Source organism: Grammomys surdaster, unplaced genomic scaffold (genome assembly GCF_004785775.1).
Source record: "Grammomys surdaster isolate TR1022 unplaced genomic scaffold, NIH_TR_1.0 126391, whole genome shotgun sequence".
Lineage (NCBI taxonomy): Eukaryota > Metazoa > Chordata > Mammalia > Rodentia > Muridae > Grammomys > Grammomys surdaster.
In genome coordinates this window covers 14413915-14486003 of record NW_021621185.1, presented here as the reverse complement: position 1 = coordinate 14486003, position 72089 = coordinate 14413915, and the positions used below count along the sequence as shown (strand labels likewise).

The following is a 72089-nucleotide window of genomic DNA, read 5'->3' as shown; positions in this document are numbered from 1 at the left end:
AACATACGCAGAGGACCTGGTGTAGACCATGCAGGCCCTGTGCTTGCTGCTTCAGCCTCTGTGAGCTCCTATGAGCCCTGCTTAGTTGGTTCAGTGGGCCATGTTCTCCTGGTGTCCTTAACCCCATCTGGTGCCCACAAAGATTTCCAGTTTAGACTATCCACACAATGTCTGGCTGTGGGTCAAATAAAATTTTATTTTAGGGTGTATTGGATAATATAAATTTTTATTTTATGTTTGGGTGTATGACCTGTGTATCTAGCTTGTGTGCCTGCTGTCCAGGAGGCCAAAAGAGGGCGTTAGTTCCCCTGGAATTGAAGTTACAGACAGTAGTGAGGCCCCACTCCCTTTTGTGGATGTTGGGAATTGAACCTGGGTCCTCTGAAATATCACCCAATGCTCTTAATATCCAGACTGTCTGTCCAGACTTAATTCCATCTTTTTATTGTATATGGGTGGTTGTAATTTTTTGAAAATAGGTATAGGTGATCATAATACTAATTAGTGTATAAACTTTTAAAGTCTTTTCAATGTAAGAAAATAGTTGCATTTATTTATTTATTTTATAAAACAAAAAAATATTAGTGATGATGGTCTTACTAGCTTCTGATAAGTCCTGTCCTACTTCTGCTCATGGTTTAAATGCCGTTTTGTGCTTTTGACCATTTTCCACCTGAATGTGAAATGAATTAGTGTCATTAGGGTTTTGTTGTTGTTGGGATGTTTTGTTTGAGATGGGATCTTGTTATGTAGCTCTGGCTGACTTGGAACTAACTATGTGGACCAGGGTGGCCTCAGACTTAAGGTGACCTCTTGTCCATACCTCCCATGTGCAGGAGTGGAAGGCATGTGCCATCATACCTGGCCGCCACAGTTCTCAGAAGAGCCCTGTTTTTGTAAGTCGTGTAGTCTGGGTGATGCTCTGACTAACCAGATGCCCCTATAGTCATGAAGTCTCTCAGTGTCACTGTTGTGAATAAGCATTCACATCCTTGGCTGTGTTACTGGCACGTCCTGGAGTCAGTGTAAGATTCCTTCTTCCTGTAGTTTACTTAATTGCTCTTTTAGCATCTTAATATTTCCACCATTTGTAGCTTCTATCTTGGATGATAGCTCTGAGCCCTCACATATTACTGTTTGGAGCCAATGATAACCAACTGTTACATAGTCTCCGGAATTCCTTTCAGCTAATCACTTTATTAGAGACAGCAAGTAGTTAGATGAGATACATTGCTGTTCTTCCTGTGAACGATTACTGGAACAGGAGTCTACCAGACCTTCTGCCTTCTGTCCTCACCAAATAGGCTGTGACTTCCCTTACACTTCCATCTAATCCACAGTCCCACTGAACAAAATGTAGGCTATCACTTCCTGGTGCTCAGAAACTCCAGGAACCCTCCACCATGTTGGGCCTGAAGCAGAACCAGGCAGTACTAAGTATGCTGGATTGTCATGGCCTTAATGTTTTGAAGCAGTTGGCCTGTGTAAACCTGTTCATGTTATGTCAGAGTCCCCATTTTGAGAGTTTCTGTAACAGCATTTGGCCAGTGATGACTTGACCTTTTCTTTTTGATAGGGTTTTTCTTTCATGCTGTTTGTCTTAACTGTTCTATGTGGCAGACAGCTATTCTAGTGATCTCTTGACCTTCCTGTTCTTACTACTGACTGTAGACCCGCGCTTGCTGGGCAGGCAGGCCAGTGGAGTGTCCTCAGTGCTGTCTGAACACTGTGGATCTCAGGTGCCAGTTTCTTACCCACACTTTAATGATGCTTTGGTTCCTCCCAGCACTGATGAACCTTGGCTCCTGGGCCGCTCCACGCAGCCATTGTAACACAGCTGTTTCCACTGCTTGACCTACCTGGATAGCTCATATACTGTGATCTGAATCACAGTGGAGACACTGAACCCAGCTTCATTCAGTTATGAAATTTAAAAATAAAAGTCTTGTGGTCTGATTCTATGGAGACCCTTCCCCAAACACACCTTTTGTATCCTGGTGCAGGAATCCTTAGTAAAAGATGTGTGAGCCATACTTGTTCAATTCAGTTGAGCTATTGCCTCCTACAAAGCCATTTATAATTTTGTGACTGATATTAATATATTAATGGAATTAATTCTAAGAAGCAGTTAAGCCCCTGTGATAAAAATGGCACTTGATGCCGGGTGGTGGTGGCGCACGCCTTTAATCCCAGCACTCGGGAGGCAGAGGCAGGCGGATTTCTGAGTTCGAGGCCAGCCTGGTCTACAGAGTGAGTTCCAGGACAGCCAGGGCTACACAGAGAAACCCTGTCTCGAAAAAACCTAAAAAAAAAAAAAAAAAAAGGCACTTGACTGGGAATGTGGAAAGTACTTTCTTCTACAGATACAATACTGATGCTTTTTTTTAAAACTTTAAAATGCAAAATAATGATAGTTTTGATGAAATATTAGTACAGGCAGGAGAGTAGTTTAGCCATGTGAAACTTATATTTTGTTTCCCCAGGTGTGTTTCCACTGTCGACAGCCTGGCCATGGGGTTGCTGACTGCCCAGCTGTTCTAGAGAGTCAGGACATGGGCACCGGCATTTGCTACCGCTGCGGGTCCACGGAGCACGAGATGACGAAGTGCAGAGCTAACGTGGACCCCGCGCTTGGTACGTTCTCACTTAGCTTCCTGTTTGGTGCTGAGGGAAGGTGACATTAAATAGCCAACTTGGTAAAAAGATGTCTTTTCTATTTACAGTGTTTTAAAGTGGTGTGAACTATACAGCTTGCCATATACACAATAAAATAATGAGAACATTGAATCTTACAGGTGAATTTCCTTTTGCAAAATGTTTTGTCTGTGGAGAAATGGGACACCTGTCCAGATCCTGTCCTGATAATACAAAAGGAGTCTACGCTGACGGTAAGTGTCGCTACCCTCACGTCTCAGACATGTGCACCATTGCTCAGAATTTCGATCTGACATGTTTTATCTGTTTTTTTAATACATTGTTGAAAAGGTGGAGCCTTGCATGCCTTTACCAAGTACTTACTCTGTGCCGGGCTACTCGTGTGCTCTAGTCTGATTTATTAATAAATCAGGAAAAACTATGACATAATTCTCAGACTCCTTGCTTCATCATTATTTGTGAGAAAATATTTAACACTGTGGGTGTTAAAGCTCAAAAGAAGCACAGAGTTTCAATCTCCGAGTAGTAAAAGATTCCAAAAGGAATGCAGTGTGCTAATGATGTCATTAGCCTGGCATTCTGCTAGAGACGATGGTGTATGTTGTCCTGTTTTGTTGTGATATTTGTTTCTGAAATTTCTCCTTACTCATGACCCGGGGCTTCATGTAACTTTCTTGTCTTTGGCTCAGCTAATGACTTAAGAGCCTGCAATAAGCGCTGTTGTATTTGAAGACATGCAGGAAGGGATTGTGCCTGTTAAGGAGAGAGCTGGTGTCGTTGGGTCTTAGGCATCTTGTGCCCTATCTTGAGGTCCTGCTTCCCAAGGGTCCAGTAGAAAAACAAGTAGCTCTTGGACTCAGACTCAGTACCACTCATCAGCTGCAGGTCTTTGCCAAATTAGTGAACTGGTGTTGCCTCAGTTTGTCACCTGTAAAATGAGATAAGGAAATTTGGTTTTACTGATTCTAAGATCCACTTTCCACCGTTTTATATCTGAAGTCAGAATGTATCTTGCCGTTGGGGGGTCCTGTATGATTGACATCTTTGTTGCCTAGTGAAGTGATGACACACTTTACAATCAGTGGCATCTTGGATCTTGTTCAGTTATGGCCTTCATCATTTTTAAAGTGTGTGCATTAGTCAAGGGCCTCTTTTGTCTTCACCTTGGCATGAAGAAGGGCCTGGAAAGCTGACTTGTGAACAAGAATGGCTTTTCATGGTTAGCCAGATTTTGTTGTTGTTGTTGTAAAGCAAGAGAAGTACATCTGACACATGGCAGACAGGTTAACATCCTATGGGGACACTTTCTGATGAGGCATTTCACACAAGCATGATCATGAGAGGCCTGATTATTATGTGAAACACCCTTGCTGGAAAAAGCCACATGTTGTAGTTCACCATCCTGAAATATTGCCTAAGTTAGACAGATGGGAGTATTTTTCCAGGTTAGCAGGACAAGCAGATGAAACAAATTTACCTGAGTAAGTGACACCCCACCTGACCTATTAGGTAGAGCAGTGACGCTTCCTAACCTTTTGGGGTCCACTGGATGGAAACTGTGGGCATCCTCCTCAGGGTGCACACATGTACCTGCGTACAAGTGTTAGTCCAGGTGAAGGCTCCACACCATGACTCTCTCCGTGAGTTCCCTCTACTGTGCTTTCTGTCATGTCCCTCTTCTTCACTTCTGTCTGGAAGGTCAGGTACAAGAAGGAGAGGCTCAGTACCTGTGAGTGTTTAGTAATTTGGGAGTGGCAAGTGAATTACTAAAAGGAGTAGTGGTACCCACTGCTTCCTGACTCCAGCTGCCTCTACAGTCATCGGGGAGGTGGGATCAAATAGACATGAAATTACTCATGAATGCTGCAAGCCCTGTCAGGGTGATATAGCACTCAGTGACTCTGTTCTTTTACTAGGTGGTGGCTGTAAACTCTGTGGCTCCGTGGAACATTTTAAGAAAGATTGCCCTGAAAATCAGAACTCAGGTGAGCTCCTAGACTTCCATTTGTAAGGGGTGTTTCTCTCTGCACTGAGTTCCATTAGTAACAACTCAGAGAGGCACTGGTGACTGCAGACAGCTGCTTCTTGTTTTTTTTTTTTGTTTTTTTTTTGTTTTTTTTTTTTGTTTTTTGAGACAGGGTTTCCCTGTATAGCCCTGGCTATCCTGGAACTCACTCTGTAGACCAGGCTGGCCTCGAACTCAGAAATCCACCTGCCTCTGCCTCCCAAGTGCTGGGATTAAAGGCGTGCGCCACCACCGCCCGGCCATAGACAGCTGCTTCTGTACTATGAGAGTGACCTTGCCACTTCCTGTGAGCAGTCAGCACAGCCTTGAGTCCCTGAACGTGAGATCTGCTCTCGGGGTAGTGAGCTGGTTCTGCAGGAGTCTATTCTGAAAGGCGTCTTAAAAGCTTTCCTGTTTGCTCAGAAATGAAAGTAATTATACTAGGACTTATTTTCTTACTTAGCAAAACCATATTGGTTCCTAAGATAAAACTCATTCCTAAGCCTGAGGGTCCTCTTGTGCTTTGCGTGTTCCCAGATGACTGTAAAACACTGTTAAACTTATTAAAAATGTGTTATCAACACAGCATCTGCTGGTCCTTTTTTTTTTTTGGTGAAATATTAGCCTTGATCATTAAGAACTTGGTAAGTGTTCACGGCTGCTTGCAGCAGACTTCTGAGGAAGGGAGATCAGTATTCCCTTAGTTTGCCAGGATTAGATATAATAGAGATAACTTTGTATTAAAGCCAAACAGGCTTGGGGATGTGGCCCAGGCACGAGGACCTGTGTACGGCCCTCAGAACTGACTAAGAAGCTGGGAGTGGTGGTGCATGCAGTAGTCTGAGCACCAGTGAGACACAGGGAGGTGGATTCCTGGGGCTTACTACGCAGTTAGACTCCCCTGCCTGTTGTGCTCCAGGCCATTGAGAGACTCTGTCTCAAAATCAAGGTAGATGGTGCTTACGGAATGACTCCTGATTGTATCCCGGCCTCCTTATGCTTACACACACATGTGCATGTGTACCCCAACACATGACCTCACATGCATACACACACCAAAACTAGAAGTAAGGAAAGGAGAAGGACACCCCAGGAGAGCTTCTTAGAGGAAAAGCATGTTTCTCTTCATTTTCTGTAGTCCGAGCTCATGACTCAGTCCTCCCAGTTTGACTCTCTTGCCCAGATGTTTAAATGTGAAATCCAGGAGTTCTTGTTTATCAGAAGGAGATCGTCTTTCTATGGTGTAGGAGTGAGACTGAAATGATGAAGTGGGGTTTGAATTCTCCCTCCTGGGAGCATTGCCACTTCCCAAATGGCAAAACTGACAAGCAGATGCTGTATAATTTTGCAGGTGGAATCTCGTGCATTTAAAACGGATGCCTCCTAACTCTTGCTGTTCGTGGGCTCTTGGAATCATTGAGTCCTCAGTGATGAACTCAGGGAAGGAGTGGGGAGCGCTCTCATCAGTCTGTGCATTGCAAAGTAGCTGCCACATTTCCCTAATTGGGATGAGAAATTGCCTGTGGTACTCGGAAATCAAGGATTCCAATCAATTACAGAATTGCTCACTTTCCTGCAGTGATGGAGTCGTCTCTGCTTGTGATTATTCATGTCAAAACTAGTTCCTCTGCTAAACCGATACCACTCGAAGTGGAAGCATTTGATTACTGTTGTTTTTATATCTTGATTTTTTTTTTTTAAATCTCTCTACAGATCGGATCATCACAGTTGGTCGCTGGGCAAAGGGAATGAGTGCAGACCACGAAGATGTACTGGACGTGCCCAAGCCGCAGAAACCTAAAACCAAAGTACCCAAAGTTGTTAATTTTTGATAAGAATTGGTACAGTTGTTAAGTACCACCTCAAGGTTATTCTCCAAAGTAGACCATTAGAAATGAAAACTGGGCACCTGTGGAGGCAAACCTGCATTATAGACACCACTCTGACCTTGATCGGGGCAGGTTGTTTACAATCTTATCTGTCAAGGAGTACAGGGTGATTAGGAGTGTGTGTGTGTGTGTGTGTGTGTGTGTATTGTCTTTCTGTCTGTCTGTGCCTGTGTGTCTGTCTATATTTGAAACAGATTCTGTGTAGCCCAGGTTGGCTTCAAACTAATAACCCTGCTTTAGCGTCCAGAGTACTGAGATTACAGGCAAGGTGACTAAGAACATATTTTCACAGATGTAACTCAGAAATAACTAAGTGCCTCTATACCTGATTGTAGCAGTCATCGATATACATGTAAATTATAAATCAAAATTGACCCCTAAGCAAAGCACATGCCTTTCAGCTTGTGAATAAATAAATAAATAAATATTTTGTTATATGCTCTTAATTCAGAGTATCAATTTATTGTAATAGAAATTTATTTATATGTTGTCACAAACTCTGCAATTTTTAATACTGAATAAAATTATATGAGCTGTTTGTCTTTGTTGATCTGGTCATTGATAATCTCACTCTAGAGTCCCTTTAAAACCAATATTGTTTCCAAAACTAATAAAATAAAAGCCTTAATAGAGATAAGCAAGGGCCTGTTTAGTTTTGATACAAGGAATTAGAAAGGAACGCCAGCATGACAGCTCTTTTTCACCTTCAGTTTTTCAAGAGAGAAATTCCAGCCAGAAAGTCAATGTGCATTCCTCAGACAGAGTGACAGCATGACAGACTGTTAGTCTCCCCGAGCTGTGCTCGCCTGCTGTAGATGAGCCAGGGTGTGATGGAAGGAAGCATCACCATCATAGAGTTAGAACACTAATCAGAGGCCCATTAGCTTCTTTGTCTGATTTGATGAATACATGCATATTTAACATATATTCCACAAGCCCTGCCATGCCATTGTGCAGCATAATGGAATGACTGGTGGTTTCTGAGTTTCATCTCAAATTCTACCTGATTGAATCCATTTGTAACTAAAGGAAGCAGCTGTGATTAGTTACTGATGCCTCAAAAGCTAAATATTTACCAAATAAGAAAAGAAACACGGCCTGTGTTTTCATGTCTGCACAGCCTAACAGTTCTAGTCTTAATAGGAACTGTTCTTTTATTTTTGGTGAGGGAAAAACATGATGACAAAACATTGCTCAGCATCCCGGAGCTTAACGTAGAGTGCCAGCCCCACCACTGGAGACGGTGGATGCCGCTAGAGCACAGACGCCTGCATCCCCAGGGAGCAGCGGGAGTATTCGTTCCCTGAACAGTTCTCACTGCAACAGTGCTGGTGGCCCCTTTGCCTCCAAAACCAGTAAACATAAACAGATGTTGAGGGCAGCGTTTGAAAAGTGGACAGATGCTGCAAGGAAGGTCCTGGAGGCAGGGATGGTAGGGCACCGGAATGATGGGCTAGCTCTTCTACTGGGAACGCTGGAGAAGCTTGACATTTACTCTGTCCACCCAGCATGCAAGCTCTGCTTGTTCTCAGGCACTGGGAGCATGGCCATGAACAAACAAGGCCACGTCCTAGTAACCAGGCTGTAAAGAGTGAAGGTGGCTTGGGGAAGATATCAGAAAGGTGGGTTCGACTACATTATCAGGATGTTTCGGGCTGGGGAGATGGCTCAGTGGTTAAGAGCACTGCCTGCTCTTCCAGAGGTCCTGAGTTCAATTCCCAGCAACCACATGGTGGCTCACAACAATCTATTGTGGGATCTGATGCCCTCTTCTGGCATGCAGGTGTACATGTATATAGAACATTCATATACATAAAATAATGAATCTTACCCCATAAGGTTTAGCTAGTATTTTATCTCTTAGGCCTTTGTTCACCTGATTTTCTCTTCTAAGTGCATCCGGCACCTTTCTTCAACAGGCCCCTGAGTACATACATCCCTGGTTTCCTCAGACAGTTCCAATTGGCCGCTCCACTGACACAGCAAACTCAAGTCCACCTGCAGTTAACAACTTGCTCAGTGCCTTTCTTGTTCCTTTTCGTTCACCACAGTTATGCTCCAAGCTGCCAGCCTTGACACAGCTTCTCAGCTTGACAAGCCCCTGTTCTCTAGCCACACCCTCCCCTTACTCAGCTCTCCTGCTGGCTCTCAGTGTCTGCAAGCTGCCCTCTTTGGAACAGCCCCTTCCTCCTCCTGATGGTTTCCATTCCATTGGTCCACCTTTAATCCATTAATTTAAATCCTACCGAGGACTTTCTTTGGAGCCCTTACTCTAGCTTAGAGGCCATAAGAAAGCAGGACTTGTATGGTTAGTTATTTCTGGATTCCCAAAGGTGTCCACATAAAAGAACCGTTCACATATGTCCAGTGGTTGAATTCCATGAATGTGTGAGGTGACGGTTAATAAACAGATGACGCTGTTGCTGGGAGCTGCTTCACGTGGGATAATCCAGAGAAAAGTTTTAGGAAGATTTTTCCTGAAATCTGAATGACAGGAAAAAAGAATCACCATGAATCTATGCAGAAAAACATCTCAGAAGAGGGAAGGCAGAGCCCATGGAGTGCGAACAAGGTTGCCATATTTGAGGACCAGAGAGATAATGTGTGTGGTTAAAACGATGGAAAGGTGCCCTTCAGGGTGGTCTGACCACTCCATTCCAAATGGGACCATTGCTTCTACTCTCAGACTAGCACTCCCTCCTTTTCCTTCTAGGCAAGCCTGTAGGTATAAGCTAGGATCTGGTTGTGGCTCCATTTTCCTCTTAGCAGTGTTTAGCTGGGCATCCTTTTATGTGCTTACTAGCTCTTTGTGTGACATCTGTGGATGTTAAACAGAAAACACAAGTACCATCCAGTCCTAGGTTCTTTGTATTTTTCATGGAAGTGCCTGATCAGATTGAAGATTTGAGCATGTTTTCATGTTCCAGCTCCTGCAAGCAGCAGAGCTTGGCAGCTTTGGCCATGTGGCTCTGGCTTTTTTATTTTGTGAAAAATAGAAGGGACTACTGGGACAATTGATGTTGTTAGCTGGAGCTAAGAAATTACCAGTGATTAAGAAGAGACCAGCATCACTGAGGAGAAATCTGGGAAGTGTTTTCTGAGAGCACAAAGAAGCTGTGTTCCAGAGATAGCCAAGGTTGTACCTCGTGCTGCAGCTATACTTGGTAATGTGTAAGAGTCACCCAGGTGGAACTGGTTTATTGAAGGCATAAGGAGATCATGAAGAGCAGCTGAGGCTCAGCACTGTGAGAGGCCATGGAAGGCCGTTGGTGAAGGTGTCGTCTCAGTTGCAGTTGACTGCCCAGGACTGAAAGGGACATAAAAAGAATTTGAGGCTTGGCACCATGAAGAGAGCCTGTGAGAAGCTACTGGTGAAGCCTAGTTGCAGCAGAAGACTCCATTGTATTGTAGATGCCAATACCATGGGATGATCACCAAGAACAGCAGCAGCAGTGGAGTGGATCAACCTGAGCTTAGAGTGCTACAGAGGGCAGAGCTGGAGAAGTGACGGCAGCCCTTTGGAGGAGCCTAGAAGGTCATGTGTGGATCCCAGACATAGAAACAAAAGCTCTAATATTGAAGTTACCTTGGTGCCCCCAGGATGTTAGAGATGCCAGAGTCTTGGGATATCTGCTGAGGAAAGCTGCTAACAGGGAGTGGAACCAGCCCAGGGGAAAGGACTTTGTTATAGTCAACAAAGACAGAAAGGAGTGGAGATCTAAAGACTGCTTTGACATCAGACATTATGTGCAGAGTTTGGAGTCTGCCCAGCTTGTTTTCTGTCTTGCTTTGGGGATTACAGTTAAAGTGATTAGATGAATCTCAGAAGAGACTTTGAACTTTGGACTTTTAACATTGTTAAGACTGCTAGACTATGAGGACTTTGAAATTTGGACTAAATGTACTTTTTATTATGCTATGGCTTGGTACAGTCCCCATAGACACATGTGTTTGAACAAACCTATGGAGGCCAGGGAGTGGAATGTGATGGTTTGTATATACTTGACACAGGGAGTGGCACTATTTGAAGGTGTGGCCTTGTTGGAGTAGGTATGTCACTGTGGTCATGGCTTTAAGACCTTCATCTTAGCTCCCTGGAAGCCAGTATTCTGCTAGCAGTCTTCAAATGTAGAACTCTCATCTCTGCCTGCACCATGCTTGCCTGGATGCCACCATGTTCCTTCCTTGATGATAATGGACTGATCCTTGGAACTTGTAAACCAACCCCAATTAAATGTTGTCCTTATAAGAGTTGCCTTGGTCATGGTGTCTGTTCACAGCAGTAAAACCCTAACTAAGACAATGTCCAACCGCATCCTTTTGCATACACTGTTCTTGAACAGTGTATTTACTTACTTACTTACTTACTTACTTACTTACTTACTTACTTACTGTTTATCTCTGGGTCTGGGTGTGCAATTGCACCCACCTGTGTATGCTCCTGTGAAGTGCAGAGATCATTGTCAGATGTCCTCCTCTCTGCTCTCCTACATTTTCCATTGTGTGTGTGTGTGTGTGTGTGTGTGTGTGTGTGTGTGTGTGCATGTGTATTTTAAGACAGAATTTCTCATTGCAGCTGGAACTTGCTATTTTGGGTAGCCTGGCTGGCCACCTGACCTAGAGAGCTGCCTGATTCTACCAATCCTCTACCCCCATCACTGAGGTTACAGGCTTCACTGCCATGCCTGATTTTTATAGGGGAGTAGAGATCTAAGCTCAGGTCCTCGTGCGTGAACAATATGTTATATCCACATATGTAGTTATATATGTATTATAACTTCCATAATGTTTTGTGGGATTCCTGAGTGTGTGGATAAGTGGCTTTCTGAGTATTTGTTTGTTTCTTGTCCCTTCTCTTGGGATCTCTTCTCTCTGTTTGCTTGTTTTGTCCTATTCCAGTGGTTGTTTTTGTTCCATCATATCATATATCATGATTCCTTAGAGGCCTCTTTGCTTTATAATGAAAGACAGAAAGGGGGTGGATTTAGATGAGGGCAGGTCAGGAGAAACTGGGTGGTGTAGAAGGAAGAAGAAAAATTTACTACCTCATAGTAAGAGTGAAAACTGGAGATAGCATGTGACTTCTGTGATGTGAGAAGAAAAATCCTTTTCAGTTTAGAACTCTACACATTGAAATGGTATGTAAAGAACAAGAACAAACAGAACAGATCACTGAAAGCAAACTTCACTGTTGCCTTTGAGTAGAAGTGAGATTGTATGAGGAACCAAGTCTAAGGTGAAGAAAGAGAGATGAGAGCCCATCCTGGGAGCTGGCCTGAGGACCATGTGTGGGAAGATGACAACCAACTTCTTCAAAGTTACCTTCTACTTCCACATGTGCACCATAGGGCACATGTGTGCATGTGCATGCACACACACAACACACACACAATACATGCATACATGGAATCAAAATTAATAAGAAAAACAATACCAGTATGCAAGTGCACAAATTGGATAACTTAAACCAAGAAATAACACAGACAACAGCAGGTTGTGTTTTACCCTGTGTTGAACCTGACTAGGTTCAGCCACTGGAAGGTTTATGGGCTCTGCATTTGAGAGGACACAGTCCATCCTGGCAGCAAGGCATGGTGGTGCGGTGTGAGGCAGATTGTGCAGGAAGCAGCGAGTGTAAGAAGTGGAGCTGAGCTAAGGAACCTTAAGGTCCACCCAGCGATCCACTTCCTCCAGCTCTGCCCCATGCCGAGGCCCTCCCCTAGCTGTGCACTAAGTGTTTAAACATGAGCCTAGAGATACATTCCACATGCAAACCACAACAGAGTATAAACTTGGCAAGTATTTCAGTGAATGTGTGATAAAAATTCTTCCATTATAAAAGGATACAAATATACTTGGAACTTTTAGACTTTAACAGTAAAATGAGGATGTTGGGGAAAGGGTTATTTTAATTCACAGATAATTCATTGAAAACTTGGTATGTACACAAATACTGGGGTTATAACAATGAACAAGGCAGAAATCTTGGCTTTTGTAAAGCTTACATTTTATTGAAGGTGACAGAAAAAAATGATATAAGTGTATACGTTAGACAGTGGGAAAGAGGGAACCTAGAAGTGCAGCGGGCATTCTTAGGGGAGAGAAAAGATACACTTAACATGACTTTAATACAAAGACTAGAGAGAAGCCTGGGTTTTCCCAGTGGGTGACGAGAGATCAGTTCACTTATGAGGTAGGAGCAAGCCGAGGCTAAGGAACAGCAAGGAGGTCTGTGAACGTAATTCAGGGGCTCTTTATTGCCCTATGTAATCTCCCAAATAAATGACATGGAGACCTTGTTAACAAGCTTTAAGCACTATAGCTGGGCAGATAGTCATCTGTTCTTCCCCTCTATGAAGTGGCTGGAAAAGGGTGAGAGGTAAGCTAGTTGGAGAAGGCCAGGTAGCTAATAGGAGTCATGTCTTCTGAGCTGTATCCATCAGTGTCGCTGTTTAATGCAACCGTGAGTTAGAGGTCTTGGTTGGGCAAGTTCCACAGATCTCAAGTAGGAAGGTCTGCATCCCTTAGCCCTTTGGTTGGAAGTTACTGATCTCGGCTGGCCTTTGATAAAACCACGCTATTATTCATCTCTCTCTGCCTTTCCCCAAACCAGCCGTCAACCCTGATATGTGTGTCCCAAGATAGTGTCAAAGGTGTCAAAGGACAAGGCCATTTGCAAAACATCCTTCAGGCCTTTGGCTGCATCATGTCTGCTAATATTGTGTTGAGGAATTAGATGGCTAAGCTTAGAGGCAGGTGATAAGAGAGTTCATTCAGTGCATGGAGGCAGGGATGGCAGCGAGAGAACAGCTCTAAAGAATAAAGTACTACACAATCACACAGAGCCTTGGGAGACACTGGCCGTTCCTGTGATATGCGGAATTGCTCACCATAAGGGAACATGACATGAGAGGCTAGACTGGGGACAGAGTGAAGGAAGAGCTGTAGGAAGATGATATCCAGATAAGAGAAGACAGTGGTTTGACTTGGTGTTGTGTTGGTTACATTTATTTTATTTTAAAGATTTATTTACTTTATGTATAAGAGTACACTGTTGCTGTCTTCAGATACACCACAAGAGGGCAGAGGATCCCATTACAGATGGTTATGAGCTACCTTGTGGTTGCTGGTATTTGAACTCAGGACCTCTGGAAGAGCAGTCGGTACTTGCTCTTAATCACTGAGCAATCTCTCCAGTGGTTACGTTTATTTAAAGTGTTCAGATTCTAGTAATATTGTTTAACATAGAAATGATTTACTGGGGCGGGGCAGGTAGATTTAGCTTGGACAGGCAGCAGACTTGAGGGTTTTAAGGACACTGACTTTGAGACGACAATGTCTTGCTAAAAGCTCAAGTATATAATTAGCTGATAGGGTTAGGACGGGTTAAAATAAGATGCAGAAGTGGGAGTCACTGGTGAACATTGAAAACCCTGAGACAGATGGACTGGTGGAGGCTAGAGACAGGAGAGGGGACCAAGGACGGAGCCCTGCTGTCCCCTACTATTGCTAGGTCTGATGGAGTGGGAAAGGTTGAAGAGCAGGCTTCTGAGACTGTAGTTAGGGAGTAGGAGAGTGGAAAGAAGTGGGGAGACTGGGAAAGGTAAGAGAAATTGTTCTGGGCTGACGTGGAGAGATTCCAACCCTGGTGATCAGAAGGGAGCTGAGGCAGAAGGGGGGTAGACGGGACTGTGAGAAGACACCTGCTTACAGGACCACACCTTCTGGGGAGGGGGTTGTTTCTAAAGTCCATGTTCTGGATCTGCAGGAGACAGACACTCTCAAGTCCGTGTGCGTTAGGACGCATGCCGAGAGAGTCATCAGGGCCCTGGATGTCTGAACTGAGACAAGTCTACAATTTCCAGCTGCTCACAATGGAGGCAGACAATTGGGAGAGTCCCACCACGGTCGGGATCTCCCACAGACTCTAAGCCGGGCATGGAAAGGAGAGAACAGTCAGTAGTCATCCTATTTTTAAATGTTTGTTTATTTACCTATTTACTTATTTGTTTATTTTACATCCCGATCACATTTCTTAAAAGGCCACGAAACCAAAACTGAACGATGGCCTCAGTGCACATATGTGAGGCTGTATACACACCTCATCCTCACAGGTAGAAAGTGAGAAAGAAGTTCCCAATCTAAGATTTCTCTGAGTAGTGAGAAGAGAGCTGAGTTAGGACCAGGAAATGCAAGGGGTCTGAGACTCTAAGTAAGCAACCATATAAATCTGATATATCAATATATCAAAGGACATGTGATCCTTTGATCAGGCTCAGAGGGCCATCTTGCTTGAGGCTCTGCATGTGTGTCCCTTTCTTTGGCTCAGCAAGCCTAGCAGAGATGACAAGCTGTGCTGAAATGGATGCTCCAGACACAGGGGCTTGTGAGACCCTGGACCTTGTATTTTCTGAGCAAGTGGCAAGCACTGTGTCAGCAGGAAGGAGCCAGCCCGTTCCACCGACTTCTGTCAGAGTTAGACGTTGACGTCCTGACGTCATACAGTGATTATCTTCACCTGCTACTAGGAACTAGGGTACAGATGCCTCCGACTTTCACAGACCATGAGAGAGATGCCTGCCCCAATGGTTCCAGTTAGTTTCAAATGAAAGAAATAATGAATAAACAAATTGTTGTGAATAAACAATATTTTGCTTTAATAAACTATCCCAAGCTGTAAAACATACTCCTTTACATAAACCTTGTAAACATGTTTTCAAAATTATCCCTTAATCTCCGCCAATAACAATGTGTTAAGCTAGTTCTGGAAGAAACCATCCCTCTTGCCCACATTTCCCCTTTCCTCACCCTGCTGAGACTCTGTGAGAGATCATGTTCTCACTCCCTGAAAATCACCCATATCTCCGTCTCACTCAGCTTCTCCGACAAAGTCCCAACTCTGGCAGGGTTCTCCTAACACTTCACTTCCACTGTGAGCTGGAACTAGGAGCTGAATAGTGTGAGGCTGTATTAAAAACGTATTCTAGTTTATTATAATTTTATTAAAATCAGTTATCGTTTTCCACAGACAGTTGATTACCAGGGAACTCACTCTCTGATCAATTTTCACGTTTCTTTCTCTAGATCTCTTTCTATGACAGAGGTGAAAGGAAAGGTACCGCAGACAGCAACTCAGTTGCATAAAGAAAGCCGGGCAGACTAAAGAAAAATAAGGCTGCTTTTTAAACCCAAAACCTTTCAGTCTTGTTTGAAGCACTGGAAAACACCTTTAACATTCTGTAAAAATACCACAAGACTTGAAAGGGAAACCTACCCTAATCCCCTCTCTTTTTAACCACCCGAGTTGTGGGCTTTAGTAAAGGAATTGACACAGGGCAGTGATATTGGAGCATGCACTTCACATGAAATCATGAATGAGAAAACTGGGTATAGGGCTTGGTCAACTGCTAACATTTCTCTTTGAGTAATTATCACTCTTAGTGTCTTTTTACAGTGTTCTCTAATCATGTAAAGCCGAGCATGTTTCTAATGAAATCTGCATTTAAGTGACTTCCATTTTTTGATCTTTAAAACCATGTTTTTAATGTATTCTTTGATAATTTTATATATTATACAACAAAGTATGAATATATCCACCCCCGTCTCCCCCACCCAGATCCCCCTTAGTGCCCCCAACATGCTCCACTGTGGGTTTCATGTCATTTTTTAAAAATTTAAATAGCACACAAAGTCCAATTAGTACAGCCCAAACGTACATGGGTGTGGGGTTGTGATTGTGAGCAACCTGCCTTGGCCACCCCTCTCCCCATAAAACAAAGCGAGTCTCCCTTCCCGAGGAGCTATCACCAGCCATTAACTCTTTGGTAGGCCTTGTGAAATGCTTCCCCATCCAAAATATCACCTTTTCTGTCCCTGTTCCTCAGCAGGCTGATATCTGCTGAGGAAGTCAACTGCTTACTTTCGAATATCCACGTTTGCTTAAAGCCTGGGCACTGGAGGGAGGGATGTAGTCTTTGGGTCTCACTTGGTTCTTTGCTTTTCCTAGAATGTGCCAGAAGCATTGTCCATGGGATTTGTCCATGGGAGTTGTCCAGGACTGACCCTTTGGTGGATATGGGTCTCTCTCTCTGTCTGTCTCTCTGTCTGTCTCTCTGTCTGTCTCTCTGTCTCTCTCTCTCTCTCTCTCTCTCTCTCTCTCTCTCTCTCTCTCTCTCTGTAGGTGTGTGTGTGTGTGTGTGTTTGGTTTGTGCTCACGTGTCTCTAGTCACCACAAAATCAGTCCTCCCAGCACCCATCTCCCTCGCCCTGCTTTACCTTCCCAAATAGCAGGTCTTCCAACATTGCGTATCATTTATTCATTTTATTTATGTATAATAAGTTCATTCCAACTGCTTGCAGAAGCTGCAGAGCACTGAGGTACCTAGCAGAAAAGATCTCAGTACAGTGAATGGAAATACGTGACCCACAAGGATAGCTCACTGTAAGGTAAAGGGACTCATGGTAAAACCTGATGACATCTGTTCAACCTCTGGGATCCACATGGTAGAAGGATTGAGCTGGCTCCCACAAATTGTTCTCTGATCTACACACAGGTTAGTGACAATGCCCCTACCAATCAGATGATCACACAGAAAACAAATTAAATGTCATTAAAAGGCTTTTAAGACAATGCAAACCCAGGGCTATTGTGGTTAACAATGAATGTTCTGTAACATTGTTTTGGACACTAGGTTTAGTTTTGAAACAGCCAAAGAAGACCAAGGAAGGAGGTTAAGTGAAATTGGGGAAACAGTGAGACCTTCCTACTCCCTAGAAGTCGGACAAACTGAACAGTCCGTGAAGATGGACATGTCTCATGCCTGGACTCAGACTGAACAGTGTAGATGGTCATGTCTCGGGCCTGCACCTCCCATTTTCGTTGGTGCCAACCTCATGCAACCAGCAGTACTAGAATGGTGGCTGGTGGCTGAAGACCTGCTTCTACAAATTCATTTAGTTTTAAGGCATTAGTGAGGGTAACGATGAATGTAGGTGGGTGTAGACGATGTCCGTGTCACCTAGCCAACCCAGTGTGCCTATCACTTCACCAACCACTGTCTGGAGATAGTCAGTGGAAAATTCTAGAATTATGTAAGTTATAAACTGTTTCCTGCAGCACTTTGTGTATCATGTTGAAATTAGTCCTGTCAGGAGAATGAACAATCATCCTCAGATCCAATGGATCCATGTTTTCCATGCCTGTGTTTGTCATCTACTATCCGTGTCACAATACTGCAGTACTCCTCCTGTTCAAGACAGAAGGCCAACCATACATAGCTAATGCTCCTCACAGCGTCTACAAAATTCACCTCAGCTTAGCTCATTGGTACCAGTAGGCACTGCATCAACTCTACTCCCTTCAGGAAGAAGGGACAAAGGCAAGCCCAGCACGGTAAGACATTGTCAGGAGGAGCTCATATTCCCAGCTTTTAGTATAAGTGCAGTTATGATGGCTCCATTTTATTAAAGGTTATTGAACACTAAGTTGTCGTGTCATATAAGCCCCTTATTACTAAATCTTTTAACTTTTAGAATTAAAACATTTCCAGAAGTTGTTTTAGTTCTAGAATGTTTTATTCTGTGCATCTACTCTTATGATATATAAATAGTAATTTATAAACTTAGAACATGATCTAAAGTTCACATACAGGAAAATCTTAAGGCAGATAAGTAAAAAACTGTACCTAGTCCCAGATTATTCAAGTGGGCATGTGGGAGCAGGCAGGGGAGCAGAGGTGGAGATACGGTGAGCGCAAAGCGGGATAGCCCTAGCCTGTCTCTTGCTCTCAACTCTGATGGCGATCTCCTTCCATTTGTAAAAGTCATCCTTTGAAGAAGGCTCACCCGACACATTCTGTTTGCTCTTATGAGTTAAGACACATCATGGTGTAGAATGATAAATGCTGACATGTAGGCGACAGAGGACTAATGGAATAGAGACAAAGCAGAGGGGCTCACTTCTTATTCTCTCTGTAATATCACACTTTACAGGTGCTCAGCGTGTGCGTGTATAGAAATAGATACTAAATTGGCCATCTACCTGGAATATATGTAAAACGACAAGAGGAAAGTAGTTCCTATTACTAAAACTGATTGGATCCCATTATGTTTTAATGCTTCCTAATTTAAAGTTCTAAAACATGGAATACATCTTCTCAGAGACCCCTGACAAAGGTGTCTGCTGCCCGTGGAATAACTCCTCAGCTTTTAACCCACCATTTTGCATTTCATAAACTCATCACTGCAGAGCACACATTGAGTTTCTGTAATCTAGAGCCGTCTGGGATATGTTTTAACTAGTTTTACCCCATTTTATACATCACATAATATCGTATCTAGGCAATTTCCCAGTGTCCACACAGTGACGCTTTAGACATCTTGTAGTTCAGCTCCAAATCACCAGAATATACTTTGGTTTTTAATCTCTTCATAACTGCGTTTTGCTTAGGCTGATAGTAAATCATTGTATGGTCCTAACGCTTGCCAAGTAAAAAGGCTAAGGACACACTTGGAATTAAATTACAGGTAATTGAGAGTTGACCATTTATAGCACACTTTTCAGTCCATCATGAGTGGCATTCTCTAGAAATTTTATACAAGAGGCTGCGGCTTCCTCAATGGATTTTGACCAGCCACCAATATTGCCAGCAAAATAAGGGAGGATGCTGTCTGACATCTGGTTCAGGTATGCCACCTGCAATAAAGAGAAAATACAGCATGTTGAGTTTTTATTGACTTGGAGAACTTTCAAGCAAGAGACTGAAACTGTTTGTGAATGAATCTGGAAGGAGGGAAGAGGCGTCTTTTAGAGAGGACACACATTATAGGACAGAGATGGATAGGAGATCTGGGGGAAATGAAGGTCTTCTCATAGCCGTGAGAATGAATTAAGGCACAAATAGTTCATCAAACATACAGTGCACGAATTGTTGTCGACAGCTTGGATGAGAAACCCAGCACAAATGACCTCGCTTCTGATGTACTGTAGAGACGGCGGGACAGACGGCAGCACAACTGACGTTAGAGCCACAGCGTAGGTGTTGCTGAAAGACAAGAGCACATGTTCTAACTCTGTGGGAATGCTTGTTAGACAGGGCAGCTCTGTGGTTACCAGCATTTTATTAATCTAGTCTTGTGGTTCTGAGGATTAAATTCAGGGCCTTCTGCATGCTAGGCTATGTTATCCAGTGCTGGCGATATCCCCAATCCTTGGGAAAGTCTCATCGTCCCGGCAGAAGTGAGCTCTGAAAACTGGATTTTCCTGGATGAGTAGTCCACATCAAAAACTCTTCTCTAAAGAAACATTCAAACGTAGGGGATGAGGTAACATCACAAGGCTAGAGTTGCTGAAGTTTTTCTGTGTCCTAACAGGTTGTGATGTCAGTTTCCTGTCATTTTTTTTAATTAAAAAGAAAAGCAACATTCAAACAATAACTGGATACAAGAGACTCAGAAGAAAAAGTGGCCCTTCGGTCTGCCCGAGCTCCAGTCCTACTCCCTGGCTTGCGAATGGCTTTTCTTTCTTACTTTTTGCTAGGCAGCCCTCTAGATTTTATTAATGGGTAGAAGCAGCATTAGCAAACACACACATGCAGATTGTTATACAAATATAGTCACCTTGCAAATACAGCCCGTAACTTGATTTTCCTACTTAACGATAAACATGTTGAGACATTTTTATATTTGTGCTCCCATGACTTCTTTATCCTTGTTGGAGGTTGGACACAGCTCTGTGTTGTGGATTTGTCATCATTTATAAGATCAACATCAATTTATTTGTCTCTTTTGACAAAATAGAAGATGTTACTGTGAGCATCTATGTCCATTAGTCCATACGTGTGGGAGATTACCTGAGGCACTGCTCTTTGGATCCCATGCTCTGTGTGGTCCAGTGTACATGGGAAAGCCATGTTCAAATTCTGGATCCTGGCCCTGGCGCTCAGTGGGAGGCTTAGAAAGTGAATGCAGCAGGGCCTTCGGGAATTCTAAGTCAACTTCTGGTGTCACCACTCCTCTTGCTGACGTTACTGATAACAAGGGATAGATCTTGAAGGTTTTTCTTCAAGACTTTAATTAATATTAAATATTTTATTAATATTATTTTATTAATATTGACTTTAATATCTGAGCAGAGGGAAGCTGCTTTAGAATGCTGATGAATCATTTGCACACAGCTCACAATACATGAATACATATCAAAATGGTGACTGAAGATTCATATATTTAAAACAAACAGGTGAATGCAAATGAAGACTAGAACCATCCATGATGGCTTTCTTGTCTTCATATCCCTTCGTTTGTAGTCTACAACAGACGGAACCGGAATGTCACATGAGGCAAATATACTCACTCATCTTTGAGGGGCTTTCTTCGTGACATAAGTACCACAAAGTCTTTGGGTTTGTCTCCATTTACCACCGAGCAGGTGATGTGATATATCTGATCGTCCTCGCTCACCTGCTCTATGACTTCACAAGATCTGTGCGAACAGAACAGTATTCAGACACGTGCTTTCTACCTGCTAGAATACGGTTTGTTTACTTATTGGCACGAACTCTTTCTTGGCATCTGTATTCACCTGCATGCTGACCCCCAACACACACATAGACACTACTTGAAGGCTGACTTTGGAACAAGCTGCTTGTTCAGAAGGAGTAATTTTTCGTGGGATAGAAAGGTGCCAGCTATCTGGCTCCAAGGTCACTTCCCTCAAAACTCCAGAGGAAGGTAATAACCTTTTCACAAAATCCTTTTTTTTTTTTCTAGGATCAAGTAAAACATTTTGAGGACAAGCGGGATAGAAAGCCAATCCAAGTACTCAGGGAAAGAGACAGACTGTGCTGGGAAGCAACTTTGAAGCTAAACCACGTGCTTTGCTTTTGAATCTCAGACCACTGTGTGCTGGCTGTATTAAGTTAGACAAGTCATATTATTATCTCATCTGTACAATGTAGATAATACTATCTAGGGAGTTATTGTGAGAGCTGAGTGCAAATACTTCCTGCAGACCCTGAGTCTAAGCAGATAGACAAATCAAGTTTAGCTGAATTTAATTGAACTCACTGGTTTCTCCATTCATTCATGTTTCATTTAAATGGAATGCCAAGTGAACCAGAATTGTGAGAGAAGAGTTTGAAAGAAGTTGTTGAAAGGCAAGATATCTTGTCTTTGAGATGCTGCAGTGCTCTGTATCCTAGGAGACTAGGCCTGAGCGTAATCTGTTACTGCAGGGTACAGCACACAAGGTTCAGAGCTCCATAGTCATCCCTAGGACCTGTGACAACACCAAAACCTTTGATGCTCACGTCCCTTACATACAGTGACACAGCATTTTAATTATAACATATGCATAGCCTTCACTTCAGTATGCTCTAAATCATCTCTATTACTTCTGTAATGTAAATGGTATGTTGATAGCTGCTATACTATTTAAAGAATGAAGTAAAAGAAATCTTTCCATGCTTGATGCTGACACAACTCCCCAACACACACACACACAGACACACACACACACATGCATGCACACAAACACATGCACACAGACACACACAAATGCACACACACCCATACACACACACACACACACACACACACACACACACCACTCTTTATCTAAGTGTTCGAATATGCAGATGCAGGACCCATAAATGATCACAATCACATTCCAGCAAAATGGGATGGAAGAGAGAGATCCAGAAACAATGAGACAGAAAGCTGTGGGAGAAAAGTGGGCAGACAGGAGCAGGCCACGACTGGAGCACAGGGAGAGCAGCAAGCATCACAGACAGAAGCAGGCCACAACCAGATGACAGGGAGAGCAGCAAGCATCATCTTCCTCCAGGCCTCACTGCTAACTGAGCAGCTTCTCACTGAGACTTATGGCGTGGCAGAAAGAGAGTTCTGGGAAGACTTTGGATACCTCCTCAAGAGCCATGAGGCTGGGAAGGGAAGAAAAGAGCGTGTGCTACAGAGCCCAGCTGAGCTGGATCTCAGAAATAGGAACAAAATCAACTTTGAAGTTGTCAGTGATATCACAACAGATGTTGACCACCTATGCTAATCAATACAGATGGAAACAGATGAGTGTAATAATTGGGCTTTTTTTTTTAAGTCTCATGCAGCAGCTTAGGCGGAACAAGTTCTAAAATTTCTCTACATTTCTGAAACAATACGCCATGCATTGAGCAGTGGAGAAGAACTACAATTGAAGTTATCTTTCCTACAGTGTCAGGCTTGATTGAGAAAAACATTTAAGTTCGTTCTTACATATAATGGGGGTCCCATAAAGGTCGCTTTGTGAGGTCAGACAAGAGATGATAAGCCGTGTGTGCTGGACTGGCAACGTGCTTTTCAACCTTAACTGATATGGCATCTTGCTCCTCCAGGGTGTATATTTTTATCTAAAAGATAGGAAGAAAAAACAGAAGAGAAAAAATATATTTTTTACTTAAAGACACGCTCGTGCACACACACACACTCACACACACTCACATACATGGTCACATTTATGCACACACGTGAATGGGCAGTCATGTGCTTGCCTGTACCAGGTAAGGCATCTATGTGGTCAACCACAATCTCCCTTCAATCTTGGATGCTAGTTCTGTGACATCTAAATAACACGTGGGCTAGTTAATTTGCATCATGTTTTGTTGTTGTTGTTGTTGTTGTTGTTAACAAAAAATAAAGAACAAAAGCTTTTCTCTCTCGATTTCTCTGATATTTCCTGCCTCCACACACTAAAAACAGAGAATGACATCAGGACACCACACAGGCCCGTGTCCCCTTTACCCTAAGACTGGATTGCAGTGCTTTCCCAGGGTATCAGGCATGTCTTCAAGTGGGCTAAAGGGACCCAGGAAACAAACCAATGATCTCTAGGACAAGCTTAGTTTCTCAAAAGGACACATAGAACATACTTCTTTAGCACAAAGAATTATTTGCTTTCTGAATCCTGAGGCCAATTTCTAGTATGTAGTATCTGTTAGATAAACAGTAGCCACTTGACATACACTAAAACACTAATGTCATTTCTGTGGCTCTGAGTTTCCTCCTCTTCCTCCTCTTCCTCCTCCTCCTCCTCCCCCTCCTCCCCTTCCTCTTCTTCCTCCTCCCCTTCCCCTTCCTCCTCCTCCTCTTCTTCTTCCTCCTCCTCCCCTTCTTCTTCCTCCTCCTCCCCTTCTTCTTCCTCCTTCTCCCCCTTCTCTTCCCCTTTCTCCCCCTCCTCTTCCTCCTTCTCCCCCTTCTCTTCCTCCTCCTCCCCTCCTCTTCCTCCTCTTCTTCCCCCTCCTCCTCCTCCTCTTCTTCCCCCTCCTCTTACTCTCCCTTTTCCTCCTCTTCCTCCCCCCTCCTCCACTTCCTCCCCCTCCTTTTCCTCCCCTCTTCTTCCTCCTCCTCCTCTCCTCCTCTTCCTTCTCCTTCTCCTCCCTCTCCTCTTCCTCCTCCTTCCCTTCCTCCTCTTCCTCCCCTACCTCCTTCTCCTCTTCCTCCCCCTCCTCCTCTTCCTCCCCTTCCTCCTCCTCCTCTTCCTCCCCTACCTTCCCCTCCTCTTCCTCCCCCTCCTTTACTTCCTCCCCCTCCTTATCCTCCCCCTCCTCCCCTTCATCAGAGCTGTGTGCTCCACTAACAGCACATTTTTATTCTGCTCATTTCCTCCATTTCTTTCACGGTGATTTGAAGTTAGTGTCGAAAATTTCTATCGTATAATCATTACCATGGCAACAAGGCTGTGAAAAGACAAACAAACACGAGGTTAGGACTCCAACCACAGGAATCAGGCAGATGGAAAGAAATTAAGCTGTGAAGAGCTGACCTCTATTGAATCATAAATCTGTATCTAAACACAATATCATCCTTGCTACTAGAATGAAGAAACGAGAAATCACAACTACAGTAGCTTAGGCAGCAAACAAGTAACCACCCACTTCTGTAAACATTCCTTCCAGGCCTTGTGTATCTTTAGTTCCAGCCTGAAAAGAAAGGCCTAGCCCAGCCTGTGAGCACTTGCTGAATACAAACAAACCCAGGTGGGACTCTTCCTGGCTGCTATCAGCACAGAACCTAAAGGAGACATATTGGTGTAAATCCAGAGAGGCGCTTAGTGGCCAGGTGTCTCCAGGCCTGGATCTCTGTGCACAGCCAAGCTAGTGGAACTGGTCACATGCTTGCCTTGGGACTGCTTGCTTTGATGAATCAGAGTGTGTGGAGAGATTGTGCTATGGGCTGAACAATTGCTTAGAGTTGGATTATGGCACCCTCCTGCCTGCACTTCTACGGTAGAGTCCTAACCTCTTGTATTTTCTAATATGGTTTTATATGGTACAGGGTCTTTGCCAATGTAATTTGCTAAACTGAGGTCGTATTGCAGTATGGTAGGCCCACTATGACTGATGTCTTTCTATAGAAGGGAAGCTGGACCTGCACACAGGGAGGAAGCCATGTGGAAATGAAGGCAGTGATGCATCTGTGAGCCAAGGAACCAGCACAGCTCTAGAAGCCAGGTGAGAGGTGAGGAACCAGTCTCCTCAGAAGCAACTAGGGTGCCTCCATCTTGATCTTGGACTACCGGCTTTCACAAGGGAGCTCCTGTAGATTCCTGTTGTTTCAGTAACCCAGTGACCAGTCCTCCATTGTGACCACCTTAGGACATTGAACCAGAAATTTTCCAGCAAGTTGCTAAACAGCTTGCAGACATATTTTATCCTTGAGCCAAAAGGAGTAGCGGCCATGTAATCCTACCTTTATAGATGGAGCTCACTGACTTACCCAGTGCCAAGATTCCATACTGGATGAATGAATGACACCTATTCTTTCCATGAGAAAGTAAAGAAGGTAGAAGGAAGTCCTTCTCATTATCCTGCTACCTGAACCAATGCCACAGATGCAAAGGAGAAAAAGAAAGGCAGTGGTTCACTTTGGCTCTCTTTAAATCTGCCGAAGAAAAGCCACTATGGTGGTTTGAAGGAGAGGCTTCATGTAAGACTCTGGATAATTGTTCTCCAGTTGGTGGCTGTTTGGGAAGGATTAGGAAGTATGGTCTTGTTGGAGAAGGGATGTCACTGGGGTGGACTTCAGGTTTTAACAGCCTCTGTCATTTCCAGTGTGTTCTTTCTGCCTCCTGCTTGAGGCTGAGATGTGAACTCTCTTTTGTGCCTGCCACTCCACACGTCTTTGCTCTGCCGTTCTGGACTCTAACTCTATAGAACATAAGCCCATAAGACATTTTCTTCTGGAAGTTGTCTTGATCATAGTGTCTTATCACAGCAGCAGACAGTAACCAATCCAGACAGCTTTACGGAAAGATACTTCAAGAACAGCTACTCAAGAAGATTGCTTCCCTTTGCTCATAGGAGTGGAGGTAGACTCCTTTCATAGCCAACTCCAGTGTTTGGGGTTTATTCTCTGAAATGAAGTGTAAGTAGCTCCAGACTCACTGATATGAGCTGCCCAGAGCAGACCCTCTTTCATCATAGCAATGCTGTGCTCCAATCTCTGGATGTGAGTCGGTATTACAATGAAGAGGAAATAGTTAAACTTTTCCAACTGTTCCAGTTGTTCTGTTGTTGTGGAGATTACATTGTAGACAAGAAAAGGGAACTACTTTTTATAGAGACCTAGTTCATGGAGGCAGCAGGGGATTACCATCGGTAGTAAGGGGTTGGAGATGGTCGGGTGGTGTTCTAGGCCTGATCTGTCTCTTCCATCATAGTCTTTGACATAGATCCCCGATGCTGCTCTGCTTCCTACGCCAGGCTGTTTGGGGGGGGGGGGGTGTCATCCATGTATTTCTTGTTCTTGCCTTATTTTTCAGTTTGTTCTCAGAGTTCAGATATTCCGTGCCTGCTGGCCAGGCCCCCCATGGTAATTTCTCACCTGGAGGACTCAACCCAAGCTACACACTGCCTAGAAAGCCATCTTCACCTTCATTCATGACACTTCCTCCAAGAGAAGCACACACCTCCAAGCTCCTTTGTTGTTGCTGTGTTTCTGTCTTCCAGGACCTTAACTTGACCAAGTTAGAGCTGGCCTCTGTGTGCTAAACACTACGGTATCCCGGTGGCTTGTGAACGGCCTCCTGTTATTCTTCTGCAATTTCATGTGCATGTATGCTGCTTCTAGTCTTGTCTTTTGCTTCTTACATTACTTCTAGTTATTTCCTTATATATACACAATTACATATGCATTAAATCCTATAGTACTGTCTGATTTTATTACAAATATCAGACTTCAAATCCAATTACATTGAAAATAAGAATATTTTTAAAAGTGTCTGTAGTATTCACTGGTGATCCAGGTTCTTTGGAGGAAAATGTAAGAAGACCTTGGATTCAAAGCAAGCTACATTGTAAGAGAGCTGGGGTGGGGGTGGTAAAACCTGTTGGTTTGCCAAGAAACTAACAAAAAAGCAAGAAACTGATTTCATATCAAGAAAACAAAATAAGGTATTTAGGCACCTTTTATGAGCAATAGTGACAAACCAATACTTAATTATTAAACCCGTTCCTACATTCCTGAGCCCCGTAGATATGGAACCTATCTGAATCTAAAGGGCCTAAGGAAGACCCTGGAAAGATCCAATGATGAGAACAAGGAAATAACCAAAACAACAAAGAGAAAACACTCAGAAGAAGTCAAGGTCAGAACTAAAAATGACAAAAGGTAGCCTTAGAATTTACTTATATTCCAAGGTGAGAGGCCTGTCTGACTCATCCACATTGAAATACTGAGGCACGGCTGAAGTCATGATGGGACAGCAGGTGCAAACTTGGACTGTCCCAGGACAGTTGGGACACCTGGTCATCCTGTTTTTTAAGGATGCTGTTTCACTGGTGTTTCAGCAGTATATAGCAAATGTTTCCCCAAAGCTGGTAATCCCGATGATCTTCCAAGTGTCAGGCACTACCATGGTCTGGGAATACAGTGGTTGAGCAAAATGTCCCCTAGAACTTAGAGTCTAGTACATGTCGGCACTGGCTTGCAAGAATCTCCTAATATCCTAAATTTAAGGCCCAAATTATACACCCTTATTTCAATTTGATAAAAAGCAAAAATTATAGAAGTTGCTAAGAGAGAGATACAAAGAATCAAGACAAGGAAGGCTTCCTTCTTACAAGTCTTATTTATTATCTTTTTGGGAAAAAGATCATTAAAAACCTAAATTTCAATGTAACATTTAAGTATCAACTCACATTGATTGTGGAAGAAACATCACAAGACAGAAAAGAACTCAAAGATAAATTAGTCTGAAAAAGGTCAGGATGAAATGAGCTACTGAAGTTCGTGGAGTCGGGAGAGTATGTGTCCTAGCTCACTGTGATAGTTTATATATGCTTGGCCCAGGGGTGACACCATTAGGAGGTGTGGCCTTGTTGGAGTAGGTGTGTCACTGTAGATATGGGCTTTAAAACCCTCATCCTAGCTGCCTGGGAGCCAGTCTTCTCCTGTTTGCCTTTGGCATAAAACGTAGAACTCTCAGCTCCTCCTTCACCATGCCTGCCTGGACACTGCCATGCTCCCACCTTGATGATAATGGACTGAATCTCTGAACCTGTAGGCCAGGCCCAATTAAATGTCCTTTATAAGAGTTGCCTTGGTCATTGTGTCTGTTCACACCAACAAAACCCTAACTGCAACACTCACCAAGATCCTCAGGTTGGATAGATGGAGGTGCGGAGGAGAGAGTGAGAGGCAAGAGATGTGATGTGAGAACCCAGGCCTACCAGGACGCAGGAGTGTGTGGGGCAGGTGTGGAGTGCTGTAAGCCATCCAGCAGCAAGCTCATGGGTAGAAGGAGGCCCACTTTCAGAAACTGTTGCCCTTTGAGCAAAGCAGCGGGGAGCCCTGAAGCGTGGACACCATGCCAACTTTAATTTGCTGTGACAGGAGCAGCACAAACCCTGGGCACTTACCTTCTCCAAGGTGGTTGTAATCTCCCAACCGCTTTTGGATGCCAGATTTTTGAGAGCTTCTACATTGGTGTTACTTAAGGATCCCTAGAATACACACACAAAGGTAAAGCTATGTGTTCAATATATACATGTGGGATCAAGCGTTTTTCGCTTCAGTAATGGCCAGTGTTGGAGGAGGTATATATTTAGCCAAAGTGAAAATATTGAGCATAAGATAAACTATTTACTGCTAATATCTAACTTCTATGTCAAAGTGCAGACAGGGTAACTATGCAGTCATCAAGTGCGTATGTGACCGTATCCTGAGCCAAAACAAACAGACGCCACTCAGTGTGACGTATAGTAATGTGTGTGGTAAGTAAACGTGGACCCCACATTAGATTTTATTGTCAAAACTGTTTAAGTGACTAATCCTTTTTTAATATTTATTTTCATTTTAGGTATATGGCTACTTTGCCTGTATGCCTGTCTAGGCAGCCTGTGTACAGGGCTTTGGAGGCCAGAAAAGGGCATCAGTTCTCCTGAAGCCAGAGGCACAAATGGTTGTGCGCCTCTTCGTGAGTCTGGGAATTAAACCCGGGGCCTCTGGACTAGCCTCCAGGCCGTTTAACCACTGAGCATCTCCCTAGCCCCCACTAATCCTTCTTGCTCTGTGAAAGTTCAAATGCATAAGCATGTCACTCACTGCAAACCAAGGCCAGACACTAGGTTGAAACATCGCATACCAGCTTGTGGCGTACTGTCCTGGGGTCAGCATTTGGGAGCTGTTCACAGAGTTCAAACCTAGTAGTAGAATAACTAGTAGCTGATGACCTGTTTGGCATCATTTAGAAATGGAGGGTTATCCAGTTCACCTTGTCATCTAACCCATGCAGGTATAACCTCGATCTGTTCAACAAGTAGGTTTCTGCTTTTGTGATGGTGGGATATTCACACGAAGCATTCTACATCCCAGACCATAAAACCGTTACCTTTTTGCTTATATCCCATTGTGGGCTGAGTGGAACTCCTTTCTTGTGGGAAATAACATATTTCCTGAAAAATTAAAATATTAAGTAACAATTTTCTCCTTATGCTTAACACATGACCCATGATAATTTCTTGATTTGAAATCGACCATTTAAAAACATTCTCTTTGGTGATAGGATCAGAAAGAACCATTTCCAGGCTGGGCCATTTTAAACTTTAGGAAACATTAGGCCCTTCCTTTCTGATTATGTGGGCAAAAGGACCCCAGGCAGTGGCTCTTTGTTACATGACTTGACAGATAAGAAAAACCTGTGAAATCTCATATTTTTGTGGCAGAAATTTCCCTGCCCAATCTATTTTAAATATTAGAACATTAGGCCTATGACTGGACAGGAAAAAGGGAGGCGGAGCTAAGCATGGGGGAGAGAAGGATGCAGGAGGAGAAAGGAAAGAGGAAAATGGAAGTGGATGTGAACCCATGTGGCTTTAGTATCCCCTGGTAGTTATGCATATCAAAAGGTTAGGATAATTGGGATAACGTGTCTAAATTGTGTGGGTATCTTGTGTATTGAGATTTTATTGATTTATAAATCTGACTGGTTAACTATAAGCATTAAGAGTTTTGATTTACTGGGTTACTGGGCATTGTGACATCTGTGAGGATGGCGGTTATTGTATGGGGCCAGGCCTAGAGCCGTTGAGGCAGAGGCAACAGCCATGCCAACTTCTTGGGACTCAGGCCAGTGCCACTAAGACCGACAGCTGGTGTTGAACTTAGTGCGGGAACATGGTGGCATAGCCAGGAGCCAGACAACTGTCTTTTTTAATACCTCCCGCTACATATTTTATATCCTTTACCTGCCTAGGCGAATTCTCCTTCGTGCGATAGCTCCCTGGTAACGTCGAAAATCATCCTTTAAAAAAAAACAGTACAATCAATCAATTTCTAACATTTTGGCACTGTGACCCTTAAGTTTCCTTCCACTAGACTATCTGTGTCTCTGTGACAATTCCTGGTGATGTCTGAACTGCTAGGGGACTTTGACAGCTCCTTTTATTTCCTTTTCAAAGTGAAGAGTATTTTAATTTCTGCTACTAAAGTCACTTAGATTTCACTCTGGGGTTCTTAGCGGAGGTGAATGTTAGCGCTAAGTCGATTCCTGGATGAGAAGACGGGTTTCCCATGGATGTGCTGTAGCATCTGAACAGGATGCTCCCACCCCACAACAGTGGACGCAGAGAGGGGACACAGAAAGCCATATGGCACACAGCAGCTGTAGAGAGACGTGCCTGGCCCTTTCACTGTTACACCCCATCACCAGAGAGATGTGGAGAGAAAAGAAAAGGGAAGGGCCCCCTGGACTTAGGCATAGAAGAAAGCAAACCTCTTTTGAAAGCTGTGGAGATGCTTGGCAGTGGGAAGCTGCATGCAACTCTGTGCCCACGGGTCTGATCACTGAAGCTTATGCGGTGACAACTGACCTTTGAAATGGGTTGGATTCTGGGAAAGGTGATGAGTTCCTCCTGGTCATCAACAGCGTTGTAAATGAGAAAAGCACTGTTGATGTGGCGGCCTCGGCCCTCGGCCCACTCCTGACAGTCAAAGGCCTCAACACGCACTCCGACTTCCACACTGCAACGGGGATGCAGGGCGGTGGGCAGGGAGGACTGGGGCGTGGCTGGCCTCCCTTTTCACCAAGCAACAGAGCCCTGGTGCTTCTCTGCCTGCAAGTCTGTACAACTGCTAAAACGTACTAGGATGGTACTGTAGGTTTGCCTGAATGAGTTCCCATTTTCCTTTCCCACTGGAACGTTATGGGTACACACATCCATTGACATATGTACTTAATGGGGAAGATGAATGCTTTCTTCCTTAAAAACCATAGTTCTATGGCTTAAAAGAATGGAGAGCTGACTTTTGGCAGAAAACAGAGCTACCCCCACCCTTTATTTTACATCAAAAAAAAAAAAGGAAAAGAAAAGAAAAAGGAAAATGAAAAATACTATGTGAGACCTTTACACTAAGTACTGCAAATAATAAAAATAGGTAGGAGGTAGCCTGGATTCACTGTTGTAAGCAGCAGGCCCATTATGGATGCTAACAGGAAGAGCTAATAAGTGTGTTAGGATGGCAGATACCAGCTGGAACCATCCTGGGCCAGCTGGATGTCCCAGCACCCTACGGGACAAAACAACTGGTTACAATTTCCTGAGTGTGAAGAGAGTACAGCAGAACCAAAGACTAACGTGTGTGTCCGCAGACTGAGTGAAGTTTAAACGTAACTCGAAGGTGTTGTGCTGTAGCTCCTATACTGCCCTCCACAGCTGAAACGAGAACACAGCTTGTGCATGACTCTGAAAGTGTGAACACAGAGCGCACTTTACCTGTTCTGAAAGGTGTTGTTGACTATGGCATTGAAGACAAGGCGGTCTCCAACTGTGGAAGGTCCCCGGAATTTAAACATATCCACAGACTTCAGAAAGGGATGCCCATAACACAGGCGGCTAAGGGAACAAGGGGAGGAGAAAGGAGGCAATGACCATTGACAGTATTCTCATAAACACCTGATTTGTGGAATGGCTTCCCTAGACAAGCAAGTAACCTGTTTCCTAAGTAAACAACTCCTCTTATGTGGAGAAGATCTGCACACAACCTTTGGTGTTTAGCACAACACACTGGGTATTTCATGAAGATGGTTCCTTGGCATGGTTCTTGTGCTCAGTGGAAATCCCTCCCAAAGAAAATTAATACTTTTTGTTGCCATTGAGTGTCACATTCATCCTCACACCTCCTGATGAAAGTCCTAGGACACTGTGATTTGTGGACTGGGGTAGGGCACAATGACAACTGGCAGCCAATACTGATCACACTTGCTCCTCAGCTTCCCTGGTCAATGAATTTATCCACAGATCAAAACCCCACATTTTCCTTCATGGAAAAAAATTGCCTGGGTTGGTACACAAAGCAAGAAAGGCTACGAAATATACATTTCATAGGTTTTGTGCATTTTAAAAGGAAATCCACTTCAAACCACTTCTCCTGTGCCCCAAGTCCCACGCCAGGGACAGTTCTGAAACCTTGCAGAAATGGTAGCAACTGTCTCCATCCATGCCATGATCTGACCGCCAAATGTGTTTCCATGATGGTTTGCGTGGGGTGGGAGGACAAGCTCGATGCTCTGGACGGAGGTGCCCACGGTGGTGGCCGTTCCTTCTTCTTCATTACAAATGGGATCTGTGAGGTGACCACAGAGAGAGTGGAGTCAGCCACGGGACCTTGTCTGGAATTCTGCTTCCCTGCAGCAAACACAACTCTGAAACTTTCAGAAAAATGACATTATCCTTAAAGCCTTACATCAAGAACATGAGTGGGTTCTGCAGAGTGGCCTATCTCTGAAAAGCATCTACTTCCGATGTTCTAGATTGAGCTAACTGACCAGGAGGGCCCTTTAAGAAATAGGTCTAGCAAACTCACCAGAATTTTGATGAAAGCAATGGTTCCATTTAAATTGGAGCCTTCTGTAGTGGAGAAGGACATGGGAGGGCACAGAAAGGTAGACATTTTGATGATGGCATGTCATTTTGTTGCAAACAATAATAATAATAATAATAATAATTAATAATAATATTTTTGTTGTTGAATGCCTATGCACAAACTCAAGTTGCATGCTTTAAATATGAACCATCTATCATGTGTCAATTAAACTTCAGTGAAGTCACTAAAATAAAGAAGTCTGAAATCTGAGGGGCCACCACAGAATGCTGCTGTGGGGAGGAGAAAGATCTCTTCACCCCAGGGGCCATGCCAGTTTAGCAGGCTCAGCGGGCAGTGCATTCATATAAACCCAGCTGCTATGAACAGGAAACGAGGCGTTCCAGGAGAAGTTTCTTCTAGTTGATCAGATCTTGGCTCTAGGCTCCTTTAGTGCCTCTTCATAAGGGGATTTTTAGATCATAACTAACTGATGATCTATTTCTTTTATGTTTCCCTTCCTTCTATTGATCTTTGCTGTCCACATTGGCCTTTTATCAGTTACTGTGAAGAACACTATCTTTGAAGTCAGGGCATTTCCACATGCCCCTTTTGTCAGTTGCACCCCACCCCTACCTCTTCCTAAGTCTTCTCCCACTTAACTTTTATTCCATCCTGGATCACATCAGTGATCTCGGAGGCACCTTTTTTCTACACAGACATGTGGTCACTAGGGCTGGGAGACAGCTCATTCAGTGAAGCATCTGCTGCACAAACTTGAGAACCTGAGTTAGATCACCTAGAACCCACATATCAAAGCCAGGTGCTGTGGTGTGACCTTATAAACCCAGGATCAGGGAGGAGGAGAGAGGAAAGTCCCTGGGGCTTGCCATTCAGCTAGTCTAGATGACTCTGGAACTGGTGAGTTTCTGGTTCAGTAAGAGACTTGTCTCAAATAAACTAACATGGAAGTTATTGAGAAAATACTACAATTGACCTGCTTCCACACACACGAGCACACATTTTCATGAACACTTGCACACACATATGTACACACACAAATAAAACTATATGTATATGTATTTGTCCATGCACATTTGTGGGGTGTGAGTGTGTGTGTGTGTGTGTGTGTGTGTGTGTACAATGACTAGCCAGGCTAATTTTGCAATACTAACACTAACAAAGATTTGTTGGATGACTAAGAGAACTTGACTTTGCTGAGTCACTACACATTGTGGTCCCTACTCTTAGCAGACTACTTCAAGAAAATACTATGACCGTACTCCATCACACAAGAAACACCTGCTGCTTATGCTAGGTCTCATTCCTCCCCTCTTGCTTAAACAGTCTTATCAACATGCCAGTTCTCCAATTTAGTGGGTGTGAAATAGTATATCATGTTGGTTATAATTTGCATTTCATTGAATACTAATGAGGTCCAACATCTTTTCATATGCACATTAAATATCTTTGCTATCTCTGGATTAAATATCTATATAATTTGCTTCTATCCCACCTCTAGAAGTTCAATTAATGAGTGTTAGATTCTCAACACACACTCACAGACAAACAGACACACATGCCATTTATATATCATAAATATATATATATGGTGTAGGAGGGTTTCTCTATTTTGAGATGGAGTCTTAGCTATGTAGCCTAGGATGTTCTCAAACTCCTTACATTGCTTTATTCTATGTCTTGCCTGTTTCACAGCCTCAAACTTGCAGTATTTCTCCTGCCTCAGCCTTCCAAATGGTGGGGTTACAGGCATGATCCACCATGACCAGTTACACATATATGTTGATAGACAGTCTCTCTGATTCTTTGTCAAGCTTTCTAGATCATCTCTTTGTTCTTGAATTGCACGTTTGATTCTCTCTCCTTTCTCATCTAAGTAAGTATGTAATGCCGCTGTGCATTGGCACCAAGGCCTCACGGCTGATAGGTAAGCACTCCAGCACAGGTTGCATTCCAAGTCCTCTTGCTCATTAAGTTACAGTGCCCCTGTTCCATCATCTTAGTATATGAATGGTCTTAATAGACCCCCTTCATACTTTGTGATTCTGGTGTCACTTCTAGATCTTTGGGTCTTACTGATTTCAGTCCCTTGTGATATTTTTATTTGTTTGGTTGGTTGGTTTGTTTTGTTTTTCGAGACAGGGTTTCTCTGTGTAGCCCTGGCTGTCCTGGAACTCACTCTGTAGACCAGGCTAGCCTCGAACTCTCGAACTCAGAAATCCACCTGCCTCTGCCTCCCAAGTGCTGGGAATAAAGGCGTGTGCCACCACCGCCCAGCCCATGATATTTTTTTAAAAGCCCTATTGCCTAGAAATTATCTGAGGAAACCGCTGAAGCTGGATTAAGGTCTCTTCTCCACAGTGGATTTTTATATCCTGTCGCTGATTGCAGCGAGGCTGGAATACGGTCCATGTTACACTAAAGTTCACATGATCCACTTCTACACAGGCAGCTCGTGGATTTCCAGCACCAAGTCTGCAAGAAGAGAATCTTGGGACTGGGTTCCAAAGGGAATGATTCCTCCAAGAGTACTGCTAAAACAGAAAGGCACCCACCAGGGGTCTCTGAAGGGGCGGGGACTGTACGTGGACTCGTGCAGGGTCCTTAGGGAATTACAGCCTCCTATCATTTCCGGGTTTACCCTTCCACCTAAGACAAGTACCTGGGTCTTCCTACAGTCTGTGGCTTTGGGTACCTGCAGGTCCCAGAGCTAATGCCAGGGTTAGGACAACCTCTCTCTGCTTCTTCTGTGTTCTCAAGCCTCTGTTAACGGCACTGCTTTCCCTTCCTTTATGTCTGCTGAGACGGACTTCCAAACAAACTGTAGATTTTCCCCAGATATCAAGTCTACTACATTGCTATACACAAAAGTGGTTTGTTTTTGGGGTGTTTTTTTTAAAAAGACACGCAAAATCTTAACCTCTTCTAACTTATTTTCAGCTTTCTAAGTATTCTTCTGAACTGGACCTTGTTATGTTGTACAGGCTGGCTCGAAACTCCTGAGTTCAAGCCATCTTTCAACAACAGCCTTGAGAGTATCTGGGATTCAGGTGCGTGTCACCGTTCCCTGCTCTCTGATTGCAAAATTGATTTTATTAGATGAGATTCTAAAAACAGGTTGAGTTAGTGCTGATTGAGATATTTTCAGTTTAATACTCCTTGTCCAAATGACATCTTTTTATCCAGAAGAAAACATTAACTATTTACTTAAAAATGCCTATAAATTATATTATAAAGTAATAAAACTCCAAGTGCCTAACTAGTTAACTGTTGCATTATCAGAGCATGTACATGGTTATATATTGCAGGTCGGAGGAAGACTTACTCTGTATCTGTATGATTTCTCATGCTTTGTAAATTTCTTACCCTGCACATGCACTACTAATTTTTAAATGATTATAAAATAATTACAAAATAAAAAATTAATAGGGGTCTTAAAAATCTGAGAAATGTTGTTTAAAAAATATAGAATTAAGCAGTTTCTTCTTTTCTAAAGAGTAATAAAAAAAAAGTCACCTATTTCCTGTGAAGACATGTAACACATACTGGGGAATCACTTTGGCCAGGTAAAACACATATGGGTATTAGCTATGCCATGTATACAGAAATACATGGAGGATATGTGTCTTTTGTGTGGAAGTGTGTCTTCTTGTAGATATATGCCAACCAATAGGGATAAACCAGAACTTCCTCAGGTCCAGAGAACAACTCAGGTTCACAGACCTGACTAGAGCTAAGTCTGGATAAACATGCCTTATTCTGCAAGCCAAGTGATCGAGTTCAGTGGCTGCCCATTGAATGTCTTTAATCATTCATTTCATCATCTTGCTTGGTCAATGTCACATTTGGTCGGTATTTTTTGGATCAGGAACTTTGACCTGGATTCAGGGCACTTTAGCTTAGCTCCTGTGTTTTCCTTCTGCACATGCCGAGGGATCAACCAGGACAATGCTCTGAGGGTCTGATTTTGTACCAAGAAATTGCAGTTAAAATAGCTCAAGCCTGACTCCCAATGATCCAGGGGCACAACAACATATCTTCTTTTTACAGGACCGAATCTCATCTTTCCACTTTCCTTATGAGAATATAGAGTCTGAAAATCCACCTTGACTAATATTCTAACAGTGTTCATTTCTTTCCTTCACACCTCAAAGGGTGAGGAGTGCTTAATCAATCTGATGTTATGACATTATAGATTCCATAGTTCAACAAGGACGATCTGTCTACCTTCTTTTAGAATATATTTTCTAATTTAAAACAGCCTCTCTGAGACCTAAGGCTGGAAGTAGACAGACTACCTGCCCTATGACATCAGCAATGTCAGAGCCCATTGGTTCTTCTTTAACAAAAATTGCTTTTAAGGGCTGTGGTATCATTAGTGACATGAGAGTTAGTAATATTTCCAAAGTGAAAATCAAGTTGATAGGACAGAGTTAGGTTAAATGTGGTTTCATTGAGAAGAATATAGGGTAATCTATGTTCAGATAGGTTAAGTTAAATCAATGAGAAGCACTTGAAAAATAATCTCTAATTCTAAACTGAAGCAAGGACTAAATTGCCAGGAGCCAAACCCATGAAATTACCTGCTGTTCTGGAAAATCTAGTCAGTTAAAGTACAAGGTTAAGAAAGGACATTCACAGGTCTCAGGTCCCAGGAACTTAAAGAACGTCTGGTATTTATTTCCTGGGAGCCAGTTACAATAGTGGGATGGTCTTGGGCAATGAGGGCATGATAGTGGGATAGCCTTAAGCAACAATCCTTGTCTAAACTTCCCATTTTGCTGTGTCTTTACAACCTGCTGCCTAAAATTAAAGTTAGAGAGCTTGATCAAAACCCTTGACTTGCTCCCATTCTTTGTGTCTCTTGTCCCTTCATTCTTTCGCCCCCTTCCCTAGGGTCTCATTGAATCCCCCACAGGCCATGAGACTTTTACCTAACTCAACTTCCTTCTTGTAGCTCCTCCCTCAGGCTCTCCCACCCCTTCGGCAGTCTTCCACTGGGCCACAGAATCTGGACCCTGCACTTCTTCAATCACTGTCTACATTATTTTGAAATGAGTCATGTGCCTGCAAGTAAGGTATGCATTTTTCAAGTACAAAGGTCTTGCATCATTTTTGCTTTCTTATGGGCAAGCATGTTCCTAGCAGGTGGTAGGCACGTAATACAGCTGTCCTAGGTGGAAATAAGCAGTCATTGTGTTCTTTGTTTATTGATGTTGAGTGTGAAGGAGCCAGACATCCACAGGACAGTCCATGAGCTCATCCACGTTCAGCTCCTCCAGAAAGCACAGGATCACCTGGCCAGCCCCTTGCTCAGCCCAGGGTTGCCTTTTCCCTCATGAGAACTCTTGCTCTAGAGTTCTCAAGCCAAAGGCCTGGAAAATTATCCTTGAGACATTGATGTGATAACTGGAGAGAGTGAAGAAAATTCTTGTAAGATTCTGAATAAGTACACACAGACTTTAGAACTTTCCTCTAAAATTACCAAAGAATCTTATGACTCTTTTGTGACTTTATTTCTACATTTCCCTTAAAAACTCGGGTGGTATAACTGCCCAATAACAGAAGGATTTTTAAAAAGCAATGACTGTATGACAAGGAAGACGGGTAAAGGCAGGGTAACTGCACAGACTCACTGAGAGCCCTGGTAAGTACCCGAATTTTCCTGAGGCAGAAGCAAGGGACCTTGTCATCTCATTTGCCTTCCTGGAGTTTTCATGGTGAGAAGACAAGGTGCACTTGGGTTGATTGCCTGTTTTGGCTTTGTTTTTCATTAATGGTTGTCTGGTCTGCCTTAGGGATATTCTCATGGTTCAGATATTTTAGTCCTTAGGAAAAATGCATTTAAAACACATCTTGGAACTGAGACTATCTTTGTAAAGAAAGAGACTCTTCTTATTATCTTCTTTGATGATAAAGTCTCTACCTCCAAAAGCATAACTGATAGTGACTCTCACTCTGTATGAAGTCAGCAAAGCACACCAGCATTTAGGAATTGTGAAGAGTAACAACTTGAACACTCTTTTCCTTAAAGCCAACTTCTACTTCAACAATTACCATATCAACCATCCCTACCAGCCTGGAATCACAATGAAGTTTACTGTCCTGGAAAGCAATGCCTATTGACCCTGAAGGCCATGAAGACAGAACTAGATCCATCCTCTCTCCTACCCAGTGGGTTCCTGTGTAGTTGTCCCATGAGCCTGGCAATGCCTCCTGGTCAGCATGAGGCCTCCAGACTTCTGACACCTTCTCTTCTACCTTCTCTTCTCTGTCCTCATTCTCCTCCCATTCTATCCTGGCCTATTGCCATCCTTTGCCTTTTCTGTGCCCTCCTTCAGTGTCAGAGGAGTTGGAACTTCTGTGAGACTCTCTAGTCCCCAGGAATAGCTTGCCCCATCTCATGTCTTGCTCTGTTTTCTCTTGGGATTTTAAAGATGGAGTCAAATAAAAGAGAAAGTCAGCAGAGTTATAAGGGAGCTATGACATCAAGGAGCCTAGGAAACCACTGCCAGACAGCTAAGAATGTGTTTCTCATAAAACTCAGCATCAGTGTAGAAAGCACTAGGAAGTATTAATAAGCTCTTTCCCCTCCATTCTTATCAAAGGGCATCTTCAGCAGGTTTCTTCTGCTTAGAGTTCCCTTCTCTGTTGAGAAGCATATGGCTTATAAAGGTCCTGAATGAGAAAGTGCATAGTGACCTGTGAAGTTTCGTATCAATGTGCCATGGTTGCCACCCCCTCATTCTACAATGCTAATTGTTAATAACCACCAAGACCTCATCTCTTGTTTATCACTGTCTCCTCTAGAGAAATACCATCCCAGAGGCCTAGGTCATCATGTGTACTCTGAATTGCCAGTCCTTTTCTTCTCTATATCCTGGGTATGTCAGAAAAAACTGATTAAGCATCATCCAAGTTGCATTGTGAAAATATGTGCTCTAGGAAAGCCCCCTTCCTGCACCACAGCCATAGAAAGTTTCAGTGTGTAGACCCACTCACCGCTGAGCCTGCTGCTCTCCTTCATAATGTTGCTGAAGGTGTTCTCATGCTGTAATCGGACTTTCCTTCTCTCCGAAGCCAGACTGTGCTCGATCTGCTCTTGCTCCGTTTGAAGCAGAACAGGCTTTAAGTGAACCTAGAAAAAGAAAGTTTATCTTTAGTTTTGTCATTCACTGCCTCCTTAAATTATGGATGCCCAATATGAATTTTACAAAAGCAGATGCCATACCATATGTTTTTGACTCAAGTAAATGGAGTGCTTATCGGTGATTCCATGAAACATTCTGGTAAAAACCTTTCTTCAAGTGTTTTCAATTAAAAGGCCAAAATGGGCTTTGTTCTTTCTCATTTGAAAACTGCACTTGTCTATTTTTCTCTTTTTATAATTTTTCAGTGGAATTACAGAATATAAAATTCTATAAAATATAAAATCAACAAATGAGGTGTGAAATTATAACGTCACTGAATTTTTATAATCTTTCCTATCTTTTGCAAAATTAAGACATCAAGGGAAGATAATAAAGGCATTCTAGAAAAAACTATCTTGTACCAAGAGATATTTCAAATATGGAAATTTCATCAAAACAGTGTCTAATAGGCAAACAAAGAATCAATATGTTATCATAACACTTCAGCTGCCCTCCAGAAACCCCAGATACAACAAAGTCCAAGCTCCAGCTCCACCAGAGATGCTCATGTGCTGACTCTATGTGGAAAGATCTTGGCAGCTCCAGGATACCTCCAGTCTGAACTTGACCCTTCACCCAGATAAGGGTGAAAAATCTAGTGACTCTTAATGTGCTGTTTAAAGTCCAAAGCTCCCTGTGTTGCCTATCTTGGTTGTTGGCATGTGTAGATTGACAGTGACTCTGTCTGAGTCACCTATTGATTGACAGTGACTGCTTGAGTTGCCTATCTCAGTTGTCAGGAGTGTGTACAATAACAGTAGCTCTGCATTGTCACAGTTTGGTCGCATGTGCAGCAATACATATTAGGTGGCCTGGGAGACCTAGGCTCCCTGCAATGAAGACCTTTGCATCCATCATGATGAGTTCTTGTCCACAAAGCACATTATGTGTGCCTGAAAATGAGCTCGAGAGCAAGTGTTGCCTGGAAGTTGAAGCCCTTTGAAGGTGGCTGGGCCATCCTTTTCCTGCTGTCTCGTTTCCTTCCATACAATTCAGTCTTGTGAGTCCTTTGTATTACTTGGCCTGTTTAACTGTTGAACCAAATCTTGTTAATCATTGCCAGTTTTATCCTGAAATGAACTCACTTTGGACAGAAATCCTGCAATTTCTTGTGGTGCAGGCCAAACCACAGCCTTTCACACCTCTCTACATGATCTGCTACTAAATGAGAAAGTACCAACTTGAAAGTCAGTTGATCTGGGAAAGGTGCTTTACAGTTTATGTTGACTGAAGTAGCCAGTTACAGTAGCAGCATACGGGAGATAGATGGCTTCCAAGAGCCACTCTTGGAAGCCAGTTCTTATCTCTGTAGAGAAGGGACCGAGATGTCCCAGCATGTGCCTATTTCTAAATTGTTCCTAAATCCAAAATGAGACATTTGGGGTTGAAAGGAAAAAGACAGCTTTTACCAGTGGATAAAGCAGTGGATGGTGATGTATCCTCCCTCCCATCATTTGATATCAAGTAGGGAACTCTGTACCGAGTCCCATAACACCCTCATTCTGAAAAGCTTAAAGATTTTGAGATTCAAGAAGAAACTAGAGGTTGGCAAGACCTCTCTTACTTCTGAGATTTTCATAAACATAGGGTCTCTGTGATGCTTTGTTCAAGACTTAATAGGTCTAATTTATGGGCCAGAAAGGTGCACTTTTTAGATAATAGATGCACTTTTCAGTTTGGAAAGCAGTGTCCTTGGACAATGGGAATTTGCCAGCAGCACATTTAATATGAGGCATATAGTATAGAGAGTACTCCAGGGGACAGAATTCTGTGGGGTCACCTGCCAGCCAGGGACAGCAGTGCCAGCCAGGAACAGCAGCACAGGTTTGGGGCAGCTGCAGAGCATTGCTGGCCAAAGTGGAAGCCTGGCTTTGTCCCAGCCACATTGGCATAGGAGGTACTCTGAGGAAGAGCCCAGGCACAAGGGAGACGTGAGCAGTAGACCTTGTCATTGGGAAGTGATTAGGAGAAGCCACTTTGGCTACTCTTTGATGATTCTTGAATGAAATACATAATAATTTGAATTATTACATTTTTCAAATGTGTTTCAAATGTCCCCTAAATAGAAGCAATAAAAAGAAACGTGACATCGTAAATTGTGATAGATCTGGGCTCTGGCTGGCTGGAAGCTGGGCATTGTAAGAGGACATAATATTTCTTCCGAGAGTGTTTTCAGCCCCGATATCCTAAAGTTTACTTTTAAACTTCACTGACTCAGCAAGTTTGATACTTTCCTGAAAAATCTACAAAAAATGACTGGACCATGACTTTCAACTCCTTGCCTGATTTTTCCTGCTTAAAAAAAAAAGTTCAACTTAATTTTAAACTCCAAACCCCAAAAAAGAACTAACCCAGTAAGCGATATTTTTGAGAAGTTGACATGACTTCCAGATTTAAAACACTGTTTTTCCTCTTTCCTAAATTTGGTCCTTTTTTTTTTCTTTAAGGTATTCCTCTCAAAAGATGTTCTTGTTCAGTTCTATGATGTCAACACAGAATAATACCAATAACTATCAGTGAGTAACAAATCTTGAGCGAGTGAGTCTTGCAGTAAGAAAAAAGTAAATGTGAAGCAGTTGTTCCTCTGTCCTGGCTTACAAAAAAGGTGTCTGTTCACATAAAAAAATGTACCTTTTCTTTGCCAACTGGTTTAGCTACAAACGTAGAGAAAGCCACGCAGAGGAGTTTCTGGACGCCAGTGAACTTGTCCTGGACTATGACCTTGATACTGATCTGCAGGGAAGGAAAACAAACCATCAGTCATCCCGATAATAGATTCAACTGCATCACACATGTCTCCAAGCTTGCCTTTCAGTTTTTAAATAACATAAGCATTTTAATTTATCTTTGTGACACTACTATCTCAGTGACAATCTATATACTATGACAAATGAAACTCTTCCGACTTTAGGAATACACACAATTACCATGAAAAATATGTGGAATCTAGCTATTTAGAGTATGTTATATAAATCTATTACCCAGAGGAAATACTTATTAACTTTTAAGTCAATTTCCTTCCAGATACACATAGGTTATACTACATATACACAATGTAATAGTACACACACACACACACAGACATACACACATACATGTAATATTGCTCATGTGTTTTTAACGTGTATATGAGATGTACATCAATGTTTACAGACATTATAAATGTATCATGTTGCATTTGAAGTTCTACATCCTAATTCTTAATAAAAGTTTGTCTTGCCGCAATAACCATTTTAAAATCATATTACTGGTGAATGTCTTCTCAAGAACAAGACAGCCTGCCAGAGAGAGGAACTGCCACTGTTTTTAAACCTTTAGTCATTAGTTTTTAATACACCATGATAACGGGCACAGAATTGCCGTGTTAGCTTCAGCTTGGTTTCCTCGGTTTATCGTCTTCTGGGGCAGTCATCAAGTGACTGAAGCATTTTGTGAGGATGCTGCAGTGGTGTCTCTCCCTCTGTGTGAAGAGCCCTGAAGCTGGCTCTGCAGATTTGCAGTCCACAGAAAAGAAGTCTCAGATTTGGTATAATAAACACTCTCCTCATATCTCAGCCAGAGAAGCGACACTATCTTCTGAGAATAATGGGCAAGCTGGGTATCTCAGTTTAGCACTGAGTAATGAATGATAAAGTGCATGTATTTCTTCATCCTCTCCAGGAACACCATGTACAAAAAGAATCAATAACCGATGACTCACTTTAAGTCACTTAATTTAAAACAGAGATTAGTATATGCATGGCAAATCTTACATTAACTGGATAATAATGAACCAAATATAAACCAATTATTCCTCACTTCTATAAATAATCCTCACCCACATAGATTTTCATGTTAGGGAAACAGATAAGAGAGAATAAAATAAAATAAAATATCAAACAAGAAAAGCCTAGCTACAACTCTGGAGCGGTAAAGTTCAGACACTATCAGCTACCAGGACAGTGACCTGAGGTACGTGTGATGGACAAGTGTCCAGAGACAGGGCACGGGGAATTCACTGTGTTAGGGAGGTGTAGGTCAGACTGGAGTTACACTCCATGACAAGAAGAAGAAAACTAGGTAAGAAGGAACAGAACATAATATTGCCTTCTCACACTGAAGGTAATTCCCAGATGCCTGTACCAGAAGGGAAACCCAATTCTGCTGAGTTGAAAAAGTAGAAATCAAACAGGTCAAGGGATCTGAAATTTGCTGGGCAGAGCACCAGAAAAGAGATCTCTCTTTTCAGCTCTCCCGCACTGCTAGGAATCTTGTGAGTTCTCTCTAGGCAGACCTCACCAAACATTAGACATTCATAGAGCCCACAGAAGACTTCGAGGCTGTTTATTGACTAGTTTTCACTGTAAGGGAAGGAGGTGTGTAAGGGGATGGAGACAGAGTTTGGGTAATAATATTTCAAGAATAAGAAATAGAATCTGTAGTTTTCAAAACACAACAAGAATGCCCTTCCATCCTGCATGTTAACTTTGTGTGTATCTTACAGTAGCTGCTGTCACACTGAGCTCGAGTGTCATGGCTGAGGGGGGAACATCAGCTCCTCAGAATTCGATTGTGCATCTGACTACAGATTTAAGGGCTTTCTGAAACTCAGGATCATTTTGAGATGGCAGCTTTGCTTTGAGCATTGAGCAGTTCTCTGAAAGCAATGACGACATGGGCCCTAACAGGCAGATGTAAGGAACAGGTGCCACTCACCTCCATGCTTGTGCTGAATGCCCTAGTCACTTTTGCTCTGATGGTAATAATTTGTCCAATTCTGTTTTCAAAAAGAAAGAAAGGTCTCAGTGATCCTAGCACATCTCATTTTAGAGTTAGAGATTTAGTCGACACATTCGGCATAAAGCAATTCTACCCTTACCTGCTGATAATACGCATGTATCAAAACTTCAGGTTAAAGCTAATAGCAAAGGTAGGCCTTCAGGACAGATGTCTACCATTCAAATCATGCTTATAAGATTAACAGTCTCCCTCTATTTAATCTGAAAAGAGCTCTTGCAAGGACAGTGTACAAGGTGACTCTACTCACAATAGATACTTTTTGTGAGCAGCTGTTGTTCCCCATAGAAAATTCAGACAAGCACAAGATGGGCCTATACCACTGATGTTTACTTTAAAACCTTAATTAATAAACAAACAGACCAGCAAACATACAGAAACAAACCAGGCCATTGGTCAGCCTTCTAGTAGACATGGGCCCTCAGAGCTTCTCCTCAGCCCACTGCCATTGTAACTCTGAAACATTGAGGTCAAGTCTTTTGGTCACTGATCCCTTCATCTTAGCGGAAGTTAAAAGCTGCCCATGTGAGCTCCTTTGACAGCCTCACCCCACCTGACTCCATCTGAGCCACTTTGTCACAAGTCCTTCCGTTCTCTTCTGTTTCTGTGCTCTACCTAACCCCATCGCCTTGCCTCCTTCCAGCCTGTAATGTCATCTCTTACCTCTCTCAGCCTTCAACCTCTCTGCTCTCCTGATTTTTTTTTTCAGTCAATGAAAATATTTTAAGATTTCTTTCTCCTTCTGAAATCTTTTCCTTCCATCCTAGTTTATCTGCGTACTCGACTTTCCTAGAAGACTCGCTGGTTTTTCTCATTTACACTGCTCACTGAGTTTTGACTAATGGTGGTGCTGAACCAAAGTGTAACGAATGAGTCAGGGCTGCTGAGTTTGATGGCGGAAGGTTTTCTCTGAGGCTCAGGTTCAGAAACACACCAAGTCCAAAGGCCTAGAAAAGACCAACTGAAAATTCATTGGCAACAGAAACCTTTGTCATTAAATAAAGAGCTGTCCTCAGTGTGGCCACACCAGTGACAAAAATGAATGCTTTATAATGCTGTGCATTCAGCAGGCAGCGTGCCAAGTGCTCTGAATCATAGCCATAACCCTGTGTGGTCAGCATGATGAGTCCCATTTCGTTCTCGACAGGAACTGGGCTTACATGGTGATGGAGTCAGCAACTGGCTGGGCCACAGTTCAAACCCCTCTCTTATCTGAGATTAAAGCCCTGGAAACATGGTCTCACTTGGGCTCCTAGAAAGGACAGCAATTATTTCTACTGTAATCACAGCACGGAGACTGGTTTAGCTATATTAAGGACAGTCTATGAGGTAAATCGGTTGGTTTTCCTGGAAGAGTGACCATATCTACTCAGTGCCCTTGTGTAAATATGGGGCCCTATATACTTTATCTCTCATAGTCTATAACAATCCAGGCAGAAAAGCTAGAAGAAACAAATTTAGATATGCACATAGATATATATCCTCAAACAAGAAATTCTTGTGTTGGAAATCTGAACAAATCAGTATTGCAGTATTCCTTTCTTAATGTTTAGATGAATTTAAGTAATTTAGAAAAGGATAAAGGTCATGCAAAACCCTTCACAGACGGGACTTAGATAACAAATGAAATGGCCTATGTATTCGCATTTTGACTAAGTAGTTCTGTTTTTAGGCATCTATTCCCAAAATGCACTAGCAAAAATATAAACATGCAATATATAAATCCATATTGAAGTATTATCTTTAATTGCAAAGCAGTTCAGCACTTGTTGATGAGGACCAATTGAATAGGAATCTGTACAACGAATACCAAAGTACCTGTTAAACAGCTGTTGAACAGCTGTGTGCACTGCTCTAGGGTGGCTTTATGGGCTGACTCTTGTGTGGAAAAGGTAGAGAAAGTGACATAATATATTGGAATTTTTTGCTAAAAAATATGAATAAACACTCACTTATATTTTAATATAAAGGGGCAATTATCAGATATATATATATATATATATATATATATATATATATAAGAGTGTGTGTGTGTGTGTGTGTGTGTGTGTGTGTGTGTGTAATTATCAGACTTAAGAGAGAAGAAGAAACCTTAGAAGCAATGAGATAGAAACTAAACTTACCAGAGTGAAATGTTATTTTCCACATTTGAGCCTACTGCTTGTAAATGTTTTAAGTGAGAAACCAGATACAACAAAACTGCAATGCAGTGTTAAAACACAGAAAACAACTGAACTTGGTAGTTTAGCTATCTGGGAAAGAGTTCCCTTGAGTAGCTTCCAGTGCAGTGGTTGTGGCTATGTAATGTTTTTAAAAGGAACCTTGGTATTTGTGAGCATTTACTGAATGATTTACAAATCATGACTAGAATTAGCTTCGGAATAATTCACATGTGGGAAAGGCACAGGAGGTCTTGATACAAGCATATGTGAGGTGATTATTCTCACAGGTCAGAGGTAAGTTCTTGGAATGACATACAGCTCTTTCTTATTTTATTGTCTGACTTGAATTTTTCTTCCATACAAGCTGCTAAAGCAACTGTTATGGCTAAAGAAGCCCCATTCTAGGTCAGACCTCCATCTTGGTACCCACTAGCCATTTGTCTCCGATTCCATTCCCTGGCAGATAAGTTCCCAGTAACCTGGACTCCCCACCCAAAACTGTAGAGTCCTGGCTTTCTACTTGTTATGATATGACTGATTTTTTTTTACCTCTGTTAAGTTGCTTATGCAAATACCCAAAGATTGTTTTGAGTTGCCCTAAACACCTAACTTGGCAGAACAGTTTTTACTTGCTTGCATAGATATTGAAGTTCTTCATGTGGTTTTTCCTTTTAAAAGTCCTTCCCCATACCTCTTCACGACAATCTCAAATTTGAATCAGAGACTGTTCATTTTGCTAGCAGATGATCGATAGATCATTCTAATTATAATTGGATTGAGTTTACAGTCTTTTCCCAGGGGTCACAAGCTCCACAGCATTTAGAGGCCCCAGCAAGATCTCTAGGAGACTCCAGGCTCAGTGTTAGGGCTCCAAATTTGCAAATCAAAAGTAAGAATTGCCAGCTAATGTGCTTCTGAAGCTTGGACTTATCCGTGAGGTGTTCTGCTCTGTTTTAGAGTCCAGATGTTTGGAGAGAAAAAGACAAGATCGTAGGAGATCATAGACCTGGTCTATGGGGCAGAGGGGATGTCCTACTGTCCTTCAGGTCTCGGTGTATGAGTGAATGTGGCCATATGTCTGAGTAGCTCTGTTTTTTTTTTCCTGGTTGTGTTGTACTGTCTTTTCTGTTGCTCTTTATTGTCTGTTGGATTTGTGTTTTCAAGGTTTGTTGCAGAGATGGGAATTGAGCTGAGCATGACCAAATTGCCTCTGAACTGCATGCTGCTACCTTTTTAGCATTGTTGAGAGGCACACTGCTCCTGGCTGTCTCTATGTTAGCTCCCCATGGAGCTCCATCTCGCTTGCTTCCCCTCTGCCCCTCTCATTGGCTCACTGAAGCCTGCTGTTTAAGCCCACAGGTACATCAGGCCCTTCTCGATGACCCTGTTTGCAATTCTTTCTCCCCTCACGCTGCTTTTGAAGAATGTCTTCCTTTGTCCTGCTTGCATCTGCCAACTGGCTCCTGTCTCTTACCATGGAACTCTGGCTGGTGCACCCCTGCTAACCACCAGCACTACTAGGATAGGGGGAGTAATGCAGGCACCCCTGGTGTGTAACCCTGGGAGGCACCATAAGGTCCCTGTTCTGCACCCACTGTTCCTAGCCTGCAGTTAGAATTTCTTTTCTCCAAGTCTTTGTATTCTCCTTGCTCTGGTCTCTCCCACTGATCACTGGATTCAGTTTTTCAGGGGTTGGGTGCCTATTGGGTATGGTTAATATTAAAATATTGTTTTATGTGTTCTGCTTTATTAGAAAGCTGGCTCTGAAGTTGGAGCATGGCCTCCTTCTTCCAACCAAGGCATGGTGGTTTAAAATTTTCCTCCAAAAATCCAAAATTTGGATTTTTTCCTCCAAAAATCTCTGTTCTAGGTCAGAAGGCCATCTGACTCTAGGACAGAGAAAAAAAACAAAACAGAAAAAATACAAACTTTCTGTACCTTAAGATTTGTAAACTTATTGAATACAGTTAAAAATCTGTAAAACAAAAGTCTATAAAGAAAACCAACCTGATGCCAATGTTTTCTGAGTTCCTATAGGTGTCTGGATTTTATAATTTTCTGTTTAATGGCCTCTAGATTACAGATACTTAAATTATTCTGCAATTTAACAATATGATAAAATAAGGAATACTTATTAAGATTTTCAGGTTATCTGCCTCTATATGCAGACACATACAAACTGGTTTTAAAATAAAATAAAATCTTCTAAAACTTCTCAGAAATAACTCTAGATATGTTTGCTTAAAATAATCAAATCTGGACCTGTTAACGTTAATATTTCTTCAACACAAGGAGATAATCAAGGTTATTGGAACTTCAACATAAGAACCCAGTCACTCTTTCTAGCTGGTTGTGTGCAATTAGGTCCTAACTGTGTGAAGTCTCAAGGTTTTCTGGAGAAACTAGGGCATAAAGGCTAGAAAGAGAGAATAAGGATGGGCCATCTATGCAGCAATGGGAAGTTGTTAGAGAGCCTGGGTAAAGGCTCCAGATACTGTCTAACATCCACTTAGGAAAAATTGTCTTACAACAAATGGTAAATGTATTTATTACTCTCATGTCTCTTGTTATTTCAAATTTTTTAAAAAAGGGTTTACATAACAACTAGCTAAATGTTAATTGCAAATATCTCTAGACCATCCACCACGGAGTGTCCAGGAAGGGACCGATGGCTCCAGCTGCATATGCATCAGAGGATGGCCTTGCCTGGCAGCAATGGGAGGGGAGGGTTGATGCCCCAGCGTAGGGGATGCTAAAGCAGTGGGGTGGGAGAGAGTGGGCGGGTGGGGGAGAACCCTTAGAGAGGCAAAGGGGAGTGAGGAAAGGGAGGTTGTGGGATGGGGAGGGGGGGTTGTGGAAGGGTAACCGTGAAGTGGAATATCATTTGAAATGTAAACAAATGGAATGATTAATAAAAATAAAATTAAATTAAATTTAAAAAGTGTCTCACTCTTTGGTGTCTCCCTTCTTGCTTGGTTCTTGATTACAAAAATTGTTCCTTCATCCTAAGAGAGTGTTAGATAATATCCAAGGATATTCAGAACTCTTGCTAAAATATAAACTTTCTTTCTCTCAGAATCTCTAAGACCATTGCAAGAGGATGTAGGCAGAGGAATTCTATAAAATTCCAACCCCCCTCAATAGATTAAAACTTGTAACAAATGGCTGATAATTAAAAATCTACTCATAGATAATTATAATTTGCTATTGCATGCTTTTATGTAACTTGAAATCAACTCTAATTATTTCTTTTTAGACTAAGGAGACAACAACAGGTCCCTAAGATATTTTGGATCAGAATAGACTTTTATATGGTGATTTTTGCCCTGAAATTTTTAAATAAAAAACAACATATGTTTAATGTAAATATATATTTGATAAATGAAGCTTATAAATGTCTAAGGTTTACTCAGATTAGCAATAATTAAATTGAAGATTTTTGTCTAGCCTCTCTGTCTTTAATAACTTTGTTAAGCTTTAACTGTTTATATAAACTAAGTCATACAAAAAATTATAATATTCTTTAATGGTATACTGTAAAAGAATCAAAAAAAATAAGGTTTCCAATTTCTCTATGGGCTATATTTGTGATTTTATAAAATTCCCAGACTCTCTATGGGCTATATTTATGATTTAAAGTTTTATTTTGATATTAAGAGAGCTTCAATTCAAAAATTATAATTTTTAAGGCTAAAATCCTGATCTTATTAAAGCTACTAACTTCTTATAAACTATTAAGGATAATTAGGAGATGCAATTTAATGTTCAATCATTTTATAAATGATTAAATTTTTTTAATGTGCTCAAAACTATGCTTGTAATCATGCTAAGTACAAAAGTAATTCATTTTCAGGGACAAGTTTTATTTGGCTTTTTGAATGTTTCAAGGTTAAGCCTACAGCAACTAAAAACAAGCAAAGTTTGTATAGTTCATATATACTTAATAGATAATGGTCTTCAAATTTGTCAGAGATCTGATGAATATGGCATTCAGGGTGTTTAATGAAAGAAAAAAAAACCTTACCATGAAAGACCTCAACTCCTATTGGTGACCCCAAGATCTCCAAAGATAAGGCACAGCAACTCTACCTGGACTATGATAACTCTAACCACTGGGAAAAACTGCCCCAACGTCATGTACCTCTAGGACCTGGCCCAAACTGTGGACAACCGGGACACTGAGAGTTGATTGCCTCACTTCCTATAGACAAAGTAATGTCAGTTCCCCAAGTTCTAGCTCCTCAGGAGCTGTCAGGTCTTCTAGGCTACTCTTCCCCCAACAAACCATTGACACCACAGGAGCCTGGTGGGTAGCCCTCTAGGTAATGGGCACGTCTCTGTAGGCCATTTGGATTACACTTCCTGTCATGATTTATTCTTCTCAGGTCTCTGATGCTATTGTTGTCTAAGCAAGCTGTAGCATTGTTAGTTTAGCAGCAGCAGACAAGCATCTCCTTCCCCGAAAGGCTGCAGCAACCTAGTCTGTTCATTGCATATGTAAAGAACAGGCCTTGCTTTTTCAAGTGCTTCTAGGTCTCCTGCTGAGAAAGGCGGACAGGTCTACTTTGCTGATAAGCTTCACATTAAAGGATAAACAGTTTCAGATGTAAGTCTTTACTGTTCCTTTATTTAAAAGAACAAGCACTCTCACACACAAAAATGTTCCTTACAACGTAAGTTACCTACACACATGATACGTGTTTGCACCCCAGCAGCAGAGATAGTATCATCTATCAATCAAGCAGGAAAGGCCCTTAAGGAAGAGATGACAGGAAGCCTGCCAAGCCTCACACTACAATGTGTTAGACACTGAGAGTTACTTAAGAAAACTGAGACCAAATTGTACTTAGAACTGTGAGGTCTCGTGGAAACCAGGATATTTTTTTTTTAAAAAAATTGTTTCTCGTTTTCTGAGAAAACAAGGTCATTGACTCCAAATGAATAAGGTGCAATAAACATGAACTGCAAATGACTCAGTAAATCCACAGAAGGGAAGAGATCACCACCACTTACCTAGCCGTGTCCTCAAATAGAATGTCATCCATTGAGGCTGTGACACAGGAAATCCCAGCATGCTTTTCAGCTTGAAAACAAACAAACAAACCAAACAAACAAACAAAGCTAGGTCAAAGAATGCCATGTTAGATGCTCTGATAAAAAGGTTTAACAAAAAGAAAAAGGAAGACACTGAAGTAGATTGGCTTTGCTCACACACCCCCGTTCTCATCTGCCCACACGGACGGTCTGTATTTGAACAAGCAGGCCTTGGCTCTGCTGGTTTCTATCCTGTGATGGTTACTGTACTTCTCCCGAATCCTAATTTGGGTATCTCTAATTTGAGTTTTAAAACCAAGGCTCAGGAAATCTGGAAACTCTAAGTAACAATTTTGCAAATATTTGATGACTCTAAATATTTTTATATTATTATCAAGCATTATTCTTCTTTAATTTTATAACTAAACATCAAAGTTAAACCCACTGTCTCCGATGGCTAGTATATTTAAATCACAGATGACTGTGAATGTGGAGATCCCCTCTCACATCCATGGGGATGCCCCTGGGAATCCGAGGATGCATATGAGAGAAAGGGGGGCACACTCGTCATTTATTATTATCAAACTGACACCAATGTGTCTACATAAGGGCACTGTAGACAAGAGTGCTGCTAAGAGGCAAAGCAAGCTTGAAGAGACACTCGACATTTTCTGGGGTCTATATCTGCACTTAATTTGTCCAGAATTGTTTTGATTATTGGTTTTGCTTAACATAAAAATACCAGAATGTATGCTATTTGGAACTGATTTGGATGTGAACTTTTGCCAGCTTTGTTTTTGAGAGGCATTCAGTTAAAGTCTAACAGATTTTCATTGACTTTTTTTTTTCTTGACGAACTCGTTTTGTAGCTCTGGATCTACTCCTCCACCCACACCCTCTCCCATCTTAGCCTTTTGGCACTGGGTTTTCAGGTGTGTATCATCTAACTCGGTTCACTGCCTTTTAAAGAACTTTTAGCTTCATTCTTACACTTGAAGGTTTTCCAGTTGTTACACATTACAAAGAAGTGACAGAAATTTAGGCTGAGTTCTTGTTCACTGCAGAGAATGGATTGCAATGTAAGTATTAACTGATCATCTTTGGTAAAGAGAGGCAAGACATTAACCATTTTGGAATTCTATGTAGGAACAATGGGCACTAGGAGGCTTGTCAGTTATAAAACAAAAGACAAGGATTTAGAAGCATCAAACACTAGTCTGTTCAGGGTGGACTCATTTGGGGCAAATGTAAGGCATGCGCAGTTGACTTCCAGGCATTGAGTGGAAATCTTACCAGTCTGCTCAGAGGTCCTTACAGAACCATTCTAAGACTATATCCTTAGAGCCAACATTTTCCAGAGAAGTACTGAATGTATTGTCAAAAACATGCTGTAAAATATTGATTTTTTTTTAAAGTGCCTAATAAACACTCAGTTGGTGAAGGGACAGACTGTTGAATTAAGTTAAAATATTCTTATTAATAAACTATGATTGTATACACAAATGTGATTTGCTAATTTTAAGTGACTGAAGTAATTAAAATGTAGTAACCATTAAGATAAGAATGTAGAGCTCTGTTGTACTTTCCTGAAGAATACTATGCTTACAGAGCACAGTGACTAACTGCATGATGGACCAGGGAGAAGCAGCAACAGAACTTTACAAAGCAGTTCTCAGTGGCCGTGCACCAAACCATGCATGCCAGCCATTGGCCATGCCAGCCATTGGCCATGCACCAAGCCATGCATGACAGCCATTGGCCTTGCCAGCCATTGGCCATGCACCAAGCCATGCATGACAGCCATTGGCCATGCACCAAGCCATGCATGACAGCCATTGGCCTTGCCAGCCATTGGCCATGCACCAAGCCATGCATGCCAGCCATTGGCCGTGCACCAAGCCATGTATGTCAGCCATTGGTCATGCCAGCCATTGGCCATGCACCAAGCCATGCACACCAGCCATTGGCCATGCACCAAGCCTTGCACGCCAGTCTGAGAAGGTTAGTACTATCATTGGATCCATCTTTAAATAAGAAAAGATCCTAGAAAGTTTCAACTGATTGTTCTACTGGTTTTTGACTACATAAAATAGGAATTCTAGGGAAGAGTTGGGTAGACGAGGCTAAGAAAGCTCTCAGAGAGCACCTCATTGAACACGGCCCCAACAACCATACTTTCTACTGCACACTTGTAGAAACCAAGAAAAAGGAAAAGACAACAATAATAGAGGCCAACATTAGGTCCCTCACTCGTGGACATGATTACACACTGTCTTCTCTTTCACAAATGAGTCTGGAGGAGCACACCCCACGCTTGCCACACTGACTCCAGCTGAGTCAACCTGAACATGGCTGGAGTTTGACACTTCCAAATCCTTGTCTTTTTATTGGATTATTTTATAACTGACAAGCCTCTTCTGTGCCAATTCCTAACACATAGAGTCCCAATGGCTCCTGTGTGCCCATTGCATCCTTTGATTCCCTAGGACATTCCTTTCTGATGTGGGAGGTGGTCTCCACCGATAGGAATTCAAAAGGACCAGATTGTCCCGGTTCCTAACATTTTGGTTGTTCTTCATACTTTCAGTGACGGTGGGAATACTTAGTGATAATACTGATTTCCTAGGGAGATGGGAGCATATTAGCTGAGTGATTAAAATGCATGCATTTATATTATGGTTATTGATAAGATAGCATTAGTATCCATTCTTTCTTATCCTCAACTAATACTTACTGTACACCTGTGCTATGCCAGCATCTCTCCAGGGTGCTGGAAATGCATCCATGACCCCAATTTCCATGAGGTGTAAAGGGAAAGCCAGAGATTGATTACACAGATGTACAATGACAAAATGAGTTATATGTTCTGAAGAAAACATGGAACCCGTGACTCATGGAACAAGTGAAGCCCTGTCATTTTTGAAATGGGCATGGCTCTTTCACTTTCTTTTGTCTTTGCTTGGAAATCTGAAGTCTACCCTATACATGCAAAATTCAAGGTGTGCCAGCTATTTGCTCAAGGATTACAAGCAGAGCTGTTTACCTCCATCTGTCTCTCTTTATATTTCAGTGGATGTGATTTCCTCAAACATTGTCCTTTGGACGTTCAATTTGGCCAACCTGAAGATTTCTAACACACACACACACACACACACACACACACACACACACACACACCCCACCTCATAAAAGCTAAACAAAGAAGAAAAGAAGAAAATTTGGGCCACCACTGTTCTCCTCTTCTGAGTGTGACGTCCATGTGTTCCAAACACTTTCATTCACTTCTTGGTTGCCTGAGTTGACCTTTATTTGCTGTTTTCTCCAGAGTTAATAGTTGTTATTGATGTGGGAAAGATTTCTGATAGGAAGTGGCCAGGTTAGAGGAAAAACCCTTTCAGCCTTCAGTAAAGAAACAAAGGGGATGTGGGGGTGATCAGGCTGTGACATCTGTCACCCATTGATCTCCAGGGTTGATTTGGCTGATTTAGCTGGCTGGGTGGGTGTCCCCTTCCTGCCTCACAGATCCATGTGCATCCCTCCCAAAGCTGCACACTGGGTCAAACAGGATGATCTTCCCCTGAATAGAGGAGAATTTGTCTTCGGACAAGGGTACATGAGTGACTGTGCTCCCTTGCTGAAACCTCCAAACGAGCAACTCCAGTTTTAAAGAAAGAAAGAGTGAAGACAAAAAAGTATCTGACATGATGAGGTCAGCAATTTCCTGCTGTGCTTTAGATGCACTATGGAGGTGAGAGCAGAGCACAGGGAGAAGAGCTTGAGCATCACTTTGAAACCCACAAGGCAGGATGGAGGGGCCGGAGACTAGGCAGTGGTGTGGAGGTTCAGCTCAGGGGCTGGGCTGAAGAGATTCCTCTAACGTGGTGTTAGTAAATCCAAACCTGAGAGGTTATGTTCTGAATGTGTGGAACAGGAAGACACACGGATAGCACGTCAAAGCTGAGTCCTAGAAAAGGGCACAGTTGTATGAGTGAGGTAGCACTTGTTAAAAGTGAACATTCAGAAAGATTCACTAATACTATGGAGAAGGAAGTGTGGTCTTGAGAGAGTTCAAACAAGAAGTAGACATGGGGGTGGATCATGTGCAGTGATGGTTTCAAACTTCCAGTCTGAGAAAACTAAAAGAATACTGGGTCAGACAGCTGTGGGGCCTAACGCTAATGTGATCCGAGCTGTTCCATTTTTTTTAACTATTGAGAAAGATGTTTTGGAATCTAGCCATGCCTGGGGGACATGGCCACGGCCATTATTTATCTTAGGAAATGAAGTATACAGAGCACTGGTCAACAGAACTCTGGTTGAAACAATGCTAGACAAACCTTTTTTTGCTACTCTTAAGAGTCAACCAATCTTACTTGAATAAAGTCTCCTGATTATGCGGTGGCACTTATTTCCATAGAGTGTGCAACATGGTCATTATCTGTACTTCACAAGGGAAGCTTATGATAAGGAGTCTTTAGTACTTGTAATAGTAACATTACCAGTTATGCAGTTACCAGTGGCATACTAAAGCATAGTACAATTGATTGTCTACAGTCTTCCTATGATCTTAGTTCCCAAAAAGGTCAAATTAGAATCTCTTATGCCAATTGTATTCAGTGCCTCAGAAATAGTTGCCACTCTCATCAGCAATGTCAATACTTCCTGTACTCCTTTTATTTACATGTGGGAGCACGTCATATTTCTGACTCCTTGTAACACTGTCATAACCCAATTCAGATCTTGTTAGAACTGTTAAGATCCAAAGCAGACAAACCAGCAAATAAAACAAAAGGACTGTCACTGAAAATGCAGCCAAATTTTACAGGTGACTTACAGGAGGGGAGTGAGCACTGTGTTAATCCACTAAGAAAAGCAGGGGTCCATAATGTTTTGAACTTTACTTGTGCTGAGTGCAGTATATGGAATGTGACGAGAACACATGACATGGAAAGTTCCTCTCAGCTCTAAGCTTTTCATCTGAATACAATTCTGCACAGAGCTAGAACCAGGCAGTGGAAATGGAGGTTCAGCACAAGGATCAGGACTTCAGAGACAAGGGAACCTGGGGAAATGGAGGAAGGACATTGAATCTGAGGAGCGAGACATGAGAATGGACAAGGAAATGAGGACAGGTGCAAAGGTTCTTAGGGAGAAAAGCATGGCACACACTAGAAAAATAGCGGAAGGCTGCTATTGCTGCTATCAGATGCTCTGGAGGGGAGGCTGTTACCATGGAGATTATTTGTACGGGAAACACAATGCTGTACTTATTCTTAGTGTCAATGGCCTCTGGTGGAACATCCTATAGCCAATCAGTCTGATGTCCTAAGCTAGGTTCAGAATCAACTCATGTCTGCCTACCTGGCCCCTCAGAGAATGAGTTTTCCACCACAAGAAGCATCTGTGAAGAACGGGGAGACTTTGGGTTTTCTTTCAAGGATGATGGGAAGATATGGAGAGGTCCAGAGTGGAAATCACTGATATGATTCAGATATTTAAAGTTCACTGTGTATAGATAACAGATCCCAGGCAAGCAAGATAGCACTAGGACCCAAAAGACTTTCTTCAGAAGGGGGCCTGGCAAGGCTTCTTGTATCTAAGACTGTCACTGGTCTAAAGATGAGAGAAGTCAGAGTGGACATAGGACATTCACACACCATTGGCTCAACCCAGGCTTTTAGTTAGCCATTTACATTATAACATGCTGATTTCAAAAGCAGGGCTTTCTTTCATCCTTAAGCATAAATCAGTCAAAATCAGATTATAAATCAGCCATGCTGAGCGGTTGCCTTTTCTGCCACAGTGAAGCGCTATGGACTGGGTGGCTTGGAGGATAGGCATTTAGTTTCTCAGAGTTCTGAAGACTGTCAGGCCCACCGCCTGCGGCGTCAGACCGGTGAAAGCTCTCTTCCTGATTTGCTGACCGGCTCTTGGTGCTTCTAAGATCTAAGACTTAGCCCCCTGGGATAAGGACGTGGTCCTCTCATCTCTAACTCTGGTTACTCGCTTATGCAATATGGCCGCACCAGAGAACTGTCACTTCCAAAATACAAACTTCAGAGATGGCATGGGGACATCTTTCAGTCCATATTAGATGATTTTTTGCCCCCAACCCCACCGGTCTCAGGCGAGCCAGCAAGCCCTTCACAACTGGAGTTCACTAGGCCTTCTCCTTGCTGTTCTTACTCCCATCCTCTCTCAAGAATATCATCAAGTTTCCCCTGACTGCCCAACAGTTGATGGCAGTAAACTGAACACACAAGGGAATCTGGCAAAGGAGCAGTCTTTCACCAAGGAAGCTTTTAAATTATGAAAAGCACGAACTGTGACCAGTCGTGTAAAAACATTTCTGTTGTTGTAGTAAATAATGTAGTTGTTTAAGAAAATATGTTAACGTGTGCACGTATGCATGTGCGAGTGTGTGTGTGTGCACGCGCACGCCTGTGTGTGTGTGTGTGTGCATGCGCGCACGTGCGCCTGCGTGTGTGCTCACGCACTCCTGCTAGACTGCGAGGTGAATCTGGGTTTCATTCTTGCAGTGTGAACACATTTTCCAGCCTCAGATCTACTTAGTCAATGAACTCTGATCTTTAGAATTTTGAATATGGTTAAGTACAGATATATGCAGTCTACATAACAAAGTCTTTGTGTGTGTGTGTGTGTGTGTGTGTGTAGGGGGGGTGTCTTCACTATTTTGTGAGTTGAAAGGAGTCCTGCCAGATCGGAGGACCACTGGTCTAGGTCGCTGTCAGCTTCTGTCTTAGTCGTCACTCCGGTTTGCACCTGCTCTCAGCTCTGGGAACACTGCCCTTCCCTTTGCTTCCTTCCTTTTCCCACGCTCTCTCTGGCTTCCACCCCAGCCTAGCGCATCTCCAGTTCCAGACACTCCAGTTCTTCAGGATCCCCGGGCACTTTCACCTCCTTGGCCACCAGCAGCAGCCCTCCCTGCCCGACGGTGCCCTCGCGTGGGCCGCGCACCTACCCGCCAGGCAGGCGGTGGTGTCCATCCACTTGAGCAGCTGCCCGGCGCTCAGCTCGCCGCGGGAGTCGGCGTGCGCCGGCTGGATGGCCTGGCTCATGAGCACCTCGCCGGGAGCCACCGTCGGGTCCATGGTCCCGGCCGAGAGAGCGCCAGACGCCAGCGGCAGGCCATCCCGATCCCCCGGGGCCCGCCTCCGCTCCAAAGGGCGCTGCCCGCGCCTGCCGCCAGGTGCTTAGGAGGTGAGAGGTCAGGGTCCTACTGAGTCACCCCGGGACTGTCGAGAGGAGGGCGAGAGAGGACAACCAGCTTCTGCCAGAGCAAAACAGGAGCGCTGCCCCAGTTCCGAATGCACCGTGAGGAGACAGGTGTTTCTAGAAGGCAGGACGATGGTCATCTTTTGCAAACCTTGGCAGAGGAGGGAGCCTTAGAAGGGACTGGATGTGCACCCGAGAGGGCTTTGCTGTGGAAACGTTTTAGAGAGCTTGGCTTCTGAGTTTTGTTGCTTGGTCGGTTTAGTAGTTGACCTTTTTTCCCCCTGCCAGGCATTGCAACACCTACTGCTCCGGTCTTTGTTCAAACTCTCCCTTCAGATTCTTAGGACATTATAGCCGCTCCAAAGATCATTTGTTAAGAAACTGGTTCCACTGGCAAACAAACTGAAAAACAAACGTCCTGGGGAGCTGGAGTGTGCAGGTGCACCAGAGACACCCAACTCGAGAAGGCAATGTTCTGAGTTCTCTAGTGTCTCCCAATGCTTGTGGGAGACAAATCCAGGACATTGTATATGAATTTGACACACTCAGGACCGGAAAGTGCTGTACTTTGTAGAGCGTCAGCCACTGGCTTTATGAAGCAGTTGTTGTTGGGGAAACAGGGGCATCAAACCCCTCCAGTGGCTCCCGGATCCATGGATGGAGTAACGGAGGTCCAGAGGGGTGAGCTGGCTTAGTCTGGTACTGGCTACAACATCAGGACCAGGAAGCCAGGGCCTCCTGCCTGTCCTGGAACCTCACTGACTCCTGGGAACAGTGCCGCACTTCCAGCATTAGGCCTGTGGCTACCGAGTCTAGCCTGGGAACATCAAGAAGGAGAGCCTGGGTCTTTAAAGATTTTTTTTTAATTATTATTTTAAAGTATCTATTTGTCTGTATGTGGGTATATGTACCTGAGGCTGGAGGCATGGGACTACCCTCGAGCTGAAATTGTAGGCAGTCGTGGGCTATATGCTGTCAGAGCTGAGAGCCAAACCTCTGGAAGAGCAATGCCAGCTGTTGACCAGTGATTCATCTCTCCAGTCCCAATCCTGTATTTTGCCTTCCCTGTAAATACATACCGATTTAATAATGAAGAGAAAGAGAAGTACTGAGTTGGTAGCTTTTAGGATCCTTTGTTTCAGGGTATATAAGCATAAACAAACAGACAAGTATTAAGTTCGATCTTATAAGAAGCATAAAAATGATTTTTAAAAAGAAGGTCTTACGAAGCTGGGGCTGGATTTGTACCTGCCTTACCTCCCCAGTATGAGGTTACAGGCACATGCTCTGTTTGAAGAGCTGGGAGAGTGAGTCCATGGTCGCCCATGTGTTAGACAAGCACCCATACCAAATGAATCACATTCTCAGGCTCCAAAAGTGATGGGAAAGCCAATTAAAGCTGTTGTAAGCAAGACGTTCTCTTTTCAGATTGGGTCCATATCATGCATGGTAGCACCAATTGGAAAATGCCTGTAATGTTCTTATACCTTTTTATATATCTTCTGTAACGCAATCCTCACCATTTCGGAATCAGTGGATTAGGTAATTGTTCACCGTGCATTCACTCTATCTACTGATAACTCTGTGGCAGGTTTTCATCGATGTTGGACTAAGGTCATGTGACTTGCTTTGGGATAAAAAGTGGGGAGGTAGAAATGTACCGGGTTTCACCCATAGTGACATCTTGTACTCATTGGGATTTTTGCCATAAGGGGACTGTACATCCAACTTATGATATATCAGCATCTGACTGGATTCATATACTCTGTCACATTACTGGTGGTCTCTGCCACCCTTGAGCCGTGCTACCCAGCAGGCATGCAGACTTATGAATGAATGTGACATTAGTGCTTGTAGTTGTGTGCCAGTTTGATGTGTGGGCACACAGCAATAACAGTGAGTTTGATCTGTAAACTCTTGGGGAAATTTTCTAAAGTATTAGAAGCAAACCATCTGTGGGCCAAGGTGTGTTAGTTGGACTAAAATGGCGATAGTGAATTACGTGGCCTCCATGTGTGGGTTCTTATCAACGTTAGACATTTCACAAATGCTTAAGCTTAGGTATTAGACAACACTTTCCAAAAATCACGATTTGAAATAAGATAGCATGTGTCTGTATATGACTGTCTAGGTCATACACCTATGAGGTATATGAGGTGTTTCACCAAAAAAACCAGACAGAGTATACTAACTCACTATCTTGTTTCTTTATCTTTATCACCTCTTGTTTGGATGACTCAAATACAGTTTCATCTCCTTTGTTGTAGGCACACTAAGGTAAAACATCATCTGCATAGGTGAATATTTTTCTATCTCAAATACACTGGCACAAAACTTTTATTATTTGAAGAAACCCCACTTTTGTCCATTTGTGTCCAGAGATATCTTTTGGGGGTAAACAGTATATGGAGAGCCAGACCATTTGTTAAAGATCATGCACAGAACAAGAAAACTCTCCAAGTAGAGAGCTGTAAATTACATAATCTCAAGACTGAGAAACTCTTCAGAGCGTCAAAGTGGGAATCGTCAAAGCCCATCCCTCTGAAGATGTGTTTTCCACAGTTCCTACTGTAAAGACTGGAATTTAAGAAGAGATAGAAAAGGACTCTCCCAGAAGCCGGTCCCCAGTCAGGAATTGGAGAGCACAAAGTTTACTGTAGTGGACAATGAAGGAGCCTTGGGGAGGAGTAGTGAAGTGAGGTGTCCAGATCATCAGTGTAGTGCATTAAAAACTTAGAACCTCACCCTGCCTCAGACATCCTCAGCCGGAACCGGAACTTTATTAACATTCCCAGGAGATTCACAGGCACATGCAAGCTTGCTAACAGATGTGCCAGCTACTTCTCTGTACTGTGATAAAACCTCATGACCAAAAGCAACTTATGGAAATAAGAGTATTTGGGCTTACCGTTCCAGAGGATAAGGGTCCTTGATGGTGGGGCATGGGCAGCAGGCACAGTCTCGGGAGCAGATAGCTGAGAGATCACATCCTCCTGCTGGGAGGGAAGCAAAGCTATGAGCTCTTAGAGCCCGCCTCCAGTGACACATTTTTTTCCAGCAAGGCTCCAAAGAGCTGGGGACCACATGTCCATATTCCTGAGCCTATTGAAGATTTTCTCATGTAAACCACTACATTAGCCCAGCTGTCCCTCCCAGATGCACACAAGGTACACTCATCTGCCTGTGTGGTTTCTCGAAAAAGACCTGTTCTAGAAGCTTCATCTCAGCAGGACAAGAGGATACCCATACCTGGCACTGGGTCCTGCAACAGTGAGTGCCAAGGCCACGTGGACAGGAAGAGAGCAGAAGCAGCTGAGACATGCACTGCGCTGTAACAAGAAAGGCAGCCAAGAGCCCTTCCACCACAAGAGACAAATCCTAAGCCAGGGGTTGGGTTGGTTCATGCATTTTATACCAAGATTAGCTAATTAACAATGGACTCTCCTCGTTTGGTGAGGTTAGGAAAGGTGCCAGAGCAACGCTCTCATTAAAATACTCATTTGTAAAGTTAGAGCTTTAGGTTTCAATACAAACACTCTAGACAAATGTGAAGAACGGACTTCCATGTCTGGGCTGCCCGTGTCTAGGCTGGAGGCTCTCCTGCTCTTCTTGGGCTGTGGTTGCCACTCGAGGGGTCACTGTGGCTCATGCAGACCCTTTACTGACCTGTCCAGTACCTACATTTTAAGAAAACCTTTCTCCTGTTTGTCTCTGCACGTTCAGAGTCATCAACTTTGTGTGGAACTCAGGACTTGATTTTGTTAGAACATTGGCTGTGGGCACAGAATTCTGGCTTCTTCCTTCCCCAGATTAGGGGTGGCCCAATATCATCGAAGGACCCAGGCAACCGTGCTGGGAAGTCTCCTGGCCATCACCACTTCCATTGCCTAGCATTGTATTAGAGAGCACCGATTGCTTTAACCTTGAATTCTAATGGGTCATGACACAATTTTTCAGATATTGCTGATTTCTGTCTCATTGTGTTTTCTTAAAGAAGTTTGCATCTATACTGTTGACAGATGTTGGTCTGTTATCCTTTCTCTTTAGTTTTCCTTTTCTTCATCAGCCTCCTTTTCTTTTTCCTTGGTGTCTTATTTCTCCTCCCCTCCTCCTCTCACTCCTCTCCCCCCTCCTCCTCTTACTCCCCTTCTTCCTCCTATTCTTCCTCCCCTCCCCCTTCTTCTCCTCCCCTACCTTGTTTTTGTTATTGGTTCTATTTTGTTTTCTGAGGTAGAGTCCATGTATCCCTGGATGGTCTGATAATCTCTATATCCTAGAAGCTGGAATCAAACTTGGAGCAATCCTCCTGCCTCAGTTGCCCAAGTGTTGTGTTTATAGAAATATGTCACCTCAACCATTTGTTTTTCTATTCTTTTTTTTTTTAATGCCCTTTTCTGGTTTGGTTTTGGGTCTGGGAAGTTTTCTCTGGATTCTGTAATGGAAACACTGTATAACTGTTGTACTTTAAAAAGCCTAGAAATCTCCAGGGAAGTTTAGGAACCACAGGGGTTTCTTTAGAGGAATTTTTAAATTATGGATTTATTTTTTAAATTGTTATTAAGCTACTCAAGTAACCTACCTGTTGTGGTCATTTCTGGTTTTAGAACATTGTTGCTATTCATCTCCAAAGGTGATTTGCCACAGGCTGAGCTAGTGTTTTTCTCTTGTTGGGCATCACTCTGCCAGCTCCGCTAAGCTAAGTCTCATATGACAGCTGTCCCTCCTGACTCTTTAGTTTTCACTGCAGGACTCCATCTCCTTCCTGTGCTTCCTTGTCTTCCAAACTGGTTCTGTCCTTTGTAGACTCAGTGGGTCAGGAGTTCTAGGGGGTGGAAACAACCGTTTGGAGTCTATGAACCTTCCATGTGACTCTGCTGGGTACTGAAGCTTAGTACCTCTGTTGTAAGAAGTGTTTCATCAAAGGAATAAGGTTTACCTGGCGGCCTTTACCAAAGTGGTTTTTGTTTTGTTTTGTTTAACAAAGACCATTTATGATTTGTGGAAGCCTTGGCTTGTGTCAGAGTCAGATCTTCCTACCTCCTGTGCTACTTTGAACACATCACTCAGTTGACTTGTGCCACATTAGACTTTTGTTTTTGTAAAATAGATTGTAGAGAGAATATCTTGTGTGTTGTATGGCTGCGTCACCTACCAATTAAAAAAACCTGCGGCCTATAGGAAAAGGTAGAATAGAAGTGTGTGTGTGGGGGGGGCATCTGGGAGGCAGAAAGAATTCTGGGATAGAGCTAGGCATGTCTGGGATAGAGCTAGGCGTGGGAGATTTGCTCAGGTTTCCTCTAGTTTGCTCAGGAAGATGTAATAAGATAGACATACCTCAGCACAGGTAACCAGCCACAGAGGCAGAATATAGATTAGAAGAAATGGTGAATTTAGGTTGTTATCTAGTCAGACAACAGCCTAGCTATATATGGCCAAGGTATTTGTTAATATATTTTGAATTCAAGTCTTACTTCTGGGAGCATGGGAAGGGAGGAAGAACCAGGATAACTTCTACAATGGGTATTTTTCTAGTTCATAAAATGTAATCAGACCATAGAAATTATTATTATAAAGTATATAATCATGACCAGTGTGATTTATTGTTTATTTATTGGGTGGTCTTTAATCCTCAAAACCATCCCACAAGTAATATCTCTTTAGATAGCCGAGTCTAGATAAGTAACCCGAAACACGTCACACGCCCCTATAAAATATACGAACTATTTTTATATTCCCATTTTACGGTTTTAAAAAAAACTGTGCTAACTTGCCCAACAGCACATGACTAGGGATTAGTAGTGAAAGGCCTGGCTCTCGCCTCAGCTGGGCTGTGATATCCATAAACAGGTCTATGGACAAGGATTAGGAGGTGCAAGGGATGGAAAGGGTGTCTTGTTCTGCCTTACTCACCAAACCCGCTGCTCTCCTATTCCCCACTGTGTTCGGCCATCAGCACTCACTTCAGTGCACACCTGTTGAATGCTTACTTTGTCTAGGGCATTTGGGCAAGTGCTGTTGCTGTGACTCTTGCCTTACCGGAGTTCGAATTGGAAGATAGCACTTGTGCATATGCTGCAAATGGGAGTTACTCTAGTCAAGGGAAGATGGAGTAGTTCACATGCTTGGAAAACTGACTGATAGACTTGTGTAACCACCCAGGTTACACACTACTTTTGACTAACTACCGAACTTAATATCAGTCTCCTTCAACAGCGTGCGTGTGTGTGTGTGTGTGTGTGTGTGTGTGTTTAGTCACAACTTACAGAAAATTTGGAAGTACTATTCAAAGAGCTTATTTTCTCTCATTTAAAAGCATTTAAAAGCATGCTGTCCAATGTAATGACTCATTATACCAAAAATATTAGTTTGAAATTGAGGAAGTTAGCATTCGTTCTCTACTGCCAGCTAATCCTCCAAGCCCATTGATGACTCAGCAAATGTTTCAGTAAGGCCCACCTGTTACAATTCAGCTGTCATGTCTCTTTAGTCACCCTCAGTCAAGAACAATTATGCTTTTTCTTTGCATTTTATAATTTTGAAACTATTAAGGTTCATGAATCAGTTATTTTTGTGAAATAGCTCCCAATTTGGGCACCTCATGTCTCCTGTAACTCCACTGAGGTTCTATATCTTTGGCAAGGACACTGTCTTAGCTAGGTTTCTACTGCTGTGATAAATACCATGACCAAGAGCAGTTTGTGGAGGAGAAGGCTTATTTCATCTGACAGGTTACAGCCCACCACACTGGGAAGTCTGGGCAGGGACCCAAGGCAAGAATCTGGAAGCAGGAACTGATATAGAAGCTATGGAGGGTGCTACTTGCTAACTTGATCTCCATGGCTTGATCAGCCTGCTTTCTTATAAAACCTAGGACCACCTACCCAGGGGTGTAACTACCCAGAATAGATTGGGCCATCCCATATCAATCACTAATCAAAGAAATGTCCAACAAGAATGCCTTCCTTCAGGTCAATCTGGTAGGGGTATTTTCTCAATTGAGGTGGTTCCCTCTTCCCAAATGACTCCAGGTTGTATCAAATTGACAAAATCTAATCAGGACAATTGATCCTTAGTCAACTTGACACACCAATACATTACTATTGAGCCATTAACTTTCTTTTCTTGTTCAAACTTAAGATCTTATAATATCTATCAAAATATAAGCCACATTATAACTTATGCAACCGTCATAGTCCTTAAAAATTCAAACACTTTTAAAAGTCCAGTCTCTTTAAAACATCCAAGTCTCTTAAAACTCCAGTCTCTTGAAAACTTCAAAGTCTTTTAGGCATGGGCTGTAATAAAATCAAATTTAAGTTAAATACTTTCTTACTCCAAGAGAGAACCAGGGCACAGTCACGATTGAATCAAAGAAAACCAAAGTCAGCAGTATGAAAAACTCAGTGTTGAACATCTGGGCTTTACTCACGATACTCTGGGCTTCAAGGACCTGTCTTGTGGGATCTGGCAGTCTCCACCACACTCTTGCTGCAGTCCTTGGTAGTCACTCTATAGCATTCTCCAAACTGCCAGTGTCCCTGCTGCACCTGAGCTGCCCTTTTCTAGGTCTCTCCTAAGTAGCCTTTCCCTGGTCTCTCGTCAGAGACTCTGACCCAGCACATGGTGCCAACCTTAACATTGCTCCATAACCCGGTCTATCCTATACTAAGGAGTCTACTGCAACTGAGGCTGGACCTTCACTAGTGGCCTCTCCTGGCCTCTCCTGGTGCCAAGCCTCAGCTCCCCTCTAAGACCTCTTCATGCCTTTGAAACCAAAATCACCTGGAATGCTCTACATAATACCACATTTGGCTAGCACAGGGTATGGTCTTGGTCCACTCTGGACCACAGCTTCTATGTGGTGACTCTAAAAAAACACTTCCCAGACGATTTTTGCCTCAATGATGTTGGTTTCTTCTTTAAAACTCCTAATTTCTCAGCTAAAGTTGAGAAATATCCATCGGCTCAGCAGAGCAAAGATGTCACTTTATTGGTTCTGGTCTCTTGTCACAGGTTTCAATAGCACATCATACAAATAGTCCTGGTAGAGTATATACTTCCCTTTGAATCATTGTAAGACAGGCCTCCATCATCTGACTGCTCTCAACATTCTCATCCCCTGACCCCCACAGCACAGCACACTGAGCTCTGAGCACTGAATGGTTTTTGTAACCTCAAACTAAAATGCCACCACAATCTTTTCCAAAGTACCTGGCGTGGTCTGTTACAGCAATGTCCCTGCTATTTGTAGACTAGACACCAACTCCTGTCTCAGAGTTTCTATTGCTGTAACAAGACACGATTGCCAAAAGCATCTTGGGAAGGAAAGAGTTTTTTTGTTTTGTTTAGTTTTGTTTTGTTTTTCTCTCACATTTCCACCCAGATAAGGAGAAACCTAAATCAAGACCTGGAGGGGGAAAAAAAATCACCAGTATGAGTGGGAATTAAGCAGGAAACAGATTTTGAAAACAAACAAACAAACAAACAAACAAACAAGTAAATGTTAGAAGTGAAAAAAAACAATGGATCAAATAAAATCACAATGGAAAGCACTGACAGCTTTGAGAAAGCAAGAGAAAAAAATCAGAAATTGAAGACAAGGTCAAGGAAATACTGTATTCAAATATCCTTAAAGAAATACAAAGAAATGGGCACAACAACACCTTCCAAAATCTCTATGATGTACTCAAGAGGCCAAATCTAAGAACCTGTGAGAATCAAAAAGAGTTGAGATCAAACTAAAGGCATAGAAAATAAATTCAGTGGGATTACAGAAGGGAAAACAAAACAAGATTCATGGAAAGAAATGGACATTAAAACATAAGAGTAGCTTTGAACTCCCCAAATTCATAACAAGAAAAGACTTCTTCATGATGCATTATTGTTAAGATGCCCAGGACTACAGTTCACACTGACAAACACTTTGTAATAACAGAACTCTCAACAGAAGCCCCCAAAGCATGGCACACTATATTTCAAGGTGTGGAAATAAGTTACTGTCAACAGAGATCATCACAGCCAGCAAAGCTATGTTTTAAAAGCAACAGAGAAACGGAGACATTTTAAAACACATGACCACCAAGCCAGGTCTGCAGAAGATGAAAATTCACAGAGAAAGAACAATGATTTCAATCACGAGAACACAGGAAGTGGGAGAGAGGAAAAAGCAAACTTCAGAAAATTGATCATGTTCCCCAACAAAAGCCCTAAGGGGAATGAGGGAGAAAGAAAAAAGAACAGAGAATAATCCAACCAACCAGAGAACAACCAACAAATCCACAACGTCCTTAAACCTCTCAACAGGAGACTTTCTTACCCTAAACGCAAATAGGCTTAACTTTCTAATTAAAAGCTGCTTCCTTTAAAAAAAAAATGACATCCATTTTTTATTCAAAATAATGCACATCACTGGCAAAGACATACAGAAAATTTAAGAGTTAAAGGACAGACATTAGCATATCATGAAAACAAAAGCCAAAACAAACTAGCAGAGTTTTTCTGATACCTGAAGTAGTTGGCTTCAAATGAAAGTAATCAGAAGAAACAAAAAACAGAATAATTCGTCAGGAAGATATAAGTATTGTAAGAATCAAAGCACCCAATGCTGAGGCTCTTAGAGTCATAAGATAAACACCAATGGGCACAAAGGCTCCTGAAGCAATAACACAAAATAGCTTCACCTTCCTGTTCTCATCACAGGTAGGCCATCCAGACCATGTCACATTTCAGAAATAGTCCGCATCATAGATAAAATTTCCTGAGGTACTTACAGAATATTTCATTCAATATTCTTTCCAGCAGCCAGTGGAACTGTCTCTAAAACAGATCACAGTATAGGCCATAAAGCAAGTCTTAAGTGTAAAAGAATCAAAGTGATGGATTTGGTTAGATCATAGTAGGACACAACTAACTAAAAGCTGATAGTGAAAGAAACTGTCTAAATAGTTAGAGATTCAACAATATATTCTTTTCTATTCTTATTTATTTTTCTCAAATTTTATTGGTTCTTTCTGAACTTCACATCATGAAGCCCAATCCCACTCATCCCCCTACTCTCATACCCACTCTCCACTCTCCCAACTCCCTGCTAGCAGGGGAAAAAACATCTTGTCATGGAAGCTATAGTGTGTCACAGTGTGTCCCACAGTACACCCTTTTGTCCACACCTCTTTACTTGTAGATGTTCATTGCAATGAGTAATTGGTCTGGTTTGAAGGCCTCTGGCTTCTGCTACACTATCCATACTGACACCTCACTGGGACTCCTCTCAGATATCCTGTTATTGCCCTGTGTCATGGAGAACCTGTAGTTTTGGATCTGACAAAAGATCTGACCCCTTCATGTACTCCAACAGTTTGTTGATGGGGTTGATGGCTGTGGGCCAATTCAAATCCCCTGGGCCTGAGAGGTATCTGAGCTGGTCAGTCTGCCAGCTCTACTGTACCTACACCACCAGGGAAAGCTCTTCTGCCCTTCCCCGGCGGCTGGCCCATCCAATGTCACAGCCAGCAAGGGGCACAGCTGGCTCCACTTTCATGTCTTGGGTCTGGCTCATCCATGTCCACACCATCAGGGGCAGCACTACTGTGTTGTCCAGGTGAGGTACAGAGCCCACTCTACCAAGTGCTGCAGCAGGCAAAGGGCTAAGCTAACTCTTGTGCTCTCAGGCCTTCAGGGGCAGCTCACCCACAACCCCACCTCCAGGGTCAGCTCTACTGTGCTGCTCAGGCAAGCTGCAGGGGCTGTTTTCCAGAGCACTGTGGCTGGTGAGGGACAGGGTCACCTCTCCTGTTCTCATGGCCTCAAGACCAGGTCTCCCACATGCTGCAGGTGGCGAAGAGCGAGGGAGGAGGTGACTATCTTTCCCCCATCCATGCCACTGCACAGGAGATGAGTGGCAGGGACAGTTCTTCTATTCCCATACCCTCAGGGCTGGCTCGCACACAACTCCTCCAGTGTGCAGGGCCAGCTCTTTCGAGTACTGCAGCTGGCTGGGGCAGGGTAAACTCTCCTGCTCTCAAGCCTCCAGGACCAGCTCCCCACCTACTCCCATGCCCAGATGAGGGGTGAGTCTGCCCAGTCCTCAGACACCAATATTTTTCTGGGCAGCAGCCCAGACCAGTGATGTCTGCCTGGCCTTGATGGTAATAGACCCCCGCCTGCCAGGCCTATCTGGACCCCCTGGCACCAGACTGGTGGTCATCTCAGGCTCCCTTTTTTAAGGGAATGTTAGGCTACTAATCACTCAGCCATTCACAGGTCAGAACACTGAGCTTAGACATAGCATCTCTCCTCTCTGCCACCTACTGTCACACATATAAAACAGCAGCTGCACCTGTAATGCCTATAGGGCAGGGAACTGTATATATACTCTTTATGACTGAAGAAATCAAAGAGATAATTAAAAAGTTGCCAGAGTCAAATGAAAGTGAAAGTGTAGTTTATTGGAACCTTTGGAATATGGCAGAGGCAGTGCTGAGAAGAAAGTTTATATCTAATTAATATATTCATAAAAAACATAAAAAACCAAAACAGATTTTGAAAAAGAAGAATACGTCAAATCTAAAAGCAGCAGATGGTAAGAAATAATAAAGACTGGGAACAAAATTAATGAAACCAAGACTGAAAGAATACGAAGTATCAATGAAACAAAAACTTAGCTCTTTGGAAAACTAAACATCAGCAAAGCCAAAAGGCCATTAAGGAATACTTCAAAAACCTGTGTTTCAAGAAGGTAGAAAACAGAAGAAATGTAATGGATAAATGCTTAGAGATGCATGACTAGAAAACAAAAGGAAATGCAAACAATGTAAATATATAAGGAATGAGACTGAGGTAGTAATAATCTCCTGACAAAGAATTACAGAGTCAGGCAGAGTCACTGCTGGATGTTCTTAGACTTTTAAAGAAGAGGTGACATCAACGCTTCTCAGAAGAATCCATTACACAGAGAAGAAAAGAATGGCATTCAATGCTACTATTATCACCACGGTACTAAGACCAGATAAGGATAGAACAAACTAATAAATGCAACAATTATAGCCCAGCTTCCATGATGATTATAGAACATTGAGTTCTTAACACAATATTGCAAAATGAATTCAGCAACACATTAAGATCATATATCACGACCAAGTTGCATTCATTCCAAAGATGCAAAGATGGTTCAATATATGCAAGCCACCAAATGAAATTCAGCACTGAAATAGAATCAGGAACAGAAATCACATGATCATCTCAATAGATACAGAAAAAATGGGCAAAATTCAACATCCTGTTATTATAAAAGCCCCAAAGAAGCTGGCACTAGGAGGAACGTATGTCAACATAATAAAGACTAAACCTGATAGTCAACATTATAGCAATGGGACTGAAAGCATTTTCTCTAAGGTAAGGAATAATAGAATAGTTTCCACAGTCTCAGTCACTACTCAATATTGTGCTTGACATCTTAGCTAGAGTAATAAGGCAGAGAAAGAAAGGATAAAAGCAGGAAACAAAAATGCCAATTTATCCCTATTTGCAGATGATATGACTCCACTCAATCAGAAACATCTCAATATGATAGAAACTTTCAGCAATGTAAGATGCAAAATTGACATGAGAGAAAAATCTTCATCAATTGTACATCTGGTGGGAGGATTGACATCTAGCTTCTATAAAGAACTCAGAAAGATAAGCAACTCCAGCATAAATCATCAGATCAACAAACAGGTAAGTGAACTGACAGACAGCTCTCCAAAGAAGATTTATGGATGATCAATACATATAA

General features: G+C 42.7%; 2 protein-coding genes and 1 non-coding gene across 4 annotated transcripts in view; 1 reads left to right on the top strand and 2 right to left on the bottom strand.

The window, feature by feature from the left end:
* Zcchc9 (zinc finger CCHC-type containing 9) overlaps positions 1-7091 on the top strand; it is a 10438-nt gene extending 3347 nt beyond the window's left edge. For both annotated transcript variants that reach the window (XM_028760152.1, XM_028760153.1), the window contains exons 3-6: positions 2484-2634; positions 2796-2888; positions 4572-4640; positions 6374-7091. In XM_028760152.1, coding sequence (XP_028615985.1) covers positions 2484-2634; positions 2796-2888; positions 4572-4640; positions 6374-6492 — 432 coding nt within the window. In that variant the 3' untranslated portion in view covers positions 6493-7091. The remainder of the gene's footprint in view (positions 1-2483; positions 2635-2795; positions 2889-4571; positions 4641-6373) is intronic.
* A 9759-nt stretch (positions 7092-16850) lies between these two features.
* On the bottom strand, positions 16851-59205 carry Acot12 (acyl-CoA thioesterase 12). Its single transcript, XM_028760188.1, has 15 exons — positions 59064-59205; positions 52061-52130; positions 44805-44865; positions 42741-42842; positions 39922-40057; positions 32505-32661; positions 31812-31931; positions 30909-31059; positions 30285-30340; positions 29429-29492; positions 28458-28541; positions 22816-22949; positions 20900-21028; positions 19466-19592; positions 16851-19243 (listed from the first exon to the last, which is right to left on the bottom strand). The coding sequence occupies exons 1-15, from the start codon at positions 59191-59193 to the stop codon at positions 19094-19096; spliced, it is 1671 nt and encodes a 556-aa protein (XP_028616021.1). The 5' UTR covers positions 59194-59205; the 3' UTR covers positions 16851-19093.
* An 11337-nt stretch (positions 59206-70542) lies between these two features.
* LOC114614594 lies at positions 70543-70673 on the bottom strand. Its single transcript, XR_003710359.1, has one exon. It is a non-coding gene; the product is annotated as a small nucleolar RNA SNORA17 (small nucleolar RNA).
* Positions 70674-72089: the final 1416 nt, after the last annotated feature.

Bases quoted from the DNA above. Each gene is read 5' to 3' on its own strand.
- Acot12 (XM_028760188.1), bottom strand. From the start codon at position 59,193: ATGGACCCGACGGTGGCTCCCGGCGAGGTGCTCATGAGCCAGGCCATC. The intron at 52,131-59,063 runs GTAGGTGCGCGG...TTTGTTTTCAAG, and splicing joins CACCACCGCCTGCCTGGCGG to CTGAAAAGCATGCTGGGATT. The intron at 40,058-42,740 runs GTACATTTTTTT...TTCTTTTTCTAG, and splicing joins AACCAGTTGGCAAAGAAAAG to GTTCACTTAAAGCCTGTTCT.